This window comes from Anopheles gambiae, chromosome 2 (genome assembly GCF_943734735.2).
Source record: "Anopheles gambiae chromosome 2, idAnoGambNW_F1_1, whole genome shotgun sequence".
In the NCBI taxonomy this organism is placed as follows: Eukaryota; Metazoa; Arthropoda; class Insecta; order Diptera; family Culicidae; genus Anopheles; species Anopheles gambiae.
The window spans coordinates 68894699-68951797 of NC_064601.1; the positions used below are offsets into that span (position 1 = coordinate 68894699).

At 41.4% G+C, this 57099-nt stretch overlaps 2 protein-coding genes across 2 annotated transcripts; one reads left to right on the forward strand and one right to left on the reverse strand.

The window, feature by feature from the left end:
• The first annotated feature begins 39362 nt into the window (after positions 1-39362).
• Positions 39363-40276, forward strand: LOC133391197 (uncharacterized). Its single transcript, XM_061642998.1, has 3 exons — positions 39363-39622; positions 39709-39774; positions 39845-40276. The coding sequence occupies exons 1-3, from the start codon at positions 39496-39498 to the stop codon at positions 40204-40206; spliced, it is 555 nt and encodes a 184-aa protein (XP_061498982.1). The 5' UTR covers positions 39363-39495; the 3' UTR covers positions 40207-40276.
• Positions 40277-45586: 5310 nt separating this feature from the next.
• On the reverse strand, positions 45587-46496 carry LOC133391196 (uncharacterized). The gene is made up of 3 exons (XM_061642997.1): positions 46241-46496; positions 46089-46154; positions 45587-46018 (listed from the first exon to the last, which is right to left on the reverse strand). The coding sequence occupies exons 1-3, from the start codon at positions 46365-46367 to the stop codon at positions 45657-45659; spliced, it is 555 nt and encodes a 184-aa protein (XP_061498981.1). The 5' UTR covers positions 46368-46496; the 3' UTR covers positions 45587-45656.
• Positions 46497-57099: the final 10603 nt, after the last annotated feature.

Sequence of the window (57099 nt, forward strand, 5' to 3'; positions counted from 1 at the left end):
CGAGTGGTCGGAGGAATGTGACAAAGCAGTTCGTCAGGTCAAGTCTGATCTAGTTCACGCTACGATACTGTCACACCCAAAAACCGACGCACAATACTCATTAACTACAGACGCGTCCAATTACGCTGTAGGAGCCGTACTACAACAACATTACCAAGGGAAGTGTCAACCGTTGGCATTTTTTTCCAAACTAATATCTCCGACAGAACGCTGATCACCACACACTGATTCCTGATTTAGTTGCCTTTTTCTGGCTACTCCTGGCGCTATCTCTTCTGCAATGTATGCTTCTTCTAGTTGTTGCATTAATTTTTCAATAACGCATCCAAAATCTTCTATCGTTCCAGTCTGTGTCGATATTTCGAGTATAGTCCATTTTCGATAATAAGATCTTTGATTTTACCCTGTGCTGCACCTGTCTTGTAATTCCTGTCTTGCTAACTATATCTTCGATTGAGGTTAGCGTTTTACCTAAGACAATTAGCGCTTTTCCTATAAGACGTCCTTATACTAGTTCTATTATTGTTTTTTTTTCTGGCTTTTGATACGTTTAAGTTTGACACTACACCTTTCAAATCTTTCGCATTACCATCATATTTTGATATGAGAGTGAAGTGGTGATTTTAATTAGTTCCATTATGTTAGCCATTTTGTCTGCTTTAGTTTCTATTGTCAAATTGATTCTCTGTTTTGTGATATTGCGGGGGATTGGCCAAATGTTATTGTACATATTTAAAATAATACATCTACAGGGCGTTCAGGGTAATTTTGACAGTCACCTACGGAGAAAGAATAAATTTATTATGGCAAAATTTATCATCGGGGAATTTTTTTTGTTTTAGAAATAGTAGCATACCATGTATTTTATTCATTTTATTCAAAATATCCGCCCTCGGCTTCTATTACGGCCTACACCCGTCTCCGGAACCGGGAACAAGCCCTGGTGACAGTTTCGCGGGGTAGGGCCGCGAAAACAGACCTGATTTTCGCCATCAGCTCCGCCTTGGTGTTGCTGGAGGTTCTGATGGTGTCCCGTTTCACCGCGCCCCACACGAAATAATCCATTGGATTAAGATTGGGGGAGCTGGGAGGCCACACATTCGGCGCGGTGAAGTCGTTGAAATTGGCCGCCAACCACTTTATCGTTTTGGAGGCTGTATGGCACAGAGCGGAATCCTGCTGGAACACGTACGGTCTGCCGTTGGCCACTCTCGTGATCCAAGGCTTCACGACGGTGTCCAGCATTCATTCAGGGCCATTTTCATCGTGGATGGTGCCACCCCCATCTCACGTGCCAACGGCCGAATTCCGATCTCCGGATTTTCCATCACGCGCGCCTGGAGGTCAGCCAGGAAAGCGTCGGACCGCACGCAATCCCGCCGCTGAGAATGTGGTTTTCGTGCTGCCACCGCTTCGTCATCGTCGCTGTTTTCTCCCAGCTCACTCCGGATCGCCTTCACCGTGTTCAGCGAACACTGCACGCACTGCATGATGTCGCGGTTGTCGCGTCCGGCGCGGATCATCATGATGCATGTGATCCGCTTCCACAATGTACTCTTCTTTGGCATTTTTTTTTATCACGGGATGTTTTCGCTGCTTGTTGCGTACACTTTCAGCTGTCGAATGACGTATTGCTTGTTTTCCTGTGCCAACTCGATCACAAGTTATACACAAAATCTAACTGTCAAAATTATCCCGAACGCCCTGTATATAATTTATTAATGCTAAGTGCCCTTTTTGTGTCACCGTCCCGCTCGGCCGCCTGTTTCCAAAAGAGCACGATCGTCCTTTCGATCGTGCTGAGTGGTGATATGTCACAGGGAATATATCTTGAGAAAAACACAACTGCTTTATTCCTTAGTTCAGAATGGAATCATCTTTATTCACTCAATGTGTACTCTGATCAAGTCTTGCAATGTTACTCCATTATGCTTGTTACTATTCAACAAGTGGCCTATCGGCTTGCTGAGTGATCAGCCAGTCGGAGCCGAACTGTTTGGGCAGGTTGGCTCACTTCTCGCATCTCGCCCTAAAACGCCTCCATAACACCCTGATAATGTCGTATTTCACGAATCTGGGTGTCTCTCGAAATACAAATACAAAAATACATAAAATGCACTTATTTATTTCGTACTATAGATATGTACTCTTTTTAACTAGCTTTGTTAATATTTCATCTTTAATAGACGATTCGTGCTTTCGTAGGAGTTCTTGTATTTCGTCGTATATTTCCTTAGTATTATCCCTCAACGTTGTTAACGCTCAAAGCCTATAAAATTTGTTCAACTGTTTCACCTGTTCATAAATTCTATCTTATTTTTGTGAAATACAATTCTTTTATTCAGGAAACGTTGTTGTGTTGTCTGCCCTACGTTGTGTTCTGTCCCATGCGGTTTTCAACTGACATTTCCCAAGCAGCCGTCTTCCTACATTTGACGCTTCGTACGTTAAATTTCATTGAGATCGTTAAATATTTGAATTCGTTAACATTGACGGTTGATCGTTAAATATTCCTGTTAGAAAACAAAGCGGAATATAATGTAGTGCCGAACACGTTAAAGGTTTTTTGCGATACTTTAGCTTTTGCCAAAAAATGAGTCTCTTTATTCCGCTGGTTCGTTTACGATAATGCCATACTTTGTCTTTCGAGACCGTTTTAGCGTTTTTCACATAGCTTTTTCTCCCTTTTCTCCTATCTCCTTTTCTCCTAAACATTTTCTAACGCTAATGTCGACAGGTCTTTGGAACCATTCTATCATGCTGTTGTAAGGTTCCAACAATTCCAAATACACCGGCCGCCTTGAAGTAATGTTTCAATGAAACATTTTCAACATTGCCTACTCTTCACTACCTTTTAACAGGCACATCCTTGATACAGGACTCTTGTAAGTTCCATTAGACGTCTTGATTGTCAATACCCTTACTGCCTCATCACTACCTGTATGCACATGTACGACGGAGCTCTTAACCAGTGGAGCACAATGGTAGAGTCACTCCAGAAATAACTTTCTGTTATTTGTTGTTTTAAGGCGAGCTATGCGGTTTTCCAAAATTTCGCTCCCAACACAGCAGCACAGAGTTTCAACCGTGGTAAGCTCAACTTCTTAAGTGGCGGTACTTTAGATTTTGCTGCAAGGAGACCTATTTTGACTATACCTTCTCGATTTGATACTCGGAGGTAAACGCATGCGTCATAAGCTTCTTCGGAAGCATCTGCAAAGAATTAATTTGCACATTGGTTTGATGAAGAAGCATCACATACCTTGGAATCCACATCTCCTTTACTAGATGTGTTGCAATGGTGTATGTTCCTCATGAACCTATAGAAGTGAGCTTGGCTTTCAGTGACTTATTGTTACCATAGAAGGATAGTCAGTCCTACATATGGGAACACGGTCTATTCGGGGCTTGAACCCATGACGGGTTTGTTGTTGCGTCGAACGGGTTGACGACTGTACCACCAAACCGGCCCAATAATAATATTTCATATAGGGTAAACGTACCTATAGTGGTGCTAGTACCAATAGTGGTGGTATTGCACTAAAATGCGTCTCATACGATAAATTTACTGTAGTTAAGTTATTTATGATAGTGTGAAATGTTCTCTAGCCTTTTACAAAGGATTTAAAAATGAAATGGGGCCATTCCGTTTCTTAGTGACCAAAAAATCCATTATTTTGTGAAAGGTATCAACATTTATCAAATTCTTAGGATTTCGTAACGATACTCATATTCTTGTTAACGTTCTAAATGACCACATAACAACGCAATTATTAGTTTTTTAACATAATTGTTATCAAATGATATTGTTTTATTCAAATTCATTGGCTTTTGACCATATTTACGTATTTTTAGGTGTTGTTTACGATAGTGCCATTATAGGTACACCAAACAGGCATGTTCCTATAGTGGTCCTAGTTCTAAAATCAATAAAAACAGCTAATTTTAGATTTTTTTCGACGAAATTTTTGACATGTCGTACTGTTTTCATTAAAATAAGCAACAAAAACTAGTTTTCTGTAAGTAATTTATGAAACAAAGGCCAAAATTCGCTTATCTGGCTGAGTGAAAAATCGACTTCAAATCAAGCAAACGCTTCTGGGTATGGATTGACGACAGGTGTTATTCAGTACTTCAGTCAATATTTTCATCAACCAAATTCATACATTTTTTACGATGAAATTACGAAAGATATCATTATTATGGCCGTAATCCATGCTATTCATACGAAAACAGCTTCAAAACTAAGTTATATTGATATTATACACTGTTTTGAGGCATCTTTGTTTACCACCACTATAGGAACACAATACGACGACTATAGGAACCATACCACCATTATAGGTACAACGAAGCAGTCACAAAAATATGTATTTTTTCGTAAATTCGATGTGTTTATGGTAAAAATGGTTGTGATTGCTAAGATAAAACATATTCCAACTGTTATGTGTTGACATATTCAGAAATGGTCGTTTCTGACACTTTAAATCCATTAAAATACATCTGTACCACCACAAATTGCACCACTATTGGTACATTTACCCTAATATTAACAAAACTCGTACATCGCACAATTTCATTTCAACTGCAATAAGTGAATCGAACTTAAATAAAGATTGTTGTTACAAGAAACGACTTCATATACTTAAGGCGGAATTTTTTAACCTAAGTATTGAGATTCAAAAAGCTTTGAATAACACGATAACAAATATGGAGTACGCGTTCCCAACAGAGGAATCAATGATATGCATTTCGGAATTCCACGGTGAATCGAAAGATTTGGAAGGATTTTTATTTTAAATCGACTTCTTTGCGAAGCGTTTTCCTGAGTCAGAGGAAGATCTTATTCAAGTGGTAATGTTTAAACTTAAAGTAAAAACTGCCAGTTTGTTTAATCGCATTGTTGATGAAAGTTGGGATCATGTGAAGACAAATTTAATCAAGCAATTCGGTGAAAAAGTTAACGTGGAGGCTATTTTCCAACAAGTGGAAACGCTACAGCAGGAGTTCAATGAACCTTTCACAACATATAAGGAAAGAGTTCTAAAATTAAAAGAGCAAATCTTGAACAACTATGCAACAAACGCAGAAGATTCATATGCTATTAAAATTTTAAATATTCATTTCTTGGCTGGACTTAAAAATCAGGAACTGAAAACACTGGCTCGAACCAACAAGCATCTTGAATTTGACGATTTGTTAGATTACCTCGTAGAGGAAGTGGTGCAAATTGAGCTCATTCGGAAGATTGAGGAAAGATTAAATCGAAATCAAATTTCCTCACACAGTTTCCTCACACATGATACACACACACACACCAATTATCAACCTAACTTGGAGGAAAGTTTTATAGATAATAACGTTCAACAAAGGAGAAATGGTCAACATGGTAGTTTTTATAATAGAGATAGAGTAACACGCTGCGATGAAAGTAGATTTAACAATTTATGGGTTGATAAGGGTAATTGCCAACCTCAACACAACAGTACTACTTATTATCCTGACACTTCAATAAACTTTTCTAACCGGTTAAACGATTCACTTCATATGGGACCTCATATAATCAACACTCATCACAACACATAAACTACCCAAATAATCACTCATCCTTCCAACGTAACCAACATCAAAGTAGTTATTTGCAACAACCACATCATAGTCATTACCAAAACAATAACACCCAACAAATACCATAACATAAACCCTATCTCAACGATAAAATACAGCAACAGTTATATCAGAAACAACAGCAAAAACAAACTAAGTCTTGGACCACTAGATATTGTTATTAAAACCCTTGTGTTCCCATAGAAACGAATAATATGTTTCATATAAGCCATCCAGATTCAAATTATAGTCAGGCAGAATAAACAGACAGGGAATATTATGAAACCATTATGTTAACTTTCACAAATCAAGGAAAACCAATTGCTATTATTTTATCGAAAATGAAATGAAATCGAAAATGAGTGAAAAAATTGAGCAAAACTATTTAATAGACTCTGGAGCTTGTTTCAATGTGCTGAGCTGGGATGCAGCTAAAATGTTAGGAAAATCGGCTATTGATAATACCGATAAAACAACGTTATCAAGTTTCGATGGAAGTTGTGTTGAAACCCTAGGTTCAATGTCAGTACACATTGAAAAAAAAAATACAATATTGTGAGAAATTTCACATACTTACTTACTTACTTACTTATCAGGCGCTACCACCGCTTTGCGGTCTTGGCCTGCCTCAGGAGTGTCCTAAACCGCTCACGGTCTCGCGTCTTCGTCTGCCAGTCCGTTATCCCTGCCTTAATGGCGGACGCTTCCACGCCATCTTGCCACCTCAATTAGGACCTACCACGCCTCCTCTGTCCTTGTGGACGGCCTAAAAAGACTTTACGGCCTGGCTCGTGCAATTACAAATGTACAACATGGCCAACCCACCGGAGCCTGGCGAGCTTGATACGCTGCACGACATTGAGGTCGCGCAACATCTCGTATAGCTCGTCATTATAGCAGCTCCTCCATTGTCATTCCACACATACGGAGCCAAGTATCCTTCTGAGCATCTTCCTCTCGAACGCGGCTAAGAGGGTTTCGTCATATTTGGACAGTGTCCATGTCTCAGAGGCGTATGTGAGTACTGGTACTATATAGGTACTATATAGTCCCTGCTTCGTCCGTCGTGACAGGTTCTTTGATGTGTACTGATTTTTTGGTCTTTGCCTTGTTTATCTGCAATCCGGAGAAAATTTCACAAAGTCAAGTTATTTTGGTACCGGGAATCATTGGATATGATTTTTTTAAGAAAATATGCAAGCAAGGTTGAAAGACATTTTCAAAACATTCTTTTAACAAGGCCGCGCAACGAAGAAGAATGTAAAAAGGGAACAAATTTACAAAGTATTCTTGGAGAAGATAAACTCAGAAGAGAATACACCCAACAAGGACACAAAACCTATCGGTGCAGGAAAACTGTAGGTAGAAGAGTGAGCTGCATGATCGAAGGAGTGAACGAGAAAAAAGAACATTTACTTAATGGTATACGGACTGTGAAAAAATTGCAACTGCAAAGTCGAACCTTATCTGGCAGCATATTAGCAGCGCGTTATTCGCATCTTTAAGGCATCAAACTATCCGACTATCCGAAAGCTCGTCCAACTGTGTTGATTGGATGAAACTACAGTCATCTTTTGATGCCGCTTGGTCAAAAGATGGGACGACCGGAAGAACCAATGGTGATGATTCACAAGAGCGAGGATTTGATGACTGTTATAATACGACGATACTTTTCCACCTACGAGATACGCAAGCTTACGAAAGAAGAACTTACACGACATTCACCAAAAATATTTTACAGTCCTCTCTTTGTGGTAGTGAACAAAAATAAGCCGATACCAAAGCCGAGGTTAGTATAAGACGCAGCAACAAAAGTAAACGGCTTTTCACTAAATTCACTTTAATTTACCGGTCCAGACGAGATATGTTTAATATGTTTATTGATTAATCCATCGGGATCCTGAAGATCCTAGATGAATGTACTCAAATTAGTGCTTATAGAACAATAATAGAAAATGTATTTTGAAAATAAAATTATTACGTAAGTTGTGTCCTGAGTCTATCTCTAAAAACATTTTGTGGTATGTTGAGATGGTATCTTTATTTCGTGTGTGGGCGTGTGTGTGTGTGTGTGTGTGTGTGTGTGTGTGTGTGTGTGTGTGTGTGTGTGTGTGTGTGTGTGTGTGTGTGTGTGTGTGTGTGTGTGTGTGTGTGTGTGTGTGTGTGTGTGTGTGTGTGTGTGTGTGTGTGTGTGTGTGTGTGTGTGTGTGTGTGTGTGTGTGTGTGTGTGTGTGACATCAAGGCTAAGTTTCTTAAGGATAAGGAAGAACGACATCAGATGAAGGCTGTCGTCGTATTAACAAAAAAAGAATTCGCGTTTCGAGAAGATCCTGGGAGTCCAGTGGAACACACAATTAGATTGCTTTGGGTACAAAGTAGATCTTGGACGGATAAATCTGGGAAAGAAGCCAACCAAAAGAGAAGCTTTACGCTTCGTTAAGAGTTCATATGATCCACTTGGCCTCATTAGTCACAACCATCCAGGGACATATTTTAATGCAATCTATCCACGCCACAACAAATGATAAGGATACGAAGATCCCTGATAGTTTGCTTAGCAAATGGAATGAATAGCTTTAAATGATTACCAGCGCTAAAGATTTAGCCATCCCAAGACCAATTGTTGCTTCAACTACGAAACCAGTTGAAATCCACACATTTGTAGACGCTTCACATGAACCATTTGCTGCAGCCGAATATGCAAGAAGCAATTTCAATTGGTGCTTTGTCGTACGACTAGTTGCAGCAAAGTCTAAAGTGGCACCAACGAAGGCTTTGTCAATACCAAGACTCGAGCTACAAGCAGCAGTTTTAGGAGCCAGATTGGCTGTTAGTGTAATTAAGAGCTTCGATTAAAGATTAGTCGTACAATATTCTGGAGTGATTCGAAAACTGTTCTTGCATGGATTAACAATGAACATCGAAAGTATGACGTTTTCGTATCGCATCGTGTTAGCGAAATATTGGACACAACCAGTGCCAACCAATGGAGATAAGTATCCACAAAGGATAATCCAGCTGATATCGCCACGAAAATCACCAGCAATTCGTGGACATGGTACAATGGCCCGCAGTTCTTACAATAGCATGAACGCGACTGGCCTGGAGTAAATGAAGTAGCTGAGGAACAGAACATCGTTACCGTACACAATGAAACAATTGCGCCGGAATACTATTTTCCATCGTGGGACAAATTGCTGTAGCATCAAACAGACATTAAAAAAATACGTCGATTTCTTGAAAAACCGGGGCAATTTTTCTCGAACTATATCGTACAAAGACATGGAAACGGCTAAACTCTCATTACTGCGAAAAGCTCAGTGGAAACGATTTCCTGAAGAGATGGAAGCTCTCGCAAAAAGAAAGGAGATTTCGAACAAGAGCAGCATTCGAACGCTAGTACCGTTTCTAGACAAAAAAGGTACATCAAGATCAAGAGGCCGTCTATAAAATGCATCGTGCTTGTCATACAGCATGCGTACACCAATTATTTTACCACAAAAGTCACGTGTTGTGAAACTTCTCGTTCGAGACTACCTCGAGAAGTATATGCACCAGGCGGATAATGTGGTGGTCGGAGTTTTACGACAAAACTATTGGATTATCAATCTACGAACAGTTTAAAAAAAATGTGAAAAGTTGCTGCCAATGATGCATTTTGAACACCGTCGCTTCTAAAGCACCTCTCATGGCACCGCTACCAACATTTAGAACGCATCCATACAATCCTCCATTTCTACATACTGGAGTAGATTACTTTAGCCTTCTAGATGTGATCGTTAGGCGCTCTACTGAGAAAGGGTGGGGAAAGTTGGTGCCGAAAAAGAATTGGAGAAAATTGTGGAAGATATCAACCAGAGAATGGGACGTGAGGTTGCACTAAAAATAAAAAAGAATGGAAGTTTAACCCACCTGCAGCACCGCACTTTAGAGGTTCTTGGAAACGGCTGATTCAAAACGTAAAGAAAGCTTTGCGACGTATGGTTGCTGAATAGAAGATGCGGCACCCAACATCAGAAACATTAAGGGCGACTTTTTTCAAATCGAATCCATTCTAAATTCGCGACCTCTAACACATTCGCCGCTAACGTCAGAAGAAGAAGAGGTTCTTACACCATTCCACTTCTTAATTGGTAGAGGTGAAGATTTCTTACCAGCACCTACCGAAACATCACAAGTGGATCGACAACAATTTAGATTGGCGCAGCACAATGCCACAATATTCCCGGATCGATGGAAACAGGAATACCTGTCCACTTTGATGAAACGGAATAAGTGGACGTGCAAGGTATACCCATCAAGATTAATGATAGCATGACCAATGATAACGCTCCACCCGGACAGTGGGAGGGAGAGTAGTAGAGACTGTAACAGCACCAAACGGACAAGTCAGATCAGTGTCAGTCAAAACAGTCCAAGATGTAGTACAATGACCAGCAGTGAAGGTTTGAGTCATAGACGCAAAGCAGAAGGAACATTTGCTGTTTGTGAAGGAGCCTCAGCCATCACCAACAAAAAGAAAAGTGCTACCTGAAGAAAATTTGCAGCAAATCCCGCCAAAGAAACGAATGATAGCTCCATGCAATTGGGCTCCGAAACTTCTGCAACAGATGAAAAGGGAAGAAAATGTATAAATCGCGGCGAATGTGGCATAATCCATTGGGATTGATAATGGTGGGGAGAAAGTTACGCATACGATTGTAAATTTCTTCCTCGACCAATTTGATTTTCATAACCCCAGTAACCATTGTTTTTCATTAAAATCCTTCCACGTCAAAATAAGAAGTTTCTAGAATCCCGAACAATCCGGTCCGAGCAAATAATAGAGTAAACTTGTTAGGACAAATTTAGTATAAAAGCAGGCCATATTTTAAATTAAGAGAGCCGGATAAGCTCGGCTTGTAATAATAATATTGGTGAAAGGAACAATCATCAATGGCGTTACCATTACAGTTAAACTTCTAGCAGTAATAACTGATTCTCCAGCAAGATGTTTTCTGAAAAGTAACAAAATAACAAAGGACAAAACAAAATTTTAAACATCATTAATCAATATTACTCATTGCATGAGTGACAAATTCATTGGATACAATCAGTGTTGCGAACGGTGACGTTCATCGACATAAAATTGTAAACATTCATTCGATTTGAAGCTTCCCATTCCCATCTCTCTCTGTCATTTGACATTCCCGTCAAAAAATGTCATTTGACATGAAGACATTTTCAAGATACATTCATTTGACATTCGCCAACCTGTATGAATCGTGAACTGTGTCGTATTGCAAACGGCCGTATTCATGTCAAACTACAACAGAGCGTGCGGTGCAAAGGCTTTCGTTTCACTAGTTTTTGCTATTTCACTAGAATCCCCATATTCAGCGACGATACACTTCATAATCCTCCGATCGTATCGATTTGTGTTGTTCAAAAAATGTCAAATGACATTCAGACTACATTGTTTACATTTCATGTCATTGCATCAGCCCTGACGGTAGCGACACGAATGAATTTCGTTTAATGACAGTCGTGTCGTGGAAGCATTGAATGTCATCAGCCAAAAATTATTTTGACCGGCTGTTTATGGTGACTGTCATGAAAAATGTCAACAGTTAACAACACTGGATACAATAGTTGCTTAAAATTCACACGCAACAAAGAATGCAACCATGTTTGGCATACAGTTATTTTCAATACGGGTGAACCATAAAATGCGCAAAGATAAGAGTTTCCAAGATAAAACATATGGAAAACATCAGAAGAAATGTAGCCCATTGCTCGAGATTCCATTTTTAAATATGATCCGAGACATAATTGTATCAGATAGGTTAAACCTGATAGATTTGGGAATGCAACAAAGATTATATTAATATTGCATACAAAATAATCAGCTTCCACCATCACTGAAGTTTCTGAATTGTTGCAACGCATCAAACTTCCATTAGAAATACACAAACCATTTAGAGCAGCGGTCGGCAAACTTTTGAGGCAAAGGGCCAAATTTAGTAAATGATCTAAAGCCGTGGACCAGGAGAATGCGGTTTTTCTATTATTGTGGTGCAATGCAATGCAATGCGATTGGTATTATTGCTTTATTCCTATAACTGTGTCGTCCAAGTATGGTTCAACATTGATAATACCTACTTAATTTTTTTTTTAATATACAAAAATATAAATCATAAAATTTTGTATGCGACCTTCATTTCAATAGTCTTTTTAAGGTGTGAAAAAATGTTAATATTACATAACGGTTGCATTAAAAAATGGACAACAATTGTCGATTTTTCATGGGTTTATCTTAACCTGCACTAACAAAACGTTAATTGCACTTTCAGTAGTAGTATCCCATTAGTTAACAGACAAATTTTGACACCTCTACCAGTCGAACTCTAACCATGGGCCTGATCGCCAATGAAAGTCGATAAAATTTATCCGATCGGTGAATATGCTCGAATCCACCGGTGGAATTTATTGTCCACCGGTGGATAATTTCTCCACTGGTGTATAACTCTTTTCGCTTCGAGTAGCCGTTGGTTTAGCCTATCTTTTAATCACACTTTTGTTTACATTTAGAGGTGTTGTTTAGCGAGATGAATAAAACAGTAAATTTTGCTTATTTACGAACCATCTAGTGAAGAATCCACATCAGAAGTGGCCTTAGACAGTACCGACCGTAGGCCTGTTCAAACAATCCGGGAAAAGTGTAAAACGGTTGGTTGCCAGTACAAGTCTATATGTAACCAAATCGTACGAACTGGAGGAATCCTTTCTGAACTAGCCTTCGCTGACGCTTGTCCTGTACCATGTACCATGTGCGCCCATCAACTGCAGCCACCGCAAACGTTGATTCCGTGAACGTCCGTATTTTACGCTCTCGTGCAAAAATATTTTGAAACAACGCAGTGCAATTATCCGTGCAATAAGGAGTGTCCGAAACCGCTCACGGCGAGCCCTTGCCAGTCCATTATCCTGGCCTTGATGACTGACGCCTCCAAGTCATCTGGCCACTTAATTTAAACCGCCTCCGCAATGGCAGATTAAACGGTACGCGGACTGAGTGGCCGCGGGAGGCCCCGTGGGTATAAAGTCCAGTAAGTATGGTGTGTACAGTAGTCTCATCGCGGGCCTCCGTGAACGATAGAGGCTCGTGAACGATAGAGGCATAAGCGACCCCGAATTTTTGGGGATAGTCCGGAAGGACAAGTAGGCACAACACCTTCGATAGGAGCAAGACAACGCAAACGATTCCGACCGGAACTCGCCGCTCCAACGGATATGAGTTGCTTATACTTTATTGTACCTAGTGATCCTACTGGTCTTCTCAATCTCGTTGCATTTACGTTTCGGAACCGATTCTAACATGCAATAAGGCCATAACATAAGGTTGGATAAAAGAGAAGGATTAGCAGAAAAGGATTTCTTTTGTTGATTTATTATTTCTTAGCTCGAATGCTAAAAACTAGATACCTGTTATAAACCTAAATTTATGTATTTTGATTGTTTATAAAAAAACAGGTAAATTTATATTTTCTAAAAAAGAATATTTTAGCTAAATCGAGTGATAAAACATCTCAAATAACTCAAACAGCGATAAAACATCCTTTTTTGCGAGCTGTTAAACATGGTTTTAAAATTATTTAGTTTTCCACTGTTATATCAACTGAGGTGGAGCAGTAGATATGGCTATCCGACTGAAATGGTTTTTTTTCTATTAAGTTTTCAACTGCATATCCCACTGCTCGACTTTTTATCCACGTTGCTATGGCGGCAAACACCATTCCACTCCACTGCCAAACCGATCGGTTAGCGAGGATTCTGATTGAGAAAACGCAATTGGATAACATTGGAATTTTGCTAACCGATCGACTAAATTATCCACTCCGTTATCGACTTTCATTCATGATGGCCAAAAAAGTGAATCAAAAGCGTGCGCGATCAAAGAATGGCACCCCGTATAGCGTCCAAAATGGACTCCGTGCGGAAGTTTGTGGACGTCGTATATACCCGTTTTGGCATTTTGGTCGCCAACATCTTGGCACTATTAGGCAACAATCAAATCATCAAAAGAAAGTCCAAGTTCATTTTTGAGGTTTCAAAAGAAGCTCAAATGAAGACAGAGAGTAAGGGGCTACATTACTGCGTTAGCTGGACTAGGATATTGATGCAACCCACCAAACAGTAATATAATACATGGGAAACATGAAGAAACAGATCAGGAATTAGAAATCGCATCCACTGGCTTCGCAGTGGCAAACAATTACGCGAAAACTCAATGCAATCATTCCGGGTGAATTTCGACAGAATTCGATATGACTCCCTTGTCCGTCAACTGGTCCAACATCCGTCACCTGTGTCCCATCGATTTGTTCTGCACCAACGTGATGCAAAAACTACTGTAACAATTTTGTAGCAAAAACTTAGGAGGAATTGATGAAAATCGAAGGTAGAACTTAAATCATGCATGTCTTCGTCCACCGTGGTGAAAATTCCTAATAACCGACGAAAGGCAATTCGCAAAGTATTTAATTTATTGGTGCAAATAATCTGAAATAATTCCCTTTCAACAGATGTAAAAGTAAAGAAATTCTCTCCTAGTTTTTTTTCTACAGCCAGCCGAAAATGGCATATTTTCGTCACAGTCATTATCAGGTACACGGTGGCGGTGCAAATCGAACCACAAACCATGGTTGATTGAAATTGTAGAGTTTAATTAAAACCAGCTCCGACAAGTCACAAAGCACAAGCGACAAACTGCACTTTAAAGTTTTAAAGTTTTTTACATTATCATGCAAAAATTACGGGGATATTCACCTCGAGCTCAAATATACTGAACGGTCCGTCATTTCACAGTACTTTAATTAAAAGTTGAAAAAGTACGATGGTTTGATATGGTATACTAAAAGATGTTCAATAATTAGTGTACGAATCGTTTCTTCCCATCTTTCAAAATCAGTCAAATCCTTTCGCGGGCCGGATTGAATGTTGTGGCGGGCCGCATCTGGCCCGCGGGCCGGACTTTGCCGACCGCTGATTTAGAGGTCTTAACGTACTAAAATATTGGAAAACAAAAGAATTTAGTTCATTCCTGCATTATGCTGGAATAGTAGTGCTTAAAGATTTTTTTGCCGCATTATGTAAGTGTATTTATTTATTTATTTCTTGATAAAGTATCTGGCCTCCGTGGCTTACATGTAAGAAAGGAAAATCGCTAGTGGTATGGAGAGAGTGATAACGGTAGCGAGATCGGGAGAATGAGAGCGAATTAGGAACGAGTTGCGAGGGAGAGAACGCGCAGCGATAAAATCAGGAGCGCTGGTTAAGCGAAAGGGAGTTTAATTCGGACCGCGAAGTGAGTAGCTATGTGTGAACTGAAGCGACTAATAAAGAGTTTCTTTTCATAAACCGAATAAACCTCCACATTTGATGTCAGAAGTGGGATGAACATCCAAACAAGAGTGATTTCACGTTTAACTTGTGAGATGAAAATCCAGAAAAGAATGATTTAACCCTATTTTGTGGGATGTAAATCAAATGAGAACGTTAAGTGTATTGATCGAAGAAAATCAATTGAAGTGAGGGAAAAGTGTGACTAATTCATTTAGTGATCAGAGGCAGACTCAACTTCCTGTTCAGTAGAGTGAAATTCAATTAAAGTGAAGGAAAAGTGATCCTGTGTCCAATTGACTTAGCTCGATTTGGCTGTTTATAAAGTGAGCGGAATCAGTCAAAGGGGTTCCTCCTTTGATTTTCGCGAAACGAGTTGACCGGGCGATCGAAAATGGATGAGCGAATTGAGTGGAAGAGGGAATTGAGGCGTTTGGTGCAGATGGCTCAGTGGATTTTGCTGCGTGGCTAACAGATTTTGAGGAAGTTGCGACCATGGCGGAATGATCGGATGAGCAAAAGTACGTGATGTGTCGTAAAAAGTTGGTGGACACAGCGAGAATTCGCGGCCGCGGAATTCCGCCTGCTGTCAAACCAATATACAAAGTGTCAACGGCAACTTTCCCGAACTGTCATATCCATACATTTTTCAGCAAGCGGAATTCCGCGGCTGCGAAATTCCGGTCCGTGTATTTTCCGCCTTAACATTTTATTTCAAGCACCCTGGGTGACCCAGCGTGAGCGCGTGAATGGGTGTGGTTCGCGGATCTCATTTTCATCGTGTGCTTTTGCATTCTTCTCCCTCGCCTCCCTCCTCCTCTCCCCCCACCCCCCTTCCTTTCTTTCGGTGCACTGTGCCGCTGTGCCCCGTCGCGAGCACACGCAATTGTCAACAAAAAAAATCTTAGAACGGTTGGCACGGATGGGTTTCGAAACGATGGGAATTTTTATTTGATCTTCGTTTTTTGGACTGATTGGAGCAAAAAATTATTACCGTATGCCTTGGAGAATAGAAATAAAAAAAGGAAAATAAATGATAGAATGACTTTGTGGGCTAAATAAATTTAAAAACAACTAATGTATAAACCGTAGCAATATCAGCGATGGAAAACCGGGCTAGCGAAAACCCAGAAATAACGCTGGCTTCACTCGATGTAAAGATAGACAAGATGCTAAGAATGATGATCCAAATTCAATTAGGAATGCAGGAAAACGACAAAAAAAATCGAACCTGACAAAGGCAATTGTAACGGTAAAATGCCAACTAGATTATCTGATAAAAAATATCGTCGTCCCATCGTCTTCGACCTCAAGCGGCTGCAAACGCATATTCCGGATCTGTAACAAAAATATCGTCTGAAGAAGAATTTTTTAAATTCGATGAACAGCTATCGGCGGAAGTTAATTTTGAGGAAGTGAAGAATAATTTAAATGAGGTTATATTAATTACCTTCTATAAACAACGCATTCATGAGGTGTTACAGATTTTGTTTTGTCTGGTGTTTCTGATGAAGTGCAACTGGAGTGGAGAAGGAAGAGTTAATCAGAAAGTTAGTTTTTATGATAAAGCCAATATTTTGCGGCTTTTCCAACAAATAGCTTCCCACGGACGTGAACTGATCGGTGCAACAACAATTAATGACTATCCTATAACAAATTTTACAAAAAGGATCTCATTTTCAATCTCTCACTATAGAGCGTTACTTTTTCACTCCATAGTGAGACGATGTAGGTTAGTGAGTTGATGTTAGGTACGGATAGCTTGGATGATTTTTGTACCGTGTTGGTTTTTTCACACACACCGACGTAGCGATTCATCGATGTAGGCATGTGACGTAAAACGACAACCATGTCTACCTCAAACAAACATACGAGTAATAATATGTTGTGTAATGTTTATGAAGTGATATAAATAGTTTAATGATTAAATACGTATAAGTAAGCTTAAAATTTATTGCAGCAGCTTCCATGGTATGTTGGTACGGGTAACCAGTGGATCACACACCGCTGCCAGACTGATATCGTTATTGACTGCATGGTGTACTGTTGATGTCTGGATTTTTGCAGGACGACACCAAAATATCCAGGACCCTACAGGAAGCAGTTTCATTTGGAATGCTCAACATCTGCGTCACCTATTTTCCCTTATATTGTCGGAGGGAATGTCCCAGAATCCTCTTTTATTGTAGGACGCAAACGTGAAACGATTTTCTGAAGGGCAAAATCAGAGCGATTCATCGATGTAGGCATGTGACGTAAAACGACAACCATGTCTACCTCAAACAAACATACGAGTAATAATATGTTGTGTAATGTTTATGAAGTGATATAAATAGTTTAATGATTAAATACGTATAAGTAAGCTTAAAATTTATTGCAGCAGCTTCCATGGTATGTTAGTACGGGCAGACAGTGGATCACGCACCGCTGCCAGACTAATATCGTCATTGGCCGCATGGTGTACTTTTGATGTCTGGATTGCGGTAGGACGACACCAACATATCCAGGACCCTATAGGAAGCAGTTTCATTTGAAAGTCTCAACATCTGCGTCACCTATTTGCCCTTATATTGTCGGAGGGAATGTCCCAGAATCCTCTTTTATTGTAGGACGCAAACGTGAAACGATTTTCTGAAGGGCAAAATCAGAGCCGGTGCACTGTACACACTCGGAGCAAAATCGGCTGCTGCGAACTGTCAAGCACCTCGAAGTGCAGCGACTCATTGATCAGCACCTGCGCTAAATCACGCCGCAGAAGACGCTGACGATGTTTCCTGTATGCCGCAGTTATTCGACTTTATGCAGATAGGACCAGACCAGCTACAATGCGCCTTATCCGTTGCCGAAATATTTTCATTGGTGGACGATGAGCACTTTTATGCTATCGATGTGCTGGATTACATATTAGTATACGTGAACCGATTAAACAACGAATAACGAATTACGATGTAATTACCGCAGCAGTGGATAGCTACGGTTTGACAGAACAATCCAGCCGAGAGTAGGCACATGGACAGATCTTTTTCTTTGATGGACACCGGGAAGCCGTTTCTGTTCGAAACTATACTTGCGTACACGCGATTCTAATCGGAAATTGCAATCGCAGTGAATCCGAGTGGAATTGCTGCTCTGCAACTGACCGGGGGGCGTACGCTACACTTTATGTTTAATATGTTTAATATGTTTAATATGCTGCTGCTGAATGCTGAGGGGCAAATGTAAGGTATTGTGTTGCGGGAAAACATACGTGTGCCGACAGCCTAAACTGTTCAAGATGCTGAAGAGCGGAAAGAGTTCGCAAAATTTCTGCTCTGCATCAACGTGAGTCATACGACGTACGGCATACGACATTCCCGGGATTCGATAGGGCGTATGCCAAGATACCAAGGGACTTGATGTTACCTGAAACATATGACCCGAAAGGTAAAGTAAATTTATCGCAAACAGTGTTAATTTTGATAAAAAATATTTATTCCAGCCGGTACACCATCCACAATTCAATTTGTAGTACATTGAATAAAAGAAAATTATGAAATCATAATCATAAACACTGCAATGTTTGTTTGAAATAATATTAGCACACAAAAAATTTCATTTACAAAGAATTCTACAACAAAATTATTGATTGAAGTGCAAATCTTATATCGTTGATAAGACGTATACGTCCTAATAAACGTTGCGTAGCCCTGTAACCGGGCCATTTTAACTAGTCTCCCTATACAAAACGAAGTAAGAGGTGACGCTCACGTCACGCTCACGTTACGCTCATAGGTGAAACGATTGCTCACTATAGGATCTTCCTGTACGAAAAAGTTACTCACTATAGAACGGTTTTGCTAACCAACTATGGGTGCTCGGATGATTTTTATTTCTTTGCGGTGTTTCCATTCTCCAAGGCAACAAGCAATGGTAGAGTGATTGAATCATTGATATATTCAGATCAAAAGACATCATTGTTTTCTTCTACGCATGTGTTGAAAGTGTAGGGGAAGGTAGGTAAAGACGGACACTGCGGGTAAGATGGACACTTCTCATAAATGCATGAAAAAGGTAATTTTCGAGTAATTCAACAATGTAGAATCCAAACTGATGCAGTCTCGTAGTACAGTCGTCAACTCGTACGACTTAACAACATGCCCGTCATGGGTTCAATCTCCAAATAGACCGCGCCGCCATATGTAGGACTGACTATCCTGCTATGGGGGGGAATCAATTAGTCACTGAAAGCCAAAGCTCACAAGTGGGTACAGGCAGGCCTTGACCGACATCAGTTGTTGAGCCAAAGAAGAAGAAGAATCCAAACTGAAAGTAAAACAACACATTTGAGAACATTTTTCGTGTAATATATGCAAAATTGGTTAAATTCACGAACAAAACAAATTTTCAATCGAGCGCACCTTTGTGGATCTAATTTGATTACTGTAGGTCTTAAGCTCTGTAACTTGCATTGTTTATATTTTTGAAAGTTTTATAACATGAACGATTTGTCATGATTGTTTAGCAAAAAACTGGCGAAAGAACGAGAGTGAAAGAATAAAAAAATCTTGTTTTCTGCTGGCTTAAATATCCTGACACCAAAGCGGGTAAGACGGACACTTTGTCATAGGGAAAGATGGACACCAAATTTTGTTGAGTTATTTTACTTTTTATATCAATTGGTGATGAATATATTTCTTCAAACACCTTAAATAAGGGTATTTTGAAGTTATAAACCAATCAGTAACTTAAGAAAGTATTGAAATATGCGAGGAATGAAACACCGGTCAAAATAGCAGTCATGCGTTATGATATTACTCGCTCGACGCTGATGAGTTTCTTTACAAAATCCAATATTTTGTCACGACTTGGACAACTTTCATAATAAAAAAAGATGAAGTACTGATATCAAACCGTTCAGAATAGATGAGAGATTATATGGCTTTACAGAATGGGTTTCAAAAAGTTCAATTTTCAATGTTAAAAATGGCTGGACCTATTAACAAGTCCCTCAAATATGCTGTGGTCGCGGACTTTCTGCGGAGTAATTTCCTAAAGCGAAGTTTTAAATTGTTGTTCTGTAAGCTGATGCAACGCACACTGTTAGTGCCCAATATTAAAAAAGATATCTTAGATTCTGCATTCTGCGTTCTATTAGAAGCAGTGCTTACAATTCCTAAAATCACGGCTCAATGAATCGTCGTTGCAATAGGCCAAGAATTGGTTTATAAACGCACCAGGACGTGGAAAGCGATAGAATTTGTTAAAATACTGTAAAACTCTTCAATTTCCAACATTTTCTAAAGGTGTCCATCTTAGCCTTCATGGTGTCCATCTTTCCCATATCAGGTGTCCGTCTTACCCGAACATTTCAAAAACGCTCGAAAAAAACCATGTTTTTCATTCATGAAAAAAACGCAAAAATCGATAGAAATTTAAAAATTTCAACACATTTTCTGATAAAACATGAGTGTAAGATAATGTATGCACATTTTCATGGTCGTTGCACCTATATATCCTTAGATTTTTACCATTTCCCTTAACTTGTCCGTCTTTACCTACCTTCCCCTATCAATAATTATCAAATTATTCCCAGTGATTCTATATAATTCTGTGGTGGAGATTCTACCTCGCTTCATCCGTTTTATCATGCGTAGTAGTGTTTTTTGTGTAGTTCAAAACGTTTAAATAAAAAGACTTGCTTCGAACTATCATGTACTTGCTTCCTGTACCATCATCCAAATGCAGTCAAATGCTTGCTTGAAAGGATTGCCAAATCGTACGCTATGAACGTTTAACAATTACAATTTTCCATTGTACATTAGCCCAAAAATGCGTGGGTCTATGTAAAATAGTGAAACCATCGGAGCTGCATAACTAGGACTAAGTGAACAACTTTAAAACATGCATATAATGGGTTTATATTTCTCATAGATCGGGCCTCCATGCGCGTAATGGGACAATAATATCCACGGAAAAAGGACATTCCTGGGCCATGGTTTTTTTTATATGAGCACGTGATGAAGCAACAAAGTTAAATGAAGTTAGTTTAATTGATTTTATTTGCATTTAGCACTCCTGGATATCCATGGCTGCTTGGTACACAGATAGTCTTGCAGAAGATAGTGCACGGGTCAATAATAAGCCGTGACAGTGAGCCCTGTGGATGTAAGACCCACATGTCATATGAACATGTCATGACATTTAATAGAAGCTATTCCATAAGTTCAACATGACTAAATTATATTTTCGTATGTCCTATATGGTTGTAAACATGGTAAATGATAGCGGAACAGTCAAACATCTTCTTCTTTGCCACAACAACCGTTGTCGGCCAAGGCCTGCCTGCGCCAAATCGGGGCTTGGTTTTAGTGACTTTTTGATAACCTATAGCAGGATAATTTGCTCTGTAATGGGATGGGATCCGAAGCTCTCCGAGGGATAACATAGGCTCTCCCATCCAACTCCTATTCCGACACGTCCTCGTCGTGCAGATTGGTAACATGTGCCTCCATATATCCTAGCTTGGGTACACGGGCTAGATCCAACCCCTCGGGCGGATGGTGGCATATGGCGAACCAGGAAGGGGGTGGGTATCCCGGGAAACTGGGTGCCTGAACGTCGGGGGGGCAACCCAACGCAAAATAAAACGGCCACGTGGGCGCAGGGCCAGTCACCCAGTCTCACGTAACAACTGACTACAGAAAGCATCAGAAGGATACGAAACGGACTTAACGATACCGACCCAACGCAATGCCCCCCGACAACGATAAAAATGGGCTCATGGAACGTTCGCACTCTTAGCAAAGCCGGAGCCTTGAAACAACTTGATGATGCCCTAGCCACACTGAGCATGGACCTCGTAGCTCTACAAGAGATTCGGTGGCTAGGGAACGGTGTGCACAACAGGCGTGGTAACCAATGCTACGACATTTATTACAGCTGCCACGACCGCCACCACGTGCTCGGAACGGGTTTCGCCGTAGGTCCCCGGCTGAAATCCGTAATCATAGATTTCAAGGCTATAAACGATAGGCTATGCACCCTGCGCATGCGAGGCAAATTCTTTAATATAAGCCTCATAAACGTTCACGCCCCTACCGATGATAAAGAGGAAGAGAACAAGGACCTTTTTTACGGCCGCCTCGCTAGAACTATAGATGCGTGCCCCAGGCATGACCTCAAAATCATCCTGGGGGACTTCAACGCAAAAGTCGGTAGGGAGCCAATGTACCGCCAATACACTGGCTGTCACAGTCTGCATGAGCACAGTAATAATAATGGTAGTAGATTGGTCCAGTTCGCCGCAGCGAACAATCTGGTTGTAGGAAGTACCAAATTTGCGCGGAGGGACATCCACAAAATGACGTGGGCGTACCCGGATGGCGAATCCTTCAACCAGATCGACCACGTGTTAATAAGCCGCCGACGACAGTCGAGCCTATTAAACGTCAGAACTTATCGAGGAGCCAATATCGATTCCGATCACTACTTGGTTGGCTTAGTGATACGTTGTAGAATCGCCCGCCCCCGCGCCAATGGGGGCGGAGAAAACACGCAGCCTCGGCTCAACACGGACTCTCTAAGGGACATTACTGTCCAACAGGAATTCAAAGCCGCTTTAGACGAGTCTCTACTACCAGAAAACAGATATGAAACTTCGAGCGAGAGGTGGAACGCTCTAAAAACAAAAATAATAAACTGTGCAAGAAATATACTCCCATCACGTCGTGGCAACACCAAATCTGGCTGGTTCGACGATGAATGCAGACAAGTGACCGAACGTAAGAATACTGCATACCGAGCAATGCAGCAACGGCATAGAACGCGGGCATGCGCAGAGGAATATTCACGGCTCAGACGCGAAGAGAAACGAGTTCACCGCTCCAAGAAGCATGCTTTGGAAGAGCAAAACATGCGGGAACTCGAGCAAACTAGAGAGGCGTACGGACCGACACGAAAGTTTTACCAAGCGATAGCAGGTCACCGAAACAACGTTGTACCTAAGGTAACCTGCTGTCGCAACAAGGATGGAGATCTGGTTAGTAACCAACCAGAGGTCCTCTCGCGGTGGGCTCAGTACTTGGATGAATTACTCAATGACCAGTTTAACGAACAGCTAGAAGCGCCACTAGCAGATAGTGTCATGCTACTGCCACCTAGCATAGAAGAAACACGAAAGGCTATCCGTCGGCTGAAAAATAACAAGGTACCCGGAACCGACGGCATTGCAGCTGAACTGGTCAAGAATGGAGGTGCACGACTAGAAAACGAGATTCATCAAATTGTTACAGAGGTGTGGGATAGCGAATCGATGCCTTGTGATTGGAATCTCGGCATCATCTACCCCGTATACAAGAAGGGAGACAGGTTGGACTGCAACAACTACAGGGGTATTACGGTGTTGAATACTGCCTATAAAATATTCTCCCTGATCCTTCAGGATCGCCTTGTCCCGCACGTAGAAGAGATAGTAGGAAACTATCAAAGAGGATTCCGAAACGGAAAATCAACCACTGATCAGATCTTCACCATGCGGCAGATCTTGGAGAAGATGGCTGAATACAGAAACGACACATACCATCTCTTCATAGACTTCAAATCCGCATACGATAGCATAGCCAGGGTAAAACTGTACGACGCTATGAGCTCATTTGGAATCCCGGCCAAACTGATAATTCTAGTTAGAATGACTATGACCAACGTCACATGCCAGGTGAGGGTGGATGGAAAACTCTCAGGACCTTTTGCTACCACCAATGGCCTGCGCCAGGGGGACGGGCTTGCCTGTCTCCTATTCAACTTGGCGCTAGAGAGGGCCATCCGCGACTCGAGGGTGGAGACTACGGGAACCATCTTCTATAAGTCAACCCAGATCCTGGCATAAGCTGATGATATAGACATCATTGGTCTGCGGCTCTCCTATGTAGCAGAAGCCTACCAAGGGATTGAGCAGGCGGCAGAGAACCTCGGATTTCAGATAAACGAGGCAAAGACCAAACTGATGGTGGCAACATCAGCGGACCTACCAATAAATAATCCAAATCTACGTAGGCGTGATGTACAGATAGGTGAACGCACTTTTGAAGTCGTCCCGGAATTCACCTATCTGGGATCAAAGGTCAGCAACGACAATAGCATGGAAGCTGAGTTGCGCGCAAGGATGCTGGCTGCCAACCGGTCATTCTACAGCCTGAAAAAGCAGTTCACCTCAAAGAACCTGTCGCGACGGACGAAGCTGGGACTATATAGTACCTATATAGTACCAGTACTCACATACGCCTCTGAGACATGGACACTGTCCAAATCTGACCAAACCCTCTTAGCCGCGTTCGAGAGGAAGATGCTCAGAAGGATACTTGGCCCCGTATGTGTGGAATGACAATGGAGGGGCCGCTATAATGACGAGCTATACGAGATGTACGGCGACCTCACTGTCGTACAGCGTATTAAGCTCGCCAGGCTCCGGTGGGCTGGCCATGTTGTACGCATGGAAACGGACGACCCAGCCCGTAAAGTCTTTTTAGGCCGTCAACAAGGACAGAGGAGGCGTGGTAGGCCCAAATTGAGGTGGCAAGATGGCGTGGAGGCGTCCGCCATTAAGGCCGGGATAACGGACGAAGGCGCGAGACTGTGAGCGGTTTCGGACACTCCTGAGGCAGGCCAAGACCGCAAAGCGGTTGTAGCGCCGGATAAGTAAGTAAGTAATAGCAGGATAATAGTCAGTCATATTGGAACATGAACCCACGATGGGCATGTTGTTAAGTCGTACGAGTTTACGACTGTATCACAAGTCCAGCCGATAATCAAACATATTGAAAAAAAAGTGGGCCACGATTGCTTATGTAATGGAAACACTAACATTTGTAAATAAAACATTTAAATAAGTAAATAAGACAAAACTATGGAAGGGCTGTAAACCGGGATAAGAATTGGATAGAAACCTGTACTAAGATAGCAACACGGTCATAAAAAGTATCAGTAAAAAGACATCAAACGAGAACAGGAATGCTTATGTACATGTTTGCATGAAAACATTTAAATGTGCCCTGCAGTCAGTATACACGTGTTAAGTTCTGTTGCGAAACCCTGCAACCGGGCCAAATTAACTAGTATTAAAACAAAATTGAGAAATGCAACGTCCCATGCTTGTATCAAAAACATCAAACAAATAGTGGCACGCAAAGCATTTGCTAAACCTCAAAAAAAGTAATGTAAATAGTTAAAGATAAAGTTAGATTTAAGCATACAAGGTAAATGAATTCTATTTTAATTGAATTCATAAACTATAGATAGTGACAATGGTGCTGTGAACTTTTGTATGAATTGGGATAAGCCTCAAAAATAACCAAAATAAGATGAAAGCAATCAAACTGTTACATGAACTTTTTCCTGTGATGTTTTTGGTGTGAATATATGTGTTTTGGTGTGACCGATCTCTTTGACTCTTTATTCTGGACTGACCGCCGACCTTTCACTTACATCGTATAATACACATTAGAATCTAACACACTAATACTAACATACTAACATACATTATTTACTACTTCCATATACTACATTCTCCTCGCTAAACGGAGTTTACCTTACTTCTTATAAAATCCCTAATCTATGACTTATTCTAACGCGGATACTTTAACCTAGGTTGTCCTCGAAGTCTATCTGACCTTCGGAGTGGTGGGAACTTAGACTCACTACGTTTTCTTTTCCGCAATGGTACTATTTATTTATCTGGTACGTGTATTATCTGGGGTTTTATAAACTTTTTCAATTGATTTACATGGGCTAGACGTACGTTAACTTTTAGATTAATAAGGAAAGTTACTGCACTTATTCTTTTCAATATTGTGGCTGGTATCCATCGAACAATCTCTTTAAAATGATTTCGATATAAAACGTATTCTCCTTCGTGAAATTCTACTTTCCTTTGACATCGCTTAATCTCTTTAAGCGTCTGTTTGTCTCCGTAACTGTGGTATTTTTTCTCTTACTTCTAGTTTCATCGGATTCACCCCTATTCCCTATTCTAGTGTGAGGCACATAGCATAATATTTTTTCAGCTGGAGTTGCGTTCGTTATGGTACACGGTGAATTTCTATAATTTGATAGGAATTTGTTCACTTTTCGCTGTAACGTTAAGGCTTTGAATCTTTGATCAATAAGATATTTTTTTAAGACCTCTTTAACAGTTCTGACTCCTCTCTCGGCCAACCCGTTCGATTGAGGATGATATGGTGGTGATTTCTTTACTTTAACCCCATATGATTCGAGAAACAATGTAAAATTTTCTGAATTAAACGGTGGACCGTTGTCCGTTACAACCTCTTCTGCCGTACCAAAATACGGAAAAAATGACTCTGTATGTTCTATAATATCTGACGCTTTTGTTCCTTTCAATATTCTTACATCCATAAACTTTGAAAAACTATCAACAATTATAAGAAGATTTTGATTATCGAAATGGAACAAATCTAAATGTATCCTTTGAAAAGGACGACTGGTTTCTGGCCATTTAGTTTTTACCACTTCCTTCTGAACCGGCTGTGTGACTTGACATGTTTAACATGATTGTTTACTAGTTTACATAGTTTGCAATGTCTTTATCCATGTGCTTCCACCAGACTAACCTCCTTGCCTTCATCGTCATTTTAACTATTCCTTCATGATTGGAATTACATAATGCTAAAATGTTTTGCTTAAGCACAGAAGGAATAACTGTCCTATCATCAAAGTATAATATATCATCTTCGATTGCCAAATGACTGTTGATTTTAAAATATTCCTTATATAACTTTTCATCATGTCTTGACCATCCATGTTTTACGCATTGATATACTTTTTCTAAAATCTCATCCGATTTTTGATATTGTTTTATTTGTTTATTTGTTTATTTGTTTATTTGTAAATGTTAAGTGATTGGCCATCATTGGCCTTATCACTAATCTTATAAACTAAACTTATAATAACATAAAGCATAAAGCATATTGTTTTATCATTTCTGTATCTACGATTTTTTCTTCTGTGAATGCATTCAGTTTTTCAAAATCTTTTTCATCAATTTGTGGTGAATCTTTTAACGGTAATCTACTCATTGCATCTGTATTATTCATTGACTTTCCCGGTTTATGTTCGATTTTATACTCATAATTTGCTAAAATAAGAGCCCATCGGTGCAATCTTGATACTGATATTGATGACGTTCCTCTCGACGGATTGAAGATTTCCTTAATACCACTATTATCTGTGATTAACTTGATCCTGACACCGAATAGATACTTATGAAACTTTTGTACCCCGAATACTACAGCCAATGCTTCTTTTTGTACTTGCGCATAATTTTGCTGTGCTGGTGTAAGAGTCGATGATGCAAAACAAACTGGTTTTTCAAAGTTGTCTACCATATGTGATAATACTGCCCCTACGCCATATGGGCTTGCATCGACTGCTAATATAATTGGTTTTGACGGATCATATGGTTCTAATATGTTATTTCCCGTAAGTAATTGTTTTGTTTTTTCAAAGGCTATCTGACATTCTCTTGCCCATTTGAATGTTGTTCCCTTTCGCAATAACTTGTACAAAGGATTCAATTCTGACGAAAGATTAGGAAGGAAACGACTGTAGTAATTTAGCATTCCTAAATATGATTGCAACTGTAGCACATTTTCCGGACTTGGAGCTTTTACTATAGCATCGACTTTTGATTTGTTTGGACATATACCATTTGACGTTATAGTATATCCTAAATAATCTATCTCACTTTGAAAAAAAAATTGACTTTTTTGCGTTAATTTTAACATTATGTTTTTCAAGCTTATTTAATACCTCATACAGATTATTTTTACAATTTTCTTCATCTCTACCTCCAATTATTATATCATCCATGTATGCAAAACCGTTTGTATTCATTAGAATTTGATCGACTATTGCTTGACAAATAGCTGGTGCGGAATGCACTCCAAATGGCATTCTCGTATATTTATAAAGACCTTTATGTGTGTTAATTGTGCAAATATTTTGTGACGACTCTGACAATTTAACTTGAAGATAAGCTCCTGTCAAATCTATTTTGCAGAATACTTTCCAGTTCGAAATTTTTGCCAAAATATCCCCTATTCTTGGTAAGGGATAGTGTTCTACCGTTAGATATTTATTTATGGTAGCTTTACCATCTAGACAAATACGCACTGATCCATCGCTTTTACGCACTATAACTATTGGACTTGCCCAAGACACAGAACGTGTTGGTATCAGTATACCTTCTTTAACCAACTCTTCCAAATTTCGCTCGACTTTTTCCGTTAATGCAAATGGGACCGCACATGCTTTATGAAAAATAGGTGACGCATTTTCCTTCAACACTAAGTTAGCCTCAAACCCTTCTATTGTCGTATTTCGATTTTCATCCAATATGTAGCATGCACATGCACATGCTATACTGTTTTCAATCAGTTCACACACATTTCTTATTACACTTAATAAACACAAAATTGTCAACACAACACAACACACAAAAAGACCAAATTCCAACCACTCAAGATATCAACACAACCCAAACTACATAAATAACCTTACGTCTGGAATTGTAAGTCAGCAGAAAAACCCTTATCGAAAAACACTTAAAACACACAAGCGACACACAACCCCGGAGGTGCGAAAAAACCTTACCCAGCACAAAACGCTTCAAGTGGGTAAAGCGTAAAAACACAGCATTGCATAATAGCAACCAACAGTTAATAAATAATGAAATAGGAGACACCGTACCTCGTGTGTACAAACAGAACCGTTAACCGTAAGCATAGGAAACAAAACACCGCGTAAGCGTCAGAACCCAGAACTGACCTTACAGAATAATTGCAACCATATGTTAACCGAAAAACCTAACCCTCAGCATAACGGACATAAAACAGAAAACGAAAGTAAACGCAAAATCGAATTGAAGAGAAAAGTACCGTATAAATAAAGATGTAAGATGAGACCAGACACAGACGTTGGGAGACAGTGAAAGTCACAGTTACGCACAGTACGTGCAGTTGTAAAGTGGTGCTGCTAAGTCTTGGTCGGTCAAGTCTCGATTTGCAAACTAAGTGAAATGTGTAGTTAAATTCAGTTATGTTTGTCCTCTACCTGAAACATTGGTGATATTCAGGAAACATCCGAAAACTCCACCACTCGTGTTTTAAAAGTATTCCTAGAGTGCGATGCCTAAATATATAGCATTGTCGAATTACCCGTCGCGTGCAAACATATGTTTAGGAATGTGTGTTACGGTGTAATTGAAATATTTCAACTGCGTTTCACGTAATTGCGTTTTTTATCGGACTGTGCGTATATTTGACAGTTTCTGTTTTGTATGTATTGGTGCGATTAGGATAGCGGGAAAAGATCGATCAAATTGATACAAGAACCGACACACCAAGAGCAACGGCTTTGCGTAGCACACAAAAGTTTCGCGTTATATTTCAATAAAGCAGTTTTAAGTAAAAACCATAAAAATTAACACAACGTAGGGGTTTGCGCGATCACAACCTATTACAAATATTTTGGGAAAATTCTTTTTAATTCCATCCATTACTTCACCTGACTTGACTGACCGAAAATGTACTTCGCCATCCCGGAAAAATTAAATCTAATCCGTTTCTTCCTAACAGGGGATTTACACGCTGTTCTGTAGGTATAACTATTATTTCAAACTGTTCTTCCATTTTGTTCGACTTTACGCATACACTGACATTTATTTTACCGACAGGAATTTGTGGTGATCAGCGCCATCTGCACATCAGATGCCGCAATCTCAACGTCGCTGTCATATTCACCACCTTAAGTGGACATCACCTTGTGGTATAGAGTAAGTTGAGTTGACAGATATTAGACCAGTTTAGTGCAGGACGAACGAGGAAGCAGCGATCGGATGCGCCGATCGCTCGTTCACTTCTCTCGCAACCATCCGCCGATTCGGATCGATTAATACGTTGTTAATTAGTTGTGAATAATAAAGATAAGCTCCGACTAAAAGCTTACATTGGTGACCCCGACGTGATCCCGAATCCGGCTACGCAAAATTGATTGCTGTAACAGCAACAATTAGTTTTTGGAACGATATATTCCGAAGTGACCGCACTGTCCACGCGAAACTATTCCCGCGAGTGAAATTAAAGGTTCACGAGTGAACAAGAACCACGCGAGTGAAAAAGTGCCGAGAGAAAGTGATAAAGAGAGCCGATCGCCGTCGCAGACACAGCTACACAGTCTCATCCGGACCGATCGTCATCGTTTTTTTCTACCGCACGGGCACGCAGCACCGTTACATCTCAAACGCCGAAATACACACGAACATCGTTTGGGCAGCTGTACGGCTCCACTACAACGAAGATCAGCGTTTGTGCTTGTTACTACGAGGCAGAGCTCTAATCGTGCCCCATCGCCCTTTACGGCCACGAGGAACGAATCCAGCCGTGCGCCGTCGTTTTTATTCACGGTCACACGACAAACGTCCACCCGTGTGCCGTTTCACGGGCACGAGATACCGGAACAAGCCTTCAACTTTCCGGCGTTCACAAAGGCCGTCAGTTGAGACACCCGCCATCGCTAATGTTACCACGAGGCCCAGCCAACGCCATCGCTCCTGTTACCACGAGGCTCAGCCAACGCCATCGCTTCTGTTACCACGAGGCCCAGCCAACGCCATCGCTATTTCGACCACGAGGTTCAGCCTGACGCCATCGCTATTGCTGCTACGAGGATACGGTCCAGCCAACGTCATCACTTTTGTGGCCACGAAAGCATAGCCAGCCCTCCACCATCGCTATTGAAGCCGGACGGGCTAAGAAGAAACAGATTGTTAGCAGCCGGGCGAGTGATTTCCAGCAACATCATCGGATTACGGTGAACTAACCGCACAGGAGAGTGCTACTGGTGAGCGCGTTCCATATTATTATTATTTTTTTTTTTGGTTAAAAAGTTTTAAATTGATTTCTGCTACGTAACACATACATCCATATATAAAAACTACATAACATTTGCATACAGATATATTACATATATTACACTTACATACACTATATACTATATATTATATAATACACTTATATATATTACACAATATTGGCACGCGTGAAAGAAAGGAAGAGAAAGGGATACGTCTCATTTTGTTCTATTAAAAAAAGGTGAATCTATCGTTTTTTTTTTAAAGAAGTGAGGTGATTTTTGTTTTTTTTTCTTCATACATACGTATTCATATTTTCATAGTATTAAATTTAGGATTCTTGTGCTTAAAAGTGTATCGAGTTTTTGAATAGTGAATTTTTTTATAACGCTAGTTTTTTTTTAAATAATTTTTCATTATTATTCTCATACGTATTATTGTCATCAATTATTATTATAACTATTATTATATGCGAAATCTAATTAATATTTTTCCTCATCGTTGCGAAGTGAACATAGTTAGTTAGAACAGGGAAATTTTTTACTAAAGTGTAAACCACATAGTGATGTCGCTTAAGGCCGGGGAGGAAGAGCGCGTTGGAGAGCGCGTTGAAAAACCTTTGACACCATCGAGCCAACCACTTGCCGTAGAACGCGTTTCCACAAAATTGCCAAATTTTTGGGAGGAAGTGCCAGAGGTTTGGTTTGCCCAAGCCGAAGCGGAATTCGAGATATCGAATATCACGCGAGAGCGAACTCAATATTCCTATTTAGTAGCTGCGCTCTCGAAGGAAGTATTGGCAAAAGTTCTGGATATCGTTAAAAATCCAGACCGAGAGAAACCGTATTCGCACCTTAAAGAAACCATTTTAAGACGGTTGACTTGTAGCGAAGAAGCACGGTTGTCTAATTTATTATACCATGCTGAGATGGGGGATAAATGTCCATCTGAATTTTACCGTCACATGCTACAAATTGCTGGTGACTCGACTGACCTTTCACTCACACTTGTACAAAAACTATGGAAATCAAGACTTCCAAAGTCAATCGAAGTTGCATTAGTGGCAGTAGACAGCAAAGACCACGCGGAACTAGTGAGAATAGCAGTCAGATTGTGGGAGTGTACACAGTCTGGCGCAATATCAGAAGTAACCAGCGGACTAAACAGTTCACGCGGGTCGGTTACCGAAGAACTTCGTCGCGAAATTAGTGAGATTCGTGATTTAATTAAAAATTTGGGAAAAGATTCACACCAACCTCGACAATCACGATGGCGAAACCGAAGTGCTTCGAGAAACAGGAATAATCCTCGTCAAAAGACTCCATTGCGCCAAAGGAAACCATTTTGTTGGTACCATTATCGCTTTGGTAATGAAGCAAACAAGTGTGTTGAACCATGCAATTTTTCTTCATCGCGGGGGGCTTCCACAAATGATCAAAAAAACTAAGAGGCTCACGGGAAGTGGCGGACATCCCACGAGCAGTCAACAGCTCCTTTACTCGATTATTTGTCAAGGATGAAAAAACTTCACTTACATTTTTAGTGGACACAGGAGCAGACGTATCCGTCATTCCTCTTAGTTTGGCTGGAAAACCTCACAAACCTACGGATTTATTACTTCAGGCAGCCAATGGTAGCTCTATAGTAACCTACGGTACGAAGTTAATCCAAGTATGTTTAGGTTTTAAGAGAATTTTTAGCCACGTTTTTATTATAGCCTCAGTGAACCGCCCCATAATAGGCGCAGATTTTTTATTTAAAACAGGAATTTTGGTCGATATAAAGGGACGCAAGCTAATCGATCCTCTTACCCGTTTCACAACCAAAGGAGCTCTTGCAAATGTAGACACCCCTTCACCTAAACATTACCAAGTCGATGCAGGAGAGTTTGGAAAAATTTTACATCAGTTTCCCACATTAGTGGAACCTCCGGATTATAGGAAACCTGTAAGACATAATGTGTTTCATTATATAGAAACAAAAGGTCCATTACCTTTTGCTAAACCTCGTCGCCTAGATCAAAAAAAGCATAAAATTGCTCAGGCAGAGTTTCAGCAAATGGTTGATATGGGTATTTGCCGGCCGTCATCCTCACCAGCGTCATCGCCTTTGCACATGGTACCAAAGGGAGATCAGGATTGGAGGCCATGTGGCGACTATCGTCGTCTTAATGCGGTCACGACACCTGACCGATATCCCGTTCCTCACGTACAGGATTTTACCATGAATCTCTATGGTTGCACGATATTTTCAAAACTCGACATTGTGCGAGCCTACCATATGATTCCGATAGCCGAGGAAGACATACATAAAACCGCCATCACAACACCTTTCGGTTTGTATGAATTTCTTCGAATGCCATTTGGTTTAAGAAATGCTAGCCAAACATTTCAAAGATTTATGAACAGTCTGTTCAACGATTTTGATTTTGTTTTTGTTTATATCGACGATATACTAATCGCTAGTCCGTCGAAGGAAACGCATATGCAACATTTAAAAAAGGTTTTCAATCGTTTAGCTGAATTTGATATTAAAATAAAACCATCCAAATGCGAGTTGGGAGTATCTTCTATAGATTTCCTAAGTCATACCATTTCATCAGAAGGGATTAAACCCTGCAAAACAAAGATTGATGCAATACAAACATTTCCAACCCCAACGTCAGTTAAACAATTACAACGTTTTGTGGGAATGTCTAATTATTATCATCGGTTTTTGCCCAAGGTTTCTGGCATCCTCGCACCATTACACAAATTGGTAGCACAGAATACCAACAAAAAGACAAAAACTTTTAGTTGGACTGAGGAATGCGACAAAGCTTTTCAACAGGTCAAGGCCGATCTGGCGAACGCTACGATATTGTCGCATCCTAGGACAAACGCCAGTTTCTCGTTAACCACGGATGCATCTAATTTTGCGGTGGGTGCAGTTCTTCAGCAACACCATGAAGGATTTGATGAACCTTTAGCATTTTTTTCCAAGGTTATGTCCCCAACCGAACAAAAATACTCTACGTTTGATAGAGAGCTACTCGCAATCGTTCTGAGTATTAAACATTTTCGATATTTTTTGGAAGGGAGATCGTTTACTATTTATACTGATCATAAACCTCTGACAACAGCGCTAATATCGAAAACTGAAAAATCTCCACGACAAAATCGACATCTCGATTTTATTTCACAATTTACTAGCGATATCCGCTACATCAAAGGTGATAGTAACGTCGTCGCAAATGCTCTATCACGCGTGGGGGAAACAAATTCTATTGACGACTTAAATTACAAATCATTTGCCGAACATCAAAGTTCAGATGAGCAAATAATTAATTTAACCAACAACCAGGCAAAACGTAATTCCTCGTACAAAATCAACAAGTTAAAGTTGGGGGATACAGAACTATTTTTTGAATCGTCCACAGGTAAAAACAGGTTGTATGTACCAACTCCATTACGGAAGAAAACATTTGAGGGCGTGCACAATGCCTCTCATCCTGGAATAAAGGCATCACGAAAATTAATGACCGACAGATATTTTTGGCCATCAATAAATAAAGATGTTGCAAACTGGACTCGTTCATGCATTGGTTGCCAGAAATCAAAGATTACACGGCACACAAAGTCTCCTTTCGAAAATTTCACAATACCCCAAGGGAGATTCGATCATATACATATGGATCTTGTAGGACCTCTTCCACCATCTGAAAACAAAACATATTTACTAACAATCGTAGATCGGTTTACGAGATGGCCAGAGTGTTATCCTCTATCGGACATCACAGCAACTACGATTGCCAAAGTTTTCGTAGAAGAATACGTTTCCCGTTTTGGCTGTCCATTAAGGATAACTACCGACAGGGGTAGACAATTCACATCACGATTGTTTGATGAGTTAACCAAATTATTAGGTACACACCACATCACAACAACAGCTTACCATCCGCAGGCCAATGGCATGGTAGAAAGGTTTCATCGCCATTTAAAGGAAGCTTTAAAAGTATGCCATGAATCACCGAAGTGGACTCTACGAATTCCATTGATACTGTTAGGTATTCGATTGTCATACAAGGAAGAATTAAAAGGTTCTCCCGCGGAGATGGTTTATGGACAAAATCTTAGATTGCAGTCCGAAGTTTTTTTACCATCTACCGGTGTAACCATTTGTGATACACCAGAATTCATCGCTAACCTAAAAAAAGCATTTCGGTCCGTGGAACCAACTAGTCCGAAACACAACAGCACCACAAACTATTATAAACCAAAGACCCTCGAAACATGCAAGAGAGTTTTTGTCAGAATAGACAAAGTAAGAACTGGTCTTCAGGCTCCCTGTGAAGGACCATACCTGGTTATACGAAGATGTCGAAAATTTTATGTACTCAAAATCAAAGATAAAAATGAGTCAATTTCCATCGACCGTCTCAAACCCGCTTTCGAGTCTGAAGAAGCAATCAAACCACCTGAGATTTCCTCTCAACCGAAACGGCGCAAACACGTCGGATTTCAAACATAGATTGCCAGTCCGCTTACGCGTTTGACGGCAATAACTTAAGCGTGACTACGTCACTGGTGGGGGGTCATGTGGTGATCAGCGCCATCTGCACATCAGATGCCGCAATCTCAACGTCGCTGTCATATTCACCACCTTAAGTGGACATCACCTTGTGGTATAGAGTAAGTTGAGTTGACAGATATTAGACCAGTTTAGTGCAGGACGAACGAGGAAGCAGCGATCGGATGCGCCGATCGCTCGTTCACTTCTCTCGCAACCATCCGCCGATTCGGATCGATTAATACGTTGTTAATTAGTTGTGAATAATAAAGATAAGCTCCGACTAAAAGCTTACAAATTATTCTTTTTCCATTCGCAGATAAAAAGATGCATTTGTACTTTTTAATTCCACATTTTCCAATTTTTCTCTAAAGACATATTCTGGTATAACTGTTACGCAAGCACCGCAATCTACTTCAAATATGATATTCTTTCCGTTCACTTCTAATTCAATTATTTCTGCCGCATTATTGCTTGCTTCAGTTGACACGTGATTAAACATTCTTGACCTCTCATTGAACTTTGTGTTCCTACAACACGTAGACACATGCCCTTTCTTTTTACACACGAAACACATCCACTCTCGCGCTGGACAGGTGTTTGGGTCGTGCGCTCTACCACACCGATAACACGCTCCGTCTTTACGCACACGATCACTGGTACTCTGCTGCGTACGCTGCTGCTGGTCGTGGTATGGCTCGTTCTTACGCACACGATCTCCTGTTCTTTGCTGCGATGACTGATGATACATGTGTGGGTGATGATCGGCCGTATCGGGGTGGTCGTTCGTTCCCGGGAACGTTCGCCGCGACGCTCATTTTCACTCATTTCATAGCCCACTATGATCAAAAATTAGAAAACCGTCTAGGTTCCCCCTGTGCAAAGCGACGGAAGAAATCATTCCCTTTCGCGCATTTTCTCAGGCCTTCTTTTTCCCTCCTACGGCAAATTTGTCGAGCAGCGTTTCGAGCTATCCGTCCCTGGCTCCGCTTCCTACCCCTCGCCTGAGCACGCTGCTGAAGGTTTCGATGTGTTGGTGCGTCAGACGGCCAATCGCTGTCAGCCGTCGTCCGTGCTTTTTCCCTCCATAGCGCTATCTCTTTCACGCGTGTGGTCAATGCTCGCGAGCTGTTGTGGCGCTCAAAAAAAACCGTTAACAAACATTGCGGCGATGAAGTTGCATTTTCACAAATCAAACCAAAAAAGCGCAATGAGTTCAATCGCTGCAATGTACAAATGACTAAGGAATCGCTAGTTCACGTTGGAGGGTTTGCAGTGCAACGCCCAGAACCCTAATTCCAAGTAGCGCACGCAAGACAGGTGGCCATGGCCGTGCATACGAAAGCTTAAACCAAATTACATAAAGCTTAAGTTTATGTGACACTATGATTTTCCTTTTATATGTTGTAGATTGCACAGATATGCTGAGTCGTATGCGCATGGGTGTGAGTGTGCGTGTGTGTGCACAACTGTCGCCGAATGTGTTTTCTTCCGGAATGTTATGATCCATCGGTCAAAGAAAGGAAGGTGTTCATGACGGTATTTTTTTATTGTGGAGCTGCATCCTTCCCCCTGCCTGCAGCGTATGCATCGGGCAGGATACAGTGTGGCAGTATGCAAGTTGCCCGCTGGATAGGAGCGGGCCCGCGGCACCGCCATCATTCCGCACATCTTAAAAGCATGCCCGTCGTGGGTTCTAACCGCGTATGAACCGTCCGCCGTAGCAAGGCTACGTGGTACTCAAGTCCTGAAAAGGCCGGCATGATCGCGTAGGCCATTACGCCAATAATAATAATAAGAAGAAGAGGAATAACATAGCATAACAGCCCACACCCGAAGAAGAGATTGGCTTATCTTTGTTGCTGCCGTGTTACCGCTGTGACGCGACAAATGCACGGAATGCGATCGACCAAAACATGAACCTACCGATCCGAACCCATTCCAAGGCGGTGCCGGTCGCTCGGCGTCATGATACCGACTCAGAGCCAACAAGCCGCCGGATTCTGGACGGACAGGTGCAGCACCATACGCGCACCGTAATAAACAAATCCAGAATCCTCTTTTGTATGGATTCAATTCAAAATGTTGTTTCCACTTGCATCCGCTAGCTGAATTGGAAAGAAATGTGCTACATATCAGACGCACGTTTGCTTCGATCGTTTGTCTTTTTAATACCCCCAACAGCAGAACCGGTCGCAAAGATGGTGGTGCCAATTAAATGGTTGTATTGTCTCGAAGGTAGCGGTAATCGATCGGGCGGCGTGCAGTGCGTTTTCTAAGAATGCATGGAGTGTGTAGACGCAGCCGGTGACAATGCACGCATTAGAATCAAACAGTTTTGGAGTTCCAGCACGCACACACACACGCGCACGCACGAACGCATGCACGCATGCACGAATGCACGTACGCGCGCACGCGAGCACGCACCCACGAAAGCGCGCAGGCGAGCACACACCCCCCCCCCTCCCCCTCAACACCCCCCCTCCCGCATGATCGATTACGGCTACCTTATCGGAAGAAAGGCTGGTTCCTCACTCAAAGCACCGGGAGGGGAGGGGGATCGCGGCATGATAGAGTGGACAATCACTTTCCCCGCGCTGTGTGTGTGTCCGTGTGTGTGTGTCGTAGCCAGAAAACTCGAGACAAATTCCGGCACATTGAAAAAAAATATTTTTTATTGCCACTATACACCGTCCTACATGATGCTTAGAAGGTCGTTGAAGCATCAAACATGTTCAAATTAAAAAATATTAGATTAGTGTTAGACGTTCTCCTACGCTTGTTTTGAATTGGCTTCTTCACCCTCGATTGGCACGGGCATTAAATGGCCTCATCAGCAGCGGCACGAAATAAAATAAACCATCAATACACCGATAACACTTTAAATCCCAATCCAGCTTCTCCCACAGCGTCTCAAGGTCACACACAAATTAATAAATGCTAACACCCACCAATAACAATACACAACCGCAATGCACATACATGAATCAACGCATACACACAATCAGCTGACGGCGAAAGGCACGGGCTGAAGCGCAAGTATAAGGCAAGGCAGGGAGGGAAAGGGAGTTAGAGGAAGAGGAGGAGGAAGGGCGCCAATATTTTTGAATTTTTCGGCCGTTTTTTTGCTCCACCGTCTGAAATAGTTAGTCCATTCCTTCAACAGATGGCGCTCGTTCCGCACCTAAAAACTGCAAGAAATACGCCGGCTATCGTAGTTTTGGCTGAAGTCTAGCGTATTTTTTTGCGTATTTTTTGACGCAAAACTACGCAAAAAACTACGCAGAAAACTGCTCGAATTTGCGCAGCGTATGGTGGGGTCAGTGGCTTGACTTTGGCCGTAATTCTAACATATTGTAGTATATGGAAGTAGTAAATAACAACATTAAATTGGCGACGAGGAAAAAAAAAAGAGAAAAGTACAATGACACAATTAATCGGGTCTATCGAGCCTTTCGTTTTAGGCGAATCCTTTACGGAATATTTGTGTCGAATAGACCCGCTGCGCGAAGCGATCGAAAACTTCTCAAACTCTCGCTCAATGTAGCTAGAGAGCAAGAACCAATAATGATGAAGCGAAGTGAAAGGATGGTGTAGAGGGGAAGGAGACGAGAAATCGAACGTGGGCGTGAAAAATTTTTCGGCCACTATCAATTTTGTGCCAATACGGTCGCGTCCCGGACCTTTTTTGTCAGAAAGATACCCCCTGTGCAAAGCGACGGAAGAAATCATTCCCTTTCGCGCATTTTCTCATGATTTCTTTTTCCCTCCTACGGCAAATTTGTCAAGCAGCGTTTCGAGCTACCCGTCCCTGGCTCTGCCTCATACCCCTCGCCTGAGCGAGCTGTCGAAGGTTTAGATGTGTTTTTGTGCGTCAGACGGCCAATCGCTGTCAGCCGTCGTCCGTGCTTTTTCCCTCCATAGCGCTATCTCTTTCACGCGTGCAGCCCAATTTTAAGACCGGTACCGCTACCGATAGAAAATGTAAACAAACGTCAACACAAATTCAACCAGTGCTCATCCCTCCCGTGAAAAGTTTCCCGATAGAAAGCGTGAAAATGGCCTCAAATCAGGACAAGAAAAGTGGCTTGATGTCCCATGCAATTTCCCGGCTCTACAAGCAGCGTCTGGAGGAAGTGGAAAGGGAACTCCTTCTTGCCCAGCAGCCAGAACCTCCGACTGCGGGTAAGTGATCGGTGAACGGTGATTATATGCTGAACGGTGAATATAGCGATCAGTGTTTAACAATGGTTTTCGTGACTATATTTTAGATGACCGAGCGCGTGATGCTGTGCCAGTGCAGTTTGAAGATGTTCCGATGCCCATGGAAGTGATCGGTAAGTAACGATCGTTATGCTGTATGCTGCTTATGTTGTGCTCTCATGTATATCATGTGTTATGTTGCAGACGATGCTGCTCCGCTTAGCGAAAGCGAGGAGGAAGGTACGACCAACGCAAGCAGCGTCGAGGATACAGACGTGGAGGATATCCAGGTCGAGGTGGAAATGCCAGACCATCCGTACGGAGATCTTTCGTGCGAGGATGGCTTGAGGATGTGGGCCCTGCAAACTGGACAAACTCATCGGAGTTTGAACCTTTTGCTGGGCCATTTGCGACATCACTTCCCCCAGACCAAATTGCCACGAGATGCACGGACGTTGATGAACACGCCTGTGTCCGGAGCACCGGAGACAGCCCTTACACCCATCGCAGGTGGGCAGCTGTGGTACCAGGGTGTGGAAAAATGCCTGCTTTCATATTTTCGGTAAGCATGTTTTAAATTTCATTAAACTGACAGTGCTCCTGGTCATGTGCTCATTTTTTTTTTCTATTCCAGCGATTGTCAGCCAACCCAGGAGGGGTTCGAGTTGAACATTTTTGTGGATGGCCTACCCCTGCACAAGAGCAGTCGGACCCAATTTTGGCCAATTCTCATGCAGGCTCATAACGTTCCACATACTCCTGTAATGACGGTTGCTATATTCTATGGCGAATCAAAACCGTTATTCGTCCAGGAGTTTTTGCAGCCGTTTGTGGACGAAATGAACAGACTGTATGTGATAGGTCTGACAATTAAATCCCGCTCTTACTGGGTGGAAGCGCGTGCAATAATTGCAGACGCTCCGGCACGAGCATTTTTTAAAGGTATGTAGATAAAATGCACTATATACAGTCAACGCTTTCATTACGACTAAACCGTTGTAACAAGAAATCTCTTGCAACGGGTTAGCGACTGGAGCGGCTAAAATACGTTTTGCGTTTGTCCACTTAACCTTTACATTTATATGCGGTGAAACGAGTTATTTCTGATTTTTTGTGTATTTTTTTTTTCTTTCAGGTGTTAAATTGCATAATGCGTACAGCGCCTGCATGAAGTGCACAATCGTTGGTGAGTTGGAAGGACACCGGATGTACTTCCGGTATGGTGAACAATGCCCGCCTCGGAACCACAAGGATTTTTGTGACGACAAATATCCAACACATGTCAACAACCCTACGCCCTTTACGAGTCTGTTAGGTTGCGCAAATTCGAGCAGTTTTCTGCGTAGTTTTTTGCGTCGTTTTGTGTCAAAAAATACGCAAAAAAATACGCTAGACTTCAGCCAAAACTACGATAGCCAGCGCATTTATTGCAGTTTTTGAAGGCGCAGTGAGAGAGAGAGAGAGCAAATGCGAACAAACGGCTATCTCTTTCTACCAATTCAAATTTGGCGCAATGTAATTGTGTTGGTGGATAACGATAAAAAAAAGTTACACACTACAGCGCCCATGTATTTAAAAGGCTCAAAAAGGTATTGGTTTATGATAATGGGAATGAGGAGGACTTTCTGTATTGCACACATGTACTCATTTCGTTCGTTCCACACACTACTACTCCTGGACTCCTGGTATTGATATTGCCGCTGTATTGCTGGTGCCGTCTCATATCCGTTCGAGACTTGCGCGTGTGCAGTGGCTAGTTTGCGGGCTGCTTTTTCAAGGAATTTTATTCAGACGGGGCGAGTACCGGCTTCGAACGACGAAATCCGTTCGACGCTCATGAGAGAATGAGAATCATGAGATACAACTGTCAAGCATTTAAAGACGTTTATATCTACGATTCAAGGATGGTCATGTTTTGAATTTTGATTTTTTTGCCGTTGGTATTGGATTTCATTCGTTACATCATTATTGGATGATTTGTTATCAATTAGAAGGCAGCTTGACACACTTTGTTGAAATTTGAATTTAACTTATTTCTAATTTAGAAGGGACGACAGGATTGGATTTACTTTATAAAATTGTATAAAAATACTGATTGATTTTATTTTAAAGAGTTATAAACGTTATTTATATGATGAAAATGTTTTGCGATATTTTTCTATAAATTTTTCAGACATTTCATATGAAAAACATAAAATTTGACCTTTACATGAATATTCAAATATATATATACATATATATATATATATATATATATATACATATATATATATATATATATATATATATATATATATATATATATATATATATATATATATATATATATATATATATATATATATATATATATATATATATATATATATATATATATATATATATATATATATATATATTTATTTATTTATTTATATAATATATATTAATATAAATTTATTATTATAGATATTTGTATGTATATTTATATTCCGATATTTTCAAAACTGATGAAAACTTTTTTTATTGGAAATAGATAACAAAACATTTTCAAAATGTTACATACCTCTAAGTTCAGTTCACTTCAATCATTTAAAGCAAAATTTAAAGCAAAACGTTACATTGAAAACAACATTCGTTCCAAATCCGCAGCGCAAAACCTCGCGGATTTCTCCCCATACAAACGGGAACGTTCGACCCCGGCAGGTAGAACTCATTCTTTCGCGCGCTTCTTACGGTCTCTCAATGGTACGTTATTTTAAAATTGAGCGCCAAGTGAGCGCCTTCTGACAGCCGCGGCGAACGGATCTCGTCGTTCGAAGCCCATAGTCGCCCCGAGATTAATCAGCGCATACACATATATACATTGGTAAGTATTTATTTATTTATTTATTATTCTAATTCTTACGTGCCGTGGTTGACTCGATCGCTGGATTGACCTGGCCTTGGTCAACATGTTCCATGGCCGTTCCGATTTGACCGGTTGACCGCGATGGACACGGATGTGTATGATTCTAATTTAAAATTGACTCCTTCCTCTATCTAACCATGAATCCCCCATGAAGGGCACTCCAGTGGAACTCTTCGGTACAGTGCGGCTTATTGGCTGCCGCAGGGCTGTACCAGCGCCACCTCCACAGCCACCTCCACAGCCACCTCCACAGCCTCCTTCACAGTCACCACCACCAGCACCACAACCAGCACCACCACCACAGCCACCACCACCAACACCACCACCACCACTTCTACCACTCGAACCACCGGCACCAAGAGCACCATAAAAATTATTTCCAACACCGTTATTCGTCCAGCAAAAACCGTTGCCACAGGGAAGCAGGAGGGTATGATACTGACATCGGAACAATATAGATTGATGCAGAAGCGGTCAATGACTGTGGAGGAAATGGGTCGGGCAGGTGGCAAGCTGGCCAAGTTCTCAAAAGTACCAGAATATCGGCCTTCTGCTCTGATTGGCCAGGACTCCCGTCACCCCGCCATACCATCGTCCATTACCGTGCGGAAGGTTATGGGTAAGCGCCCCGCCATCACCACCGCCAACACCACCGTCCGTACCACCGCCAACACCATCGTCCGTACCACCGCCAACACTACCGCCAACACGACCGTCCGTACCACCGCCAACACTACCGCCAACACCACCGTCCGTACCACCGCGAACACCACCGCCAACACCACCGCCAACAACACCATTCCAGCCTCGCTTCCCGAGACCATCGCTACCGTCGAGACCAAAATTCCGCGTCACCCTACCGTCGTCCCTGCCAAAGCCGGAGTTCCTGCAACAGTTCCTGCTGTCGTTGCAACGGATGCTCCTGCCGTTGCTCCTCCTCTGACCGCTGTGCTGCAGGTGATAACCGAGCTGTCAGCAACAATTAACCGCCGCTTCGACGAATTCGCCGCGGAATTTGTCGCCCTTAAAAAGGAAGTGATGGTCACTCGGAAGACCGCCATGGCTACCGAGCTGGCACTAAACAAATTACAGAAAATAGTATGTGCCGATCCAGACGGATACGCGCTTCCGGCGACGGACGGTTTCACGCTGCAGCCCATACGGTCAGAGGAGGAGCTGAAAAGCATGGAACAGAAGTTGACCGACAACCAACATGCTAAGAACTGCCTGGCATGGTTGCAGAACGAGGTGATGGCAACGGATCCCACCAAACGGTTGAGGGAGGTGCGGGATCTTGTTTTCGACAGTGGCTTTATTTCGCGTTGCCGGTGGTCTAAGCGAAACGGGAAGGTGTCGATGGAACATTTTCCGAACGTATGCGAGCTGTTCTGCAAAGCCGCAGCGACCTGGAAGGCGCCCATCACCACAGCATACGTGGTGGATTTTTTTAAACGCGTGTTGCGGTATCCTGCCAAGTCGAAGAATGAAAACAAAGAAGTAATGCTCAATGTAAATAATAATGATAATCTAGGTTAGTTTAGTGTAAGTTTTTTTTTATAGCGTAGGTAGACAAGTTAAGTTTAGTTTCGTGTTGTACATAGTTAGTTTAGTTAGTTAGTTTTTTATTTGAATTATTATTATATTAATGAATTAAATAACTAGGAATTCATGAATACAAAAAATGCATTCTGCCACACAGCACCCAAGATAATTTCTCATTATTTACCTTCCTGATCCGAAACACTTAACCAGGGTTTTGGGAAGAGGCATATTTTTTTAATTTATTGTCTAGCAAATGTAAGTGTGTGTCAACGGTACAAACATTAACACCCCTTCCTGTTCCGTTTCCACTGCAGCTACCTTGCACATCAGCGTGCTGCTGGCGTAGTGTTGCAGTTCACCCTTATTCAAATCTACCATGTTGGCAGAGTAAATATTCGCCTCCGTTGAAAGGCAAGGTTCCGTAAAGGCAGGCACCTGTTTGAAAAACGCGTACCCCTGCACCGTAACGTCCTTGCCTGTTTTTGTGGCCGTTTCGTAACGGACCACCTCGCCCGAGTTGGTCATGAACCATTGATCGCGAAAGTTTTTTCGCAGCGCGAAGCCCTGCCGCACGGTCGTTATGGTGTCGACACCAACCGTGCGCACCGATGGTTCGTCCATCGGTTTGTTTTGCTGACGCTTGGCAACAATGACATGTTGCAGTTCCAGCAAACGATGGACCGCTTGGACTAGTGCGCCGACACTTCACGTTGCTGGCGACGTGGCAAGTAACAAATTACGCCAGGGAAGCCATTTATCCACAAATGTAGCAACTTTGCCTTGTATATTAAGTGCATGTCTTCGGCTGACACAAAATCGTCGACGATATCGCAACCTAACAGACTCGTAAAGGGCGTAGGGTTGTTGACATGTGTTGGATATTTGTCGTCACAAAAATCCTTGTGGTTCCGAGGCGGGCATTGTTCACCATACCGGAAGTACATCCGGTGTCCTTCCAACTCACCAACGATTGTGCACTTCATGCAGGCGCTGTACGCATTATGCAATTTAACACCTGAAAGAAAAAAAAAATACACAAAAAATCAGAAATAACTCGTTTCACCGCATATAAATGTAAAGGTTAAGTGGACAAACGCAAAACGTATTTTAGCCGCTCCAGTCGCTAACCCGTTGCAAGAGATTTCTTGTTACAACGGTTTAGTCGTAATGAAAGCGTTGACTGTATATAGTGCATTTTATCTACATACCTTTAAAAAATGCTCGTGCCGGAGCGTCTGCAATTATTGCACGCGCTTCCACCCAGTAAGAGCGGGATTTAATTGTCAGACCTATCACATACAGTCTGTTCATTTCGTCCACAAACGGCTGCAAAAACTCCTGGACGAATAACGGTTTTGATTCGCCATAGAATATAGCAACCGTCATTACAGGAGTATGTGGAACGTTATGAGCCTGCATGAGAATTGGCCAAAATTGGGTCCGACTGCTCTTGTGCAGGGGTAGGCCATCCACAAAAATGTTCAACTCGAACCCCTCCTGGGTTGGCTGACAATCGCTGGAATAGAAAAAAAAAATGAGCACATGACCAGGAGCACTGTCAGTTTAATGAAATTTAAAACATGCTTACCGAAAATATGAAAGCAGGCATTTTTCCACACCCTGGTACCACAGCTGCCCACCTGCGATGGGTGTAAGGGCTGTCTCCGGTGCTCCGGACACAGGCGTGTTCATCAACGTCCGTGCATCTCGTGGCAATTTGGTCTGGGGGAAGTGATGTCGCAAATGGCCCAGCAAAAGGTTCAAACTCCGATGAGTTTGTCCAGTTTGCAGGGCCCACATCCTCAAGCCATCCTCGCACGAAAGATCTCCGTACGGATGGTCTGGCATTTCCACCTCGACCTGGATATCCTCCACGTCTGTATCCTCGACGCTGCTTGCGTTGGTCGTACCTTCCTCCTCGCTTTCGCTAAGCGGAGCAGCATCGTCTGCAACATAACACATGATATACATGAGAGCACAACATAAGCAGCATACAGCATAACGATCGTTACTTACCGATCACTTCCATGGGCATCGGAACATCTTCAAACTGCACTGGCACAGCATCACGCGCTCGGTCATCTAAAATATAGTCACGAAAACCATTGTTAAACACTGATCGCTATATTCACCGTTCAGCATATAATCACCGTTCACCGATCACTTACCCGCAGTCGGAGGTTCTGGCTGCTGGGCAAGAAGGAGTTCCCTTTCCACTTCCTCCAGACGCTGCTTGTAGAGCCGGGAAATTGCATGGGACATCAAGCCACTTTTCTTGTCCTGATTTGAGGCCATTTTCACGCTTTCTATCGGGAAACTTTTCACGGGAGGGATGAGCACTGGTTGAATTTGTGTTGACGTTTGTTTACATTTTCTATCGGTAGCGGTACCGGTCTTAAAATTGGGCTGCACGCGTGAAAGAGATAGCGCTATGGAGGGAAAAAGCACGGACGACGGCTGACAGCGATTGGCCGTCTGACGCACAAAAACACATCTAAACCTTCGACAGCTCGCTCAGGCGAGGGGTATGAGGCAGAGCCAGGGACGGGTAGCTCGAAACGCTGCTTGACAAATTTGCCGTAGGAGGGAAAAAGAAATCATGAGAAAATGCGCGAAAGGGAATGATTTCTTCCGTCGCTTTGCACAGGGGGTATCTTTCTGACAAAAAAGGTCCGGGACGCGACCGTATTGGCACAAAATTGATAGTGGCCGAAAAATTTTTCACGCCCACGTTCGATTTCTCGTCTCCTTCCCCTCTACACCATCCTTTCACTTCGCTTCATCATTATTGGTTCTTGCTCTCTAGCTACATTGAGCGAGAGTTTGAGAAGTTTTCGATCGCTTCGCGCAGCGGGTCTATTCGACACAAATATTCCGTAAAGGATTCGCCTAAAACGAAAGGCTCGATAGACCCGATTAATTGTGTCATTGTACTTTTCTCTTTTTTTTTTCCTCGTCGCCAATTTAATGTTGTTATTTACTACTTCCATATACTACAATATGTTAGAATTACGGCCAAAGTCAAGCCACTGACCCCACCATACACACACTAAGATTTACGTACGCTTAGTTGAACGTGAAGCGATCTGTGCTTGCTGTGCGTAATAAGTGTACAGTGCGTAGTGTACCCTACAAGCAAAGAACGGGTAATTTTTTTCTTTTAAAAGTAATCTCGGAAACGGAGAAAGAACCTCGGAAACCGAAAGAGCGCACCGTGTATTTTATATGGGAGCGGGAGAGAACCGTGGTACCGATTCTCTCCCCTTTTTTTAAGCTTAGAAAATCTTGCATCGGCTTGATTCTAGGTTTTTACGCACACCATGATAAAAATTACCCGCACTTTGCTTGTAGGGTACTGTGTAAAGTGTGTGTAGTGTATGTGATTGTCCGTGTGTTACCCGTTTGAGAGTGTTGAGCGACAATACAGGTGCGTACGGCACGCATCTCTTGCGCTCGCATTTTGTGCGTTCGCATCTCGCGCGCTCGCATCTTGAAGAGCGCACTCTCCTCTCATTTGTCCTGTGTTTGGTAAGTGATCCTCTCTTATCCTACTATCCTTGTTCTCCACGCAGTTGAATTCCCAAGCGAGTCAACACGCTCGAAAGTAGCAAGGAAAGTAGAAATGAAGTAGCCTTCTACTTCCCTTCTACTTTTGTTGCTTAAAATCAGAAGAATGTAGAAACATGTGGGTTCCAGGAAAGAGCAAAAAATGAGTTCTTGAGTGTACACACACGCACACGCGACGACTCACGCTTACGTTCTTGTTCTACGCCCCTCCCCTTTCTCACTCGCCCCACAGATCTATTTTTAGATCATCACACTTCCATCGACGGCGGTCGATGTGTGACGATGTGTGTCGTCGCGTGTGTGTTGTCGATTTGGTCAGAAAAACTTCTGACATGGAGCGTCGGCCTACCGATTGAACCATCGCGACTTTGATCAGTGCAAGCTGTTAAAACGACCTTTTGTATTGTGTTGTACGTAGCGTGCGCGCTAAAATTTTAAGAGTGCGCGGAGAGTGAATGTGGTTTTTTGGGGGTGGGGGATTGAGATACAGAGACAAATTTCGCTGCACATTAACACATACATTCTCACTGCACGGGTTGAACTGTGAATACTCAGTTCTGAGAGAATATACTCGAGCGCTCGCGCATGAGTGCAAGCAAGCGCGGTATAGAGGATAGAGGGAGACAAACGATTATTTTGCTCCAAGCTTTCTACTTTTGTCCCGTTGGGTTGTTGGCTCGGGCTCTCCCATGGAGGCGGAGCCTTTGGATGAATCCGATGAAGGCTTCATTACAGTGAAGCGCAAACGATCTGACCCAGGGCAGATGGCAAAAAAAAAGTTTTACATGAACACTATGGTAACTTTGGCTTCAACATCGCGAGATGATTCTGCTAAAGCGAATTTAAAATCAAGGGCCAAAACGTATCATGCTTCTTTTAACGGGGCACATAATGTTTTTGTATGCCTCGTACCAAGCCGCTTGACGTTAGATCTACAAAAAATACCCGGGTGTTTTGGACGTCATCCGACTGCATCCAAAGAAGTTGCGTGTCACCGCAAAGGACCGGGTGCAGGCCAATGCAATTGTGGCCGATCCGGACTATACGGAGGATTACCGGGTGTATATTCCCGGTGGATTGGTGGAAGTCATCAGTGTGGTAGACGACTTTGAATACCCCTTAGAGGATATCCTTCAGTACGGACAAGGGGCATTCCTTTATCAATCCTCGCCTCGTGTCAAGGTCCTCGAAGTGAAAAAACTGTACGCTTTGAAAATGGTTGACGGAAAGAAGGTGTTCCGTGAGACTTCCTCACTCCGGATCACTTTCGAGGGTACAGTACTGCCGAACACGCTGTACTTCGAGGGTCTGCGGGTACACTGGTAGACATAAAAATAGGAACTTTTTTCTGTGACCGAAAGACATAGTTCTTGTCAGAAATATTTGGTAGCCCTGAAAAGGACTGTTTAAGTGGTTGTTGGGAGGTGGTGTTGCGGTGTTCCACAGAGCGAAAACACATTCTAACAGTCAATGTGGTGACCGTTATTCGCTATCACCTGACAGCGTTTGGCCATATCGACGATGAGGTTACGGCATTCGCTTCTGGGTATGCGTTTCCACATAACCTTGCAGCGTGTCCATAGATCATCGGCTAAACGTGCAGGCTGGTTCTTAAGCTGATGCTTGAGAGTTGACCACAGATTTTCAATCGGGTTGAGGTCAGGACTCAACGCAGGCCACGGTAGAACTTGCACATCCTGGTTTGCCAAATAACATTTAACTGTTTGCGATGTGTGCTTAGAGTCGTTATCATGCTGAAAGATGTAATGCTCTTCGTCTCCGAATTTTTGTCGGGCGTATGGCAACATCTTATGACTTAGTATCTTTCTATACCCTTCCGAGTTCAGTGTCTCGTTGATACGGAACAAAGGACCCGAGCCGTGCCAGGAGAAGCAACCCCACACCATTACGTGGCCGCCTCCGTGACTTAGGGTTTTTATCGTATTTTTCGGATGATACGCCTGATTAGGAAGGCGCCAGACGTATTTAATGCCGTCCGAACCATCCAGATTCCCGCTGCGCAAATTCGAGCAGTTTTCTGCGTAGTTTTGCGTCAAAAAGTACGCAAAAAAATACGCTAGACTTCAGCCAAAACTACGATAGCCGGCGTATTTCTTGCAGTTTTTAGGTGCGGAACGAGCGCCATCTGTTGAAGGAATGGACTAACTATTTCAGACGGTGGAGCAAAAAAACGGCCGAAAAATTCAAAAATATTGGCGCCCTTCCTCCTCCTCTTCCTCTAACTCCCTTCCCCTCCCTGCCTTGCCTTATACTTGCGCTTCAGCCCGTGCCTTTCGCCGTCAGCTGATTGTGTGTATGCGTTGATTCATGTATGTGCATTGCGGTTGTGTATTGTTATTGGTGGGTGTTAGCATTTATTAATTTGTGTGTGACCTTGAGACGCTGTGGGAGAAGCTGGATTGGGATTTAAAGTGTTATCGGTGTATTGATGGTTTATTTTATTTCGTGCCGCTGCTGATGAGGCCATTTAATGCCCGTGCAAATCGAGGGTGAAGAAGCCAATTCAAAACAAGCGTAGGAGAACGTCTAACACTAATCTAATATTTTTTAATTTGAACATGTTTGATGCTTCAACGACCTTCTAAGCATCATGTAGCACGGTGTATAGTGGCAATAAAAAATATTTTTTTTCAATGTGCCGGAATTTGTCTCGAGTTTTCTGGCCACGACACACACACACGGACACACACACAGCGCGGGAAAAGTGATCGTCCACTCTATTGAAACGGTTAGAACTATTTATTATAAATAAAATGCTTAATTTTATGCTCCCCAACACCAGAACTTTTATTTCAATTACTACACTTCCGATCAAGCCAAGCACCGACACCAGAATCTCCTTCATCTTTTTACCGCCATCGCCCGTTGGCTCCTTCGATCGTCAACCTTGTCCTCTCTCCATTCTCACGATGATCTTTCTCTCACCTCCTCTCCTATTTCACGGTTCGTGTTCTTTAGCCGCCTGTACGGATACGGCCGCCGTTATCAGCTGTCATCGACGGTCTATATCGTAGCGGCCAAGGTCGCTACATGTCATTACACTTTTTTTTTTTTAACGAAGCTTTAGCAAGAAAATTCCGACGTGGATTGTTTTTTTCATGCATATCGATATTGCCGAACTTTGCCCTTTTTTTATCGCATCCGGCAAACCTTCCTCGTGCTTTCAATAGACGTGTGCTGGTGCTGGTGTACCTCGCTAAATAAGTATATCTATTTAATTGGATAATGCTTCGGTTTTGTGTAATTGCTTTCTCTCTTATTTGATAGGGTATATTGTTCTGACCGCTCGTTATAAATTGAATGCTGCTAACCGTGAGTCGAACACATGCTGGGGGAGCTATTTGCATATTAGTTCGATGCCTCATCATTCAATTGCGCCGCTCAATCTACAGCTCAACCTCACCAGCTCAACCTCTATCATAAAATGCGTCTTCATCGGTGCCGTCATGTGTGAAGACGAAAGCAACTCGTAACATTGTTGGTGTTACATTTGGCGTTGTGCCGACCTCCCTGAACCCGTGTTTCTATTGTTCCACTCGCTGCTGTTCCATGTGTGTATAGTGTACCGTATACAATTTTGCTGATGTGTGCGTGTGTGTAGGCTAAAAGTGTCGCATAAAAGTTATGAGGTGCTAGTTCTTCTAGTTTTTTTTTTTTTTTTTTTTTTTTTTTTTTAAATAAATAATACTTATTCCTAATTTACAACTTTTTCCATAGATTTATATAAAAACCGTATAATTGCCAAAATTCTGCGCGATTTCATAATTCGATTCTTCTTTTAATGCGTTATTATACTTGTGTTTATATACATCTATTCACAATTAAATCTTTCATATCCTATTTACCTATCCTAATCCTAATCCTACTACTAATCCTATTTACCTAACTATCTATATCCTATATATGATAACTCCTATCTATCTGGCTATCTATATCCCATACTTCCGTTATTCCCTATCTCTAAATCTATGCCTAATCTATTGTCGTATTGGTATCAACCTTATTATTATTATTATTGATATTTTTTTTTTTAATCATAAAATTTTTTTAACCTATTGTTGTGAATTTTTTCCAACTTTTTTCCGTTTCTTACCACGCAAGTTTGATTGCTGGGTATCTCCACTACCTCATATGGCCCTCTCCAAATGCCTTGTAGTTTTTGCCCTACACCTGTTTGGTTATTCCTCACCAAAACCATTTCTCCCCACATGGGCTGCCATTCATTTGCACTTTGGTCATACTTTGCTTTCCTCTTTGTTTTTGAATTGATTAAATTTTCTCTAGCAATAGCGTGTATTTCCCTTAGTTTTATTCTTAACTCCTCACAAAAATCCGTATATGACTTTTTACGATCTGTTTTATGGAATATTGATGTTGGCAATCTAGCTTTCTTACCGAATACCAATTCGTAAGGCGTAAACCCAGTAGAGGAGTTTACACTAGTATTGTAATCCATCGCAAAATATGGCAATACTCTGTCCCACGTCTGATAATTTTTTCCCACAAATTGTCTCAGATAAATTTTTAGCTCTCTGTTTGCTCTCTCTACTACGTTCGCTTGTGGATGGTATGCCGAAGTATTAATTTTTTTAATTTTCAATAACCTACAAGTGTCTTTCATGACTTGGCTCATGAAGTTTGTGCCCTGATCTGTTACTAGTTCGGATGGGGTACCTACAAGACAGATTACCCCTTCAACAAACGCTTTTGCAACCGTTGTTGCCTCTTGGTTTTCTAAGGGAATAACTATAAGATATCTTGTAAGATCATCTTGAATGACAAACCCATACTTGTTACCCCCCTCTGATTCTGGTAGGACAACGATATCCATATATAATTTTTCAAATGCGTATTTCGAGGTAGTGGTAATCTGCATAGGGATTTTGTTAAATTTTCCAATCTTATTGAGTTGACATGACTTGCAACATCTGACATACCCTTCAATGTCACTATCCATTCCTCTCCAAAAGAACAACTCCTTGATTCTTTTCTTCATTCTTCTTACCCCTACATGTCCTCCTAATGGGGCATCGTGAAATTCTTGAAGCACGGTATTGACTTCGCTTCTTTCAATTTCAATCCTGTCTAGATCTGAGCTGTAATTTTTAAATTTGGTTTTAACTGTTTGTTTAATCTTATCTAGTTGTTCTTTTCTCTGCATTTCCTTGCCATTTAGATCCCCATCCCAATGTATTTTTAACAAATTTCCCCAGTGATCTTCTTGTTCGTCTTTCACAACATCTTCTTGTACATTATTCTCTTTTTTGTTATTTAGTGACTCTAATATTTGTTTACTTTGTTGACGTGTAACTACGGCTACTGTCTTGTTTGCTTGTTTTTCTTGTATTTCGTTCCGATTAAGTTCTGGTAGCCTTGATAAAAAATCAGCGACTACATTTTCCTTTCCCTTTTTGTAGCGAATTTCGCATTCCACCCCTTGGAGTCGTAATCTTAACCTTGATAGTATCGGAGAGTTTTCTTTGAGCCTCCAAATCGATACTAACGGTCGATGATCAGAATAAACTAGGATTTTTTGCCCAGAAATGTAATGTTTAAAATATTCAACGGCCCATACAATAGCCAAAAGTTCCTTTTCAATAGGATGGTACCGTTTTTCCGCTCCTACAAGGGATTTACTAGCGTATGCAATTGGTCTGTCTACCGTTGTTTCATTGGATAATACTGCCCCAAGAGCATAATCACTAGCATCGGTTGTAATGACAAAGGTATCTTTATAATTTGGTCGTACCAGCAAAGGCTCTGAAACTAGAAATTGTTTTAATTTTTCAAACGCCTTTTCACAGTGCTCATCCCAAACGAAATTTTTATTTTTCTTCAGTAGCTCGTGTAATGGTTTCCTGATTTCAGACACGTTAGGGATAAATTTACCATAAAAGTTAATTGTTCCCAAAAACGATCGTAATTCTTTTATACTTTTTGGTGTTGGCATATCCAATATAACTTTCACATTTCCTTGTGTTGGCTTAATTCCTTGTTCATTTATAGTATGGCCCAAATAATTAATTTCTGTATGAAGAAGTTTGCATTTTAATGGTTCAATTTTAAGATTATATTGCATTAGCGCTTTAAGAACTTTAATTAAATTAAAATTATGCTCCTCTGCCGTTTCGCCAAACACCACAATATCATCTAGATAGACAAACGCTTTGACAGGCTGAATTGAGTATAGGACTGTGTTCATTAGTTTTTGGAATGTTGATGGGCTATTTTTAAGACCCATTGGCATTCGTAAAAATTCATAGTGTCCCTTAGACGTTGAAAATGCAGTCTTTGCAGCGTCTTTGCGTGCTATGGGAATTTGAAAAAAACCCGATTTCAAATCAATTGTTGAAAACAATTTACTGTTTCCAATATTGTCCATAATATCATCTATCCTCGGAATAGGGTATATAAATGGTTTTGTTATTAAATTTAACGCACGAAAGTCAACAACAATACGATATTTTCGTGCCCCTTCACTATCAGATTTCTTTGGTATGCACATCACGGGTGCATTCCATGGGCTTTTGCTTGGGGTTATAATTTTTTGTTTCAGCATTTCCTCTACATGCTCTTCCATGATATTATTTAGTAATGCAGGGAATCTGTACTGCCTTTTGTAAATGGGGACGTTAGAGCTTGTTTCAATTTCATGCGTTGCCGCTTGGGTATATGTAAGTTTATCTCCCGGCAAGTAAAATATATCCTTATACTCAATGAGAATTTTTTTCATATCCGTTGCCATTGAACTGTCCAAATGATCGATATTGATTTGTTTCATTAATTCCCCAAATCGTTCTAAGCCCACCAATGGAGTGCTTTTGCTTGTTTCAATTAAATCACAATCTGTAAGTTGCTTCTCAATATTTGGGAGAAGTTCAAAATTATCTTGTGGTATAGTATTATTATCTTCGATAACAGTATTTGTATTCTGTTCCCATTTTTTTTCTGTTTCCTCTATATTTTCACCTGATGGTTTCTTTAAATTTATTGTTCGAAAGTTTTCCCCAACATTAACAGTATATTTTATTAAAAATTCTGCCCCAATTATTCCAGGAACACCAAGTGTTCTTATAACATAAAATTTTGTTCGATACAACGATTTCCCAACGTATAAATTTATAAAAATTGAACCCACAGTGTCGGATAATGTTCCGTTAAAACTTGAAAACGTTACTTTATCCTGATAATCTATTGTAGAACACCCAAGCTCTTTTGCTAATTCCCAACTCAATGCATTCGAACATGCTCCCGAATCAATTAGATAATTAATCTTTTTTTTCTTTTCACTCTCTGATAAAATTTGAACCATCAGTTTACCTTCCTTAGTGAATGCTATATCTAGTGATTCATAATTGTGTATGTATTCACTATTTGTTATCGGATCCCTTTCGATTGTTTGTGCTTCTTCTGCCCTAAGACAGAACAAATCAGTTTTAACGATGGGAACACTAGAATTTTTATTTAGACCGACTAGTGTTCCGTGTTGTAGTTTTTTTGATTTGTACTGTTATGTGATTGGGGTTGATTATATGTATTTCTAAAATGGTTGTATTGAGAAGGCCCTTGTGGATGATTGTTTTGTGTTGGAGTATATTGTGAATAATTGTTTTGTGTTGGAATATGTTGTGCACCATAGCTTCTATACGGCGTTGGAAATCTTTTTGGCCGTGAAAAATTGTTGTTAGTAATGTTAGGATTGTATGTAGTGCTGTTATGTTGTGGTAGCCCAAAATGATTCGGGTCTGACAATTGAGTGCTGTTAATATAATTATCGCAGCGTGTTCTACTATTATTCCGAAAATCTACATACTGCTGGTTTCTAGTAATACCGCGATTTTGGACATGTGGGCTGGATGAGCTTCCGTTATCAACACTATTGTGGATTGAATTGGTGAAAAGAGCATTGTTTATGGTGTCGTTTGTTTCGGAAATCATTGTACGATTTAATCGTTCTTCTATTTTTCGGATGTGTTCTATTTGAACTACCTCTTCCTGGAGATATTCTAACAGTTTGTTAAAATGTAAATGTTTGTTTGTTCTCGCGAGTGTTTGCAATTCTGGCTTCCTTAAACCGGCCAAAAAGTGAATTTTTAAATTTTTCATCGCGTATGAATCTTCCGTGTTATTTATGTCATTGTTGATGATTTGCTCTTTTAGTGTTAACACCCTTTCTTTGTATTCGGAGAAAGGTTCATTGACCCCTTGATGAAGCGTCTCAACTTGTTGAAAAATGGCTTCGATGTCAAATTTTTCTCCAAATTGTCTAATCAATTTCATCTTCACCTTTTCCCACGTATCGTCCAAAATACGATTAAAAAAACCAGCTGCTTTTCCTTTTAACTTAAACATAACTGTACGAATCAAATCCTCTTCAGCCTCTCCCTCCGGAATCTGATTTGCAAAATATTCGATCTGATACAAAAAACCATCCAGATCTCTTGCATCTCCGTTAAATTCAGGAATGCAAAGCATTGCCTGTTTAATGGGAAACTCGTAAGCCATGTGTAATGTGTTTGATGACTGTTACTGTTGCCATGTGGTGTGTTTTGAACTCGCGTTGGTCAGGGTGGCCTTCGTCATCGTTTGCCGAATTAAGTAGAACTGAAGTGGATACTGTTTCGAAGCGGACGTTCGACACTTGATCGTCCAGGCGATCATAGAAACCTTTAGGAGGTTTCCCTTACTGGAAACGTTGGAGTTTAGAGGCCTTACCTTGGGCAGGGGGACATATCTAAACTCTTTAAATGAGAACTCGATAGATGTAGGATGGGCATAGTCCTATCCTGACAGTCCGAACGAATCTGACCTGCCATGATCGGAGTTGGTTTTATTTATACTCTCTATTTTGTGTCAATTATGCTGAATGTCAAGTTTTGAGTTTACATATGGTTGTGCTTATTATGTAAGGTCAGTTCTGGGTTCTGACGCTTACGCGGTGTTTTGTTTCCTACGCTTACGGTTCTGTTTGTACACACGAGGTACGGTGTCTCCGTTGGTTGCTATTATGCAATGTTATTGTTTTTACGCTTTACGCACTTGAAACGTTTTGTGCTGGGTAATGTTTTTTCGCACCTCCTGGGTTGTGTGTCGCTTGTGTGTTTTAAGTGTTTTTGGATAAGGGTTTTTCTGCTGACTTACAATTCCTGACGTAAGGTTATTTATGTGGTTTGGGTTGTGTTGGTATCTTGAGTGGTTGGAATTTGGTCTTTTTGTGTGTTGTGTTGTGTTGACAATTTTGTGTTTATTAAGTGTAATAAGAAATGTGTGTGAACTGATTGAAAACAGTATAGCATGTGCATGTGCATGCTACACCTCCCCCCTTTAATAGAATAACGTAATGAATTACAATGATTGAAGTTATTCTCCTGTGTACTTAATTAATCTATTTTTGTGTACTGTAGAGATTTTCTTTGTTGTATTATTTTGTATTACGCAA

Bases quoted from the DNA above. Each gene is read 5' to 3' on its own strand.
- LOC133391197 (XM_061642998.1), top strand. From the start codon at position 39,496: ATGGCCTCAAATCAGGACAAGAAAAGTGGCTTGATGTCCCATGCAATT. The intron at 39,623-39,708 runs GTAAGTGATCGG...ACTATATTTTAG, and splicing joins GCCAGAACCTCCGACTGCGG to ATGACCGAGCGCGTGATGCT. The intron at 39,775-39,844 runs GTAAGTAACGAT...GTTATGTTGCAG, and splicing joins GATGCCCATGGAAGTGATCG to ACGATGCTGCTCCGCTTAGC.
- LOC133391196 (XM_061642997.1), bottom strand. From the start codon at position 46,367: ATGGCCTCAAATCAGGACAAGAAAAGTGGCTTGATGTCCCATGCAATT. The intron at 46,155-46,240 runs GTAAGTGATCGG...ACTATATTTTAG, and splicing joins GCCAGAACCTCCGACTGCGG to ATGACCGAGCGCGTGATGCT. The intron at 46,019-46,088 runs GTAAGTAACGAT...GTTATGTTGCAG, and splicing joins GATGCCCATGGAAGTGATCG to ACGATGCTGCTCCGCTTAGC.